This window comes from Panthera leo, chromosome D1 (assembly GCF_018350215.1).
Source record: "Panthera leo isolate Ple1 chromosome D1, P.leo_Ple1_pat1.1, whole genome shotgun sequence".
In the NCBI taxonomy this organism is placed as follows: domain Eukaryota; kingdom Metazoa; phylum Chordata; class Mammalia; order Carnivora; family Felidae; genus Panthera; species Panthera leo.
In genome coordinates this window covers 39261784-39317955 of record NC_056688.1, presented here as the reverse complement: position 1 = coordinate 39317955, position 56172 = coordinate 39261784, and the positions used below count along the sequence as shown (strand labels likewise).

Genomic DNA, 56172 nt, shown 5'->3' with positions numbered 1-56172 from the left:
GAGCGCGGCGCAGCGAGCGAGCGAGCGAGCGCGCTAGCCGGCCCGGGGCGGCTTCTGCCTCCGGAGCGGGGCGGAGGGGTCGCGGGAAGGAGGAGAGAGGTTCTCGCGCCTGCGGAGGCGGGGCGGCGCGGAGCCCAGGCGGCGCGCGCATCCCGGGGGCCTGCGCCGGCCGAGCGCTCGGGGGCGGGCCTGCGCCCGAGCGAGCGCGAGAGCTCCTGCGCCCGGGCGCACGGCGCGAGCTGCGGCGGCGGCGCTGTGGCTCGCTGGGAGCCGGGCGCCTGCAGACACAAAGGCTGGTGGGTTGTATGAGCAACCGGGGAGCCGGCAAAGGGAAAGCGAAAGCCGGGGGCGCGGCAGGTGACGGTGAAGGCGCCGCGCAGTCCTCCGAACCCTCCAGACGTCGGCGGTATCGGCGCCTGCACTCCTGCGCCAGTGGGGCCGAACCCGCGCGCCTCAGCCATGGCTATCGCCCACCTGGCCACCGAGTACGTGTTCTCGGACTTCTTGCTGAAGGAGCCCTCGGAGCCCAAGTTCAAGGGGCTGCGGCTGGAGCTGGCAGTGGATAAAATGGTCACGTGCATCGCGGTGGGGCTGCCCCTGCTGCTCATTTCGCTGGCCTTCGCGCAGGAAATCTCGATCGGTAAGGCCAGAGGGGCGGGGAGGGGCGGGTCGGCCTGGCCGGCGCTCTCCGAGGTGCCGGGGTCTGGCGGAAAGTGATTTTACTGCGCGCCCCTGGCAGTCCTGGAGGCTGCGATGGATTGAACGTTGGGAAGAAAGGTAGCCCCAGTTTCATTCTTTATCCACGTGGTTCATTTATACCCCTGTGGATCCTGCTTGCATCCCTACTGCTCAGTTCTTCTCTCTGCTCCCCACTGATCCCGACAGCGGCTGAGTGTTCATGTCCCACACTTAGGACCGGTGCCCTTGCCATCAGATTTGTCGAACGGCCTCCTGTCTCCTTCCCGTACCCCTACATTTGTGCAGTTACCTAAAATTTTGTAGCAGAGAAGTTCCTGAGTGGCTGGATAGAGGATAAGTACTCCATGAAAAGTGTGTGCGCTCTTCATTACCTGACATTTAGTTGATTCTTACAGAGACTTTGGCTTTACAGGGTTGTTGTGAATCATGGGAGAGAACTGCACTTGGCAGATGTCAGAAGGATACCAGAATTCTTCATGGTTTGGGCAGGATTACATGGCCAATAAGAGTCTGGTCTTCCTCAGATGTTCTGACTTAACACCATCAAAAAAGATGCTTATGAGTCAACAGGAAGTCAGTGTATGACAGCTAGAGACTGTTCAGTGAGGGAGAAGAGAGACCCGTGGGACTGGGCCTTGGGGAAAGCTTATGTGAGAAATTGTGGTGGTCCTGAGCTCTGGGGCATGGGTGGGAATTGAATAAGCAGAGGTGAGACCTTTGCCAAGATTATGAGATCGCAGAGAATGTTGCATGTTCCTGGAAGGAGAGAGGCAGGAAGGTTAGTCACAGTTCTTGGGATATGAGCATGAATATGGGTCCAGGTCAGTTAGAACAGAAGAGTACAGACTTGATGGTTTCAAAAGTGCAAAGTTACTGTTTGAGCAGAGGATGGACCCGTTGAAAACAGTCCTTAATAAGCCTAATGGTAACATGTAGGGTCTGTGAAGGGAGTTGGAGCTAGGGAGGCTGGATGCCAGAAGCTGGGGCATTGTTTGAGGTCTTGCACTTGGGTGGGGGCCAGGACTTGAAGGGAAAGGATGGGAAGGGTGACTTAAAAGAGATCAAGGAGCAGTAAGCGGCACTTGGGTACCTAGTTTTTAATGGGCCATGAAGGGAAGAGACTGACCAGAGTTGTTGTAAAGGCTGCAGGCCCAAGTGATTGGAAATGGTGGTTGATTAGGAAAGGGTTGTGGTGAGCTTGACTTTGTGATCTACAGCACTAAGTCGTTAAACTTGGCAGGAAATTGCCAAATTCATTGTGGAAAATAAGTGTTCACCTTGTCTTTGGGCAGGCATAGTCATGGGGTATCCTTCCACCTTCCAGATGGCCAGGAGTTGGGGAGTTCCAATAGAAAGGAAAACCAGCAAGTAGCTTGGGTCCTGGAGATAATCTCTCCCTTCAGCAGGTGTTCCTTGAGTACCAGCTGTGGGCTGGACCAAGGACCCAGGAGTAAAGGATGCATGGTCCCTGTCATGGAGAAGCAACAGTCTTGGGCATCTATCTGATGCCAGGAGGGAGGAGTTGGTTACTCTCTGTGATCAAACTTAATGTCTACCCCGCATATTAGAGGGATTCTGAAGGCAGCTGCACTGGAAGCACTCTCGACACATCCAAGTCGATGGGCTGCCTGAGAGGCATTTGGTTGGCATTGGAAGTGGGCTTACCCAGCAGGAGCCTGACCTTATGCTATGTGCACAGCACTGCTGTGTGCTGAGTGGGACATGAAAGGACTTTGAGGCATGGTCTTCTTCCCGTCCGCCTGGGCGCTAGAACAAGAGTTTACCGTCCGCCTGGGTGCTAGAACAGACATGCTGACAGGTGCCATTCAGCAGCGTGTGACTCAGTGACAGGACAGTGTCGCGCTCCGAGCACCAAGCAGGTGAAGGCTGGCAGGGACTGGGGTGAAGCTGTGGAGAGACCCCCATTCTTCTCAAGGGCTTCAGGACTTCCAGGGAGAGGACAGGCATGTGGGATGAAGCCAGCAGGACTAGGGAAGACCTGTCAGTACTCATTAGATGAAGCCAGAAAGAAAGACATTAGATAGGAGAAGAGAGGTAACATAAATTAATGCATGGAGTTGGTATAGCGGGGTCTTGTCAGGCAGCATTGATTTTTGGGTAATGTCGGCTTTTGTGTAAAAGCAAAAACAAGCAGAGCAATTAAGGAGAACAATAACAAAGAAAGAGAGTAGTAATTTAACATGTTTATTTATTTTTTACTGTTGAGAGAAAGCGAGCGCATGGGCAGGGGAGGGGCAGAGGGAGACGGAGAGAGAGAATCCCAAGCAGGCTCTGCTCTGTCCCACAAACCATGAAGTCATGACCTGAGCCAAAACCGAGTCAGATGCTCAAGTGACTAAGCCACCCATTCTCTCAAAGAATGAATAAATAAACTTAAAAAAAATTTTTTTAATCCTCTTTTTTTTTTTTAACATTTTATTTATTTTTGAGAGACAGAGACAGAGCGTGAGTGGGGGAGGGGCAGAGAGAGAGAGAGAGACACAGAATCCAAAGCAGGCCCCAGGCTCTGAGCTAACAGCACAGAGCCTGACAAGGGGCTCGAACCCACAAACCCCAAGATCATGACCTGAGCCGAAGTCAGACACTTAACCGACTGAGCCACCCAGGTGCCCCCCCAAAATCCTCTTAAGCATAAAATAAATTTTATTTTCCAGTTTCTGAAAACTAAATTTTCCATTAACTGATTTCTACAAAACAGGATGCAGATTGTAACTGGGTGACAATTTTTACTTTAAGAAAACATTTTTACTTTAAAGAAAAAATTCTAATAAATCTGAAAATTTGCACAGACTTTTTAGAATTAAAAAAGTGTATGCATATGGAAGCAGAGTGTTGAGGACTGGAGAATGTCCTCGTGATAAACCATATTAGGCTTTGTATTAAAGGCTTCTCCTTAGTCTTTGGCCCATTTTCTCACTAGTTCAGCCCACCGGGCTCCTCTCAGAAAAAAAGGGACAGACCCTGCCCAGGCCACAGGGACCCGCTGGTGGGGCAGTGAACGACCTTTATTTAGGCCCTGCTGGGTGCCGGCACAAGGGCTGCAGACAGAGTCCCCTCCACAGAGATTCTGGCCCCTTCACTTCCCATGGGCCCTGATGAGGGGCTGCTTGCAGGGATGAGGATTGCTGCAGGGGTGGGGAGCAACAAGGGACTCCACCTTGCTATTTGCCCACAAGGTGTGGGTCATCATAGAAGCGATGAGGTGCAGCCGAGCAGAGAGGGGCTGGTGCCCATGGTCAAGGTAAAGGGAACTCCGGTAGCGCCTGTAGCGGCCTGAGGCTGGGACTGCTTACTGATCCTGACTGCCCCGTGATGGAGAGAAGTACAAGCAGAAACATTCTGGAAGGAGTTGCTAGGGGACTTCTTAACCCCTGAGTTGTGGTTGGGAGCATTTTGAAGGCTTTTGGATAGTGAGCCACTGACTGTTGAACTGATGTAAGAATTAGATAACTCCTGGTCTGGTTGGGCCCGATGCTTCTACTCCGCTCTCCTGAAACACTCCAGGCCCTGCTCCCCAGAGGGTAAGTTGGGCATGGAGAAGAACAACCACTCAATTTTACATCACCTGGCGCGCAGCAGAAGACAGTCTAAATGTAATTGTGACCGGACTGGGACGATCACGTGGTGGGAGCCCGTCAAGGCAGAACGGACGCTCTGTTTGACCAGCCCTCACTTTTTCTCTCTCCGAGTCTGGCGTTATGTCTTGTACGCCATAGGCGCTCAGTCAAAATGTGGTGAAGGAAATGCTGGAGCACGTTCAGGATGCTCTGGGGTCCTCTCTTGGACTGCAGCTGGGCTGAGGGGGAGCAGGGGCATTCCGGGAAAGGGGAAGGATGGAAGAAGGTAAGCCAGGTTCACATACCAAGGTCAGGCCAGAGGTTGCAGTTGGCAGGTCCTACCCGGTGCCTGGAATTCACCAGCTAGAAGCGTGGGGTCCCTAGTATGGAGAGGGAGATTCCCAGTCGCCGGGATTCCCAGGTCTTTTAAAAATCCAAGTCATGCCTTGTCATGGTTTCCTTCCTGACGTCTGCCCCGGATAATAGCATTGACGGATGTGGGTTATCAAGAGACAGAGCCAAGTTGCCTCACTTGACTTAGAAGTCTAGGTTATATTCCAGGTGCCTCCAGTTCCCTTCTGCAGTGTTCTGGGGCAGGGAGGGAGCTGTGTTTGTAATGTTGAAGGGCTCTACCTCTACTGTGTAGGGCGGATGAATGTCATTCCCTGTGGCTCAGAGAACACACACGTCACCAGTGTGGAAGCTGCAGGGAGACAAAGTTCTGGGCCACAGAAGGCCCCTTATTCTTTTTTTTTTTTTTTTTTTTTCATTTTCTTAATATAATGTATTGTTAAGTTGGCTAACATACAGAGTATACGGTGTGCTCTTGGTTTTGGGGGTAGATTCCCATGATTCTTTGCTCACATACAACACCCAGTGCTCATCCCAACAAGTGCCCTCCTCAGTGCCTAACACACCTGTTTTCAGAGAGAGTTTAGGAAACATGTGGGTGACAACTCTGTGTAGAATACAAACGTAAGTAGACTACATGGCCTTTAAGCTCAGATTCTGAGTATGTATCCAAACTATTGAAGAAAAGTGCTACCTTTCAACGTGAATGGGATTATGTTCTTGGGAGTCTTTTGACAGGGTCTGCGGTGCCCTTGGCTTAGGGCTGTTCAGGGCGTGATGCTGAGATACTCCTCCTCAGGGACCGCTCTGATTCTCTGGTGCCGTAATCTGGCATGTTAGGCAGCCCTGGGAGAGGAGAGCTCCCGTCTGCTGCCAGGATATGCTGCTTGCCCTGAGCCCGGCTGGCTGGAGCACATGAGCCGCGGGGACAGCCAGCAGGCCCTTGGGAAGGGGTGTTTTGTCTGCCCTTCCCTCCCTGCTGCCCTCCCAGTGAACACCCACGGTTCTGGACAAAGGGGTTTGGTCTCTCCGGGCTGGCTCCACTCTGTGGCTGTTTCTACAGGGCACTGCTTCCAGTAAGCAGTGGGGAGGCTGCCAACGAGTACAAATTTTTCAGGGTGAATTTTGTCTTAACTGTTGTATTTTTATTGTACGAATAGTACCTAAATACATTGTCACGGTAAATAATGCGTAAACCTCCTCCATCATGTGCCGGAGGTAATCGCCACGGACACCTGGTACAGCCATAAAGCGCTTTCTCTCATTAGTACAACAGGTGTATGCATTCTTTTGAAAACAAATTGAGTCATGTGTAGTGGTTTGCTTTTCCCCACATAGTATGTTTTGGAGAGCATTCCATGTTAGTACATAGGCATTGCCTTACTATTAGTCTTTAACTCAAGTGTAGTTAACTTACAGTGTTAATATTCGTCTCACGTATACACTGTAATTACTCACCTCTTCCATATGTTACTCAGTGCTCATCACGACAAGTGTCCCCTTTTCCTCTTTACCTGTTTCACCCATTTCCCCCTCTTGAAACCATCAGTTTGTTGTCTGTATTTAAGAGTGTACTTTGGGGTACCCAGGTGGCTCAGTTGGTTAAGCATCTGGCTCTTGATTTCAGCTCAGGTCATGATCTCGTGGTTTATGGGATCAAGTCCTGTATCCTGCTCCGTGCTGACAGCATGGAGCCTGGTTGGGATTCTCTTCTCTCTAACCCTCCCCTGCTTGTGCAAGCACTCTCTCTCAAAATAAATAAATAAACATTTTTTTAAAAGTATATTTGTCTCTTTTTTTTATTTCTTAACTTCTACATATGAATGAAATCATAGGGTATTTGTCTTTGCCTCCATCCATGTTCTTACAGAACATAGTATATCCTTATCATAATTCATCTGAGCACTCTCTGAATGATGCACATCTAGGTTCTTTCCAAATTTCTTCTATTAAATTTTTTTTATGTTTATTTGTTTTTGACAGAGAGACAGAACATGAGTGGGGGGTGGGGAGGTGGGGGAGAGAGGGAGACACAGAATCTGAAACAGGCTCCAGGCTCTGAGCTGTCAGCACAGAGCCCGACACGGGGCTTGAACTCACAGACCGCGAGATCATGACCTGAGCCGAAGTCAGACGCTCAACCGACTGAGCCACTCAGCCACCCCGAAATTTCTTCTATTAATTAAATACAAGGTTTGTTTGTATATAAGTCTTTGTAAATACGCCCCTCCTCTCTACATTGAAAGAAGAAACCAGTATCAATTTCCAGGATGAAATCATTTTCCAGGATAGTTGTGCATTCCTGTGTTCTTACTGCAAGTACAAAACAAACAAGAGCCTCCACCACTACCTCCCTCTAAATGTGAGTCTATCAGAAGATTGGAAGAGGCATTTTGATGTGCTTCCAGCTTTAAGAAAGAAATAGCCTGTTTCAGGAGTAAAATTATAATAGTCAGTGGGCTTCCTGATGTGTTCTCATAGCATCTATAAGTTTCCTTCCTAGCACTTAACCACAAGTTACAGTTAGGTAATTTGTGTAAGTATTTGTTAAATACTGTCTCCCCCTAAGACTGTAAGTTCACTGAGGGCAGGAACCACCTGTCCTCTCTGGTTGACTGCTCCATCCATAGCCTCCAACATAAAACTTGATACATAGCAGGCGTTTAACAGAGTGTGTGAAGGAATAGAATGAGCAGGGATGCCAGAAGGATTGAATCTCTGTAAAAATGGAATTTTATGTATCTTGGAAGAGTTAGTGTTAAAAAATTGTCATAAAAATATTTGAATACTCTGTATATTATCATTGGAACTGACTAGAATAACAATAGTAGAGCAAGGAATTGAACTGAGAGATGAAAAGCAAACATTTAGTAATGATGAGATTGGTTTTTAAAACAACTAGAACTTGCCCAGGCAGCATTTGTTCTGTTTTATTCTTTTTATTTATTTATTTATTTTTTGAGTATCGTTGATACACAATGTTACATTAGTTTCAGGTGTACAAGCTAGTGATTCAACATCTCTCTGTGTTACGTTATGCTCACCTCAAGTGTAACTCCCATCTGTCACCATATAGTGCTATCACAGTATCGCTGACTATATTGCATATGCTGTGCCTTCTCTTCCCATGACTTACTCATTCCATAAGTGGTACCCCTATCTCCCACTCCCCTTCACCAATTGGCCAGTCCCCCCATGCCCCCTTCTCTCTGGCAACCATCAGTTTGTTTTACATATTTGTAGGCATGGTTCTGCTTTTCATGTATTTGTTTTCACTTATTCATTTGTTTTGTTTATTAGATTCTGCACCTGAGTGAAATCATATGGTATTTGTCTTTCTCAGTCCGACTTATTTCACTTGGCATAATACCCTCTAGTTCCATCTATGGATTGTCATAAATGGCAAGATCTCATCCTTTTTTGTGGCTGCATAATATTCTGTGTGTGTGTGTGTATGTATGTACATTTTTATACATTCATCTATTAATGTATACTTAGGTTGCTTCCATATTTTAGCTATTATAAATCATGCTGTGATAAACATAAGGTGCCTTTATCTTTTCAAATTAGTGTTTTTGTTTTCTTTGGGTAAATACCCAGTAGTGGAATTATTGAATCATATGGTATTTCTATTTTTGGTTTTTTGAAGAACCTCCTAGTGTTTTCCACAGTGGCTATATCATTTTTACAGTGGGAAAAAGACAGTGTCTTCAATAAATGATGCTGGGAAAACTGGACAGCTACATGCAAAAGAATGAAACTAGCCCACTTTCTAATACCATAAACAAAAATAAGCTCAAATTGGATTAAAGACCTAAATGTGAGACCTGAAGCCATAAAAAACCTTGAAGAGAACATAAGTAGTGATTTTTTTGACGTCAGCCATAGCAACATTTTTCTAGACAGGCCTCCTAAGGCAAGGGAAATGAAAGCAAAAATCAACTGTTGGGATTACATCAGAGTAAAAAGCTTCTGCACAGCCAAGGAAACCACCAACAAAACAAAAGGCAGCCTACTGAGTTGGAGAAGATGGTTGCAAATGATATATCCAATAAGGGGTTATACTACCAAAAATACATAAAGAACTCATACAACTCAACACCAAAACAAAACAAAAAGACCAGTCTGATTAAAAATAGGCAGAAGGCATGAACATTTTTCCAAAGAAAGATGTACAGACATCCAACAGACACATGAAAAGATGCCCAACATCACTCATCAGGGAAATGCAAATCAAAACTACAATGAGCACCTCACACCGGTCAGAATGGCTAAAATAAAAAAAATAAAAATAAAAAAAACAAACATGAAATAACAAGTTGGTGAGGATGCAGAGAAAAAGGAACCCTCATCTGCTTTTGGTGGGAAGGCCTTCTTTCTGTTTCTGTTTCAGTGCACAGTGTTCCCTGACTTGAAGAGTCCCAGTAAATTAGATCCATATTTGATTATTTACTCCTCCCTTTCTGTGTCTCCCCATTCCTACCCCAAGAAGAAAAAGGAAGGAAAGAAAATGAAACTTGAGGTGGGGAAGTCTATTCTTTCGAAATAGATGGAACTCCCATCCCTAGCAAAAACTGAAAATACATCTTGGACCTTTGGCAGATTCCAAGTTTGGATCGGCAGCATCCTTTTTAAAAACCATGCAAACACCACCTTTCTGCTGCAGATTGCTCCCTTGGATTGCTTTTGTCTCAAACCCCTAACTGAGGCAGTGAGTTTGGTCCAGAGTGGAGAAGGGTAGGCAGTTTGAGGCCCATGCCCACTGGGCCCTGGCTGAGTGAGGAGGGCAGCGTGGGGACATAGGTGGCCAGGGGTGGGGGAGGAGGGACCTACAGAGAACCCATGTGCTACCGAGGCAAGCCTGGCTCTGTGTGGGATACAACGGGCGTGTTGGGAAAGGGCTTTTCATTCTTCTGTATTTTTTATTCATCCTCTCTAAAGCTCGTACTCCTTTATATATGTGTGTATGTCTGATTGTAAAGATAGGGCTTACTGTAGAAAATACGGGAAGTGCAGAAGAGAAACTGGTAGTAATTCTACCACCAGTGTTAGCCACTGTTACATCTTGGTGTATTTTATGCCTTGGCTTTTTATATATACATAGCTGACAGCTTCTACTTAAAAAAAAAACAATCAAACACTAATTCAGAGCCATTTTGCCATATTCTTTTTTTTTTTTTTTTAAGTTTATTTATTTTGAGAGAGACCGAACACTTAAGCATGGGAGGGGCAGAGAAAGGGAGAGAGAGAATCCCAAGCAGGCTCTGCACTGTCAGCACAGAGCCCAAGACGGGGCTCAAATCCATGAACTGTGAGATCAAGACCTGAGCTGGAGTTAAGAGCTAGATACTTAACCACCTGAGCCACCCAGGTGCCCCATTTTACCATATTCTTAAACTTGATGTTTGGTGGCTACCAAACTGGATGTTGAATAGGAATATCAAAATTTAACCCTTGCACAACATTTTTGCTAATATAAATAGCATTGTGCAGAATACACCTGAACACAAACCTCTTCACTATAAAGATTTCAGTATTTCAACAAATTGTGTACGTCTCATTATGAGGCCAAAGTGTGTGCAGACAGTTTCAGGACTGGTTGGCATGGCAGCTTGCCCTCCGGAAGGATGGTCCCTGCCGCTTCCACCAGCAGTGAGGAGAGTACCCTCCTCATCGCCGCCAGCAGCATGTAGCGATGGTCCCTGACAGTTTAGTAGATGGATACAAGTACACCATTGTTTTAGGTCACATTTATTCAATTACTGTGTTGAACATTTTTCCATAGGTATTTTTACCATTTGTATAGTTCTGTGACTCGTTCTTGTCTTTTGCTTATCTTTCAGAGGGGATGTTGGTTTCTTCTTTTTTTTTTTTTTAATTTTTTTGAGGTTTATTTATTTTGAGAGAGAGAGCACATGTGCATGCTGGAGCAAGGGAGGTGTAGAGAGGGAGACAGAGGATCCCAAGCAGGCTCAGTGCAGAGCCTGACTCGGGGCTCAATCCCACAAACTGTGAGATCATGACCTGAGCTGAAATCAAGAGTCAGACATTTAACTGAAGGAGCCACGCAGGTGCCCCAGGATGTTGAGGTCTCAATGGATTTTATGAACTCTATGGGTAACATAGTTTCAGATATTTTTTGGCTCTCTTTTTTTGCAGGTATCTTCCTTTCAGTTGTCTGTGACCTTTGAATTGTGGCTGTGGTTCATTTTGATGAGCAGCAGTTGTTTTAAGTTGTCAAACTGCCCATTTTTTTAATTTCTTTAATTCTGTAATGATGAGATTGATATAGCTCCTCCTTACAGCACTTAAATAACCATCTCCTTTTTCTTCATTGTCTTCAGTGATCTTATTTATTAACCTTTACCCCTTCAGTCTGTTTTGTTCTTTTGATGGTGGAAGTCAAGATTGTAGCTAATTCCCCCCTTTATTCCCCCATGTCATTTATTGAGGAACCTATTCTTTACTCATCAATCTATGGTGGTTTTCTTACTACAAACTCTTATGTAAGTGAGCCTGTTTTCGGGCTATGTGTATCGTCCCTCTGGTCTATTCTTGTAAAACACCAGACCTTTCTGTTATTGCTTTCCTACTGGCTTGTTTCTAGGTGCAAGGAGATACGTGTGTCAATTAAGTAACTGCAATCATGGAATATTAGAATCATGAGCTAAGAAACCAGTGCAAAGCTCAGCAGTTGAAGCAACAGACTTGCCTAGGGCAGATCGTTGCATCTTTAGGAGAAAAATTCTTCACACCGTATTAAATATTTAAAATGTTATTGGATTACAGGAAGAGGATCATTATCAGCTGGTCCTTATTGGGAACTTGTCAGGTTATCTCAACTATTGGACATTTTGTTTTGATAGTTGCAAGAACCAGTCTATTGCTACATTTTGGGGTGTCATCAAGGTTACTTTCCATATTTTGATCACTGCTATTCCTCTGTCTTTGGGAAACAGATTATGAATGGGCTTTGAGAAGAATTACGATTTCCAAGTTGGTTTGGAAAGTGGTGAATATTCCAGGAGGAAGTATGAATAAGCTGTACATGACCTCAGTGCTTCAGCTGATGAGACAGGCTGTGGGCATGAGGCTGTCCTGAGATGCTCCCTGCCCCAGTGCCAGTAGGTCTCACCACCTGCTGCTGATAGGATAGTGGAGGGAGTTTCCCAGATTTCCCAAATTCGAATTTGCCACGTCTGTAAGTATGTGTGTTTGTGTGTGTCTATGTTAAAGTTCAGACAGTAAGAGAAAATTAAAGCCCTGCCCTTGCTCACTCCCCAGAGGTAACTAACTACCATTACTGTGTACTGTTAGTGTTTTGTGCTGCTCTGTGTTCCCGTGGAAAAAACATGATTTTATTTGCATTTCGTTATTATTAAATTTTTAAAGTTTTTTTGAGAGAGAGTGAGTGAGGGAGGGGCAGAGAAGAGAGAGGGAGACATAGAATCTGAAGCAGGCTCCAGGCTTCGAGCTGTCAGCACAGAGTCTGATGGGAGACTCGAACTCACGGACCATGAGATCGTGACCTGAGCTGAAGTCAGATGCTTAACCGACTGAGCCACCCAGGCGCTGCCGTTATTATTAAATCTTTAAGAAAATGTTATGCCACGTATTAATAGTGTGCAATTTGCTCACTTATCTGCAGTGTGTCCTGGAGATATTTTCACGTTGGTGCACGTAGATGTATCTGCCTCACTGTTTTTGGTGGGGCATCATTTTCCGTAGTCTGACTACACCCCAGTTCATTCAACTATTCTGTTAAGGGACATGGAAGTTCATTCTGCATTTTCCTACTATACACAGTGGCTCAGTGAACATCCTTGGATGTGCTTCCTCATGCAAAATGTGTTTCTCTAGATCAGTGGTTAGTGGTTCTCAAACTTTTTGGTCTCATGACATTTCACACTCTTAAGTCTTATTGAAGATTTCAAAGAACTTTTGTTTGTGGATTGTGTCTGTCAGTATTTATCATGTTAAAAATTAAAACAAATTGTGAAAACATGAACTTAAAATAATAAGAAGCCCATTACATGTCATATTGTCATATATTTTCATTAAAATGTGTTATTTTTTCACATATGTGTGAAACATATATATTTTCATTTAAAAAACTTCAAAAACAAAAATCTTATAAGAAGCGTAGCGTTTTCCATTTTTGCCAGATCTCCTTAATGTCTAGCTTAATGGAAGACCACTGCATTCTCACATCTGCTTTTCATTCATTATGTGGCAATATCCCATGTCCGTAGCCTCTGGAAACTCACTATCTAAACTCATAAAAGAATGAGAGTAAGAAGGCAAATAAAGCTGATTGTGAAAGCAGGCTTAACATCACAATCTTCTTGAAAGATTCTCAGGTTCCAGACCACACTTTGAGAACCATTGCTCCAGGGTCAGACTTGAGGGTGGAGTTGGAAGTTCAAGGGTCACAAGGTATGCACATTCCAAATATAAAAGCTACTTCCGGTTGCTCTCAGAAGTGTTAACTCACATCAGGGATGTAGGGGAGCAGCCCCCTTCCCCACTTCTTTACTGATACTTAATATTTTCGGAGTTTTATATTTGCCATTCTCTTGGAAACGGCATCTCACTGTTTCAGTTAGTAGTCCCCTATTTGCACTGGGATTTCACAAGACGTGGCTCTGGGGTCTGGCTATGACACTTAGAGGTGTGCTAGGGGCTGCTCATTGTTTCCAGCCACTTACTGTTGCGTTTTGGCCTCAGGTATTTGATCCTAGAGAGACCATCAGGTCTCAGCTCTTTATCATTGCTTTATGAAATCTCCTCCAACCCCAGTCTATCTTGACTATTTTTTTTTTTTAAGCGAAAGTTTCCCTGCTTAATCTTAGTCAATGAGCAAAACTAGCACATGCCTACTAGGAAATGTAAGGATGTCTTTTATTTTATTTTATTTTGTTTTATTGTATTGTATTTTATTTTTATTTATTTATTATTTTTTTAAATTTTTATTTATTTTTTAAAAATTTTTTTTAAATTTTTTATTTTTAACGTTTATTTATTTTTGAGACAGAGAGAGACACAGCATGAACGGGGGAGGGTCAGAGAGAGAGGGAGACACAGAATCTGAAACAGGCTCCGGGCTCTGAGCTGTCAGCACAGATCCTGACGCGGGGCTCGAGCTCACAGACTGCGAGATCATGACCTGAGCTGAAGTCGAACGCTTGACTGACTGAGCCACCCAGGCGCCCCAAATTTTTATTTTTTTAAATATAATGTCAATTTGGCTAACATGCAGTGTGTACAGTGTGCTCTTGGTTTTGGGGGTAGATTACCACGATTCATCGCTTACGTGCAACACCCAGTGCTCCTCCCAACAGGTGCCTCCTCAATGCCCATCACCCATTTTCCCCTCTCCCCGTCCCCCCCGCCATCAACCCTCAGTTTGTTCTCAGTATCCAAGAGTCTCTTATGGTTTGCCTCCCTCCCTCTCAGTTTGTAACTATTTTTTCCCCTTCCCTTCCCCCATGGTCTTCTGTTAAGTTTCTCAAGTTCCACATGGGTGAAAACATATAATATCTGTCTTTCTCTGACTTATTTCACTTAGCATAATACCCTCCAGTTCCACCCACAGTGCTGCAAATGGCAGGATTTCATTCTTTCTCATTGCCAAGTAGTATTCCATTGTATATATAAACCACATCTTCTTTATCCATTCATCAGTTGATGGACATTTGGGCTCTTTCCATACTTTGGCTATTGTTGAAGGTGCTGCTATGAATTGGGGTACATGTGCCCCTATGAATCAGCACTCCTGAATCCTTTGGATAAATTCCTAACAGCGCTATTGCTGGGTCATAGAGTAGTTCTATTTTTAATTTTTTGAGGAACCTCCACACTGTTTTCCAGAGCAGCTGCACCAGTTTGCATTCCCACCAACAGCGCAAGAGGGTTCCCGTTTCTCCACATCCTCACAAGTGTCTGTTGTTTCCTGAGTTGTTAATTTTAGCCATTCTGACAGGTGTGAAGTGTTATCTCAGTGTGGTTTTGATTTGTATTTCCCTGATGATGAATGACATTGATCATTTTTTCATGTGTGTCGGCCATCTGGATGTCTTCTTTGGAAAAGTGTCTCTTCATGTCTTTTGCCCATTTCTTCACTGGATTATTTGTTTTTCGGGTGTTGAGTTTGGTAAGTTCTTTATAGATTGTGGATACTAACCCTTTATCTGATATGTCATTTGCAAATTTCTTTTCCCATTCCGTCAGTTGCCTTTTAGTTTTGTTGATTGTTTCCTTTGCAGTGCAGAAGCTTTTTATCTTGATGAGGTCCCAATAGTTCATTTTTGCTTTTAATTTTCATGACTTTGGAGATGTGCGCAGCAAGAAATTGCTGCAGTTGAGGTCAAAGAGGTTGTTGCCTGCTTTCTCCTCTAGGGTTTTGATGGTTTCTGTCTCACATTTAGGTCTTTCATTGTAAGGATGTCTTTTAAAAAAGTCTTTTGGGGGCACCTGGGTGGCTCAGTCAGTTGAGCTTCCAACTTCGGCTCAGGTCACGATCTCACGGTTTGTGGGTTCGAGCCCCGCGTCAGGCTCTGTGCTGACAGCTCAGAGCCTGGAGCCTGCTTCCGATTCTGTGTCTCCTTCTCTCTCTCTGCCCCTCCCCCGCTCATGCTCTGTCTCTTTCTGTCTCTCAAAAATAAATAAATGTTAATAAATAAATAAGTCTTTTGCATCTCCTGGGTGGCTCAGTTGGTTGAGCATATGACTCTTAATTTTGGCTTAGGTCATGATCCCAGAGTCATGAGATCAAGCCTGTGTTGGGCTCCACACTGGGCATGGAGCCTGCTTGAGAGTCTGTCTCTCCCACTCTGTCCCTCTCCCCTGCTCATGCCCTCTCTCTCACACTCTCTTAAAAAACAAAACAAAACAAAACAAAAAACAACAAAGCTCTTTCTTTTAAGTGTTAACATCTGCTGCACATTTGATGATCATGCATAAGGGTTCTTAAAATTTCAAAAAGCACAGAGAGAGACGTTCTGTACCCTTTCTTGGTGAGGTTCCCCTCTTCTTTGACCAGGTTGTGTTTGCAAAACAGAAAATGATATCTATCAAATGAGAGAATAGATGGAAAGAGGCCTGAAGCATGGTTTGTATTCAGTACGTGCTGGTTGACGCTGAAGCTAGTGTATGTTAAGCTTTTGCAACCTGGGCGTGCTTTGCAGTATTGTGATGAGCCAGTACAGCTGAGATGAGAGGCTTTGCTTCTTCCCAGCTCTCCCTCATACTCAGGCACCACTCAGGGGCTGAAGGCTCAACTCCGGATGAGTCTGGGTGACAGTAACTTGCCTCCTTTCCCTTCGCCAGTGTCCCTTACAGGAAGGAGAGTCTGATGATTGTGAAAATCTTCTTCCTAATAAGGCTTCATTCCTTCTAAGTCTCTGTAAACTCTCTAAGCCTTTATGCTTTCAGTTTTCTCTGGTGCACACACCAAAGTGAATAGTGGGACAGAAAACGGATGCTCTGGGGCTATCTGGGCAGCTCAGTCGGTTAAGTGTCCGACTTCAGCTCAGGTCACGATCTCATGATTTGTGGGTTCGAGCCCTGCATTGGGCTCTGTGCTGACGGCTCAGAGCCTGGAGCCTGCTTCAGATTCTGTGTCTCAGTCTCTCTACCCTTCACTCGCACTCTGTCTCTCTCTCTCAAAAATAAACAAACATGAAAAAAGAAAAAAGGATGTGCTGTAAAGAACAGAAGGAACATTCTTGTGACACTTACTGCTTCCCACTGAGGAACAGCTGTGTGGGGCATGTGGGCCCAAAAGGCATCTCGCCTTAGAATCTGTTTCAACCCTTGTAACGTGAGGACATTGGGCTAAAATTAGTTACTGGATGCACACCAGTCCCCTTCTGATTCTGGCCTGCGGTTCCCGCTGTGCCTTACTGTTCTTTTCCACCCCTCATCTCCATTTGTTCATGTTCTTATTCATTTGGCCCTTCACTGAGCACCGCACTGTGCACTAGGACCTAGCAGTGAAGAAGGCCGGGAGCTTGCAGCCTGGCGGGGGAGACAGCGCCCCGGGAATTGCTGTGAGCAGTATTTTGGAGCAAGGGCCCTGGTGGGGAGCCTCACCCCATCCGGGACACTGGAGATGGCTTTAGGAGGAGCGGTCCATCAGCCTCTGTGGAGCCTCTTAGGGGAGAGCAGACATGGTTTCTTGAGAGAAGCAGAAGAGAGTCAGTGTTACTGGGGCCTGTTGAACAGGGGGAAGAGGCCGGGAGCAAGACCTGGGAGGGGTGGGCAGGGGCCCCATCAAGGAGCGCCTGTGGCATTCGGATTTTAGCTTATCCAGCGCAGTCAGAGGGCTCTTAGCTAAACGGGACATGATCACAGCCACGTTTTAAAACCTCACCCGGGTACGCTGCAAGAATGGATTGCAGTTGTGGAGAGACTAATTAGGGGCTCCTGCAGTGCAGTTCGGGCTGACGATCTCTGTGCACTTTGAGGATGGGGACTGTTACAGGTGTCTTGGACTCCGCCACAATATTCTGTATGGGGCGGATACCTTATCACAGTTTCCCAGGAGCCATCGTGGGGAACTCCGTGAGCACATGGGAGCTCTCCTGCCCCTCCTGGGGTGTTGGAGCTGACCTGGGAAGGACCCAAGCCAGTCCCATTGGGCAGCTCTGCTCTGGGGTTTCGTGGTCACTTCCGCAGCCTGGCCTGGCACTGGACGGTGAGGAAGGAGTAGGCCGGGCCTGGTGTGGAAGCCTGATGTCCTGGGTGGGGCTGGCGGTTGGCGCTCAACACCAGGCCGAGCAGGCGGCCCTGTTGTGGGCCTGTGAGAAGCTGCAGCTCTGGAAGGGCCCTGGAGGGGGGCAGCTGAAGGGGCTGGGGTCCTGCAGGGAAATGCCACTTCCCTCTGCACCTGGACAGTTGCTCCCAATGCCTGCCTTCCTCTGCTGTCTTTAGGACCAGTATTAACAGCTACTGAGGTGCATGTATACACACACACACACACACACACACACACACACACACACACACATTTTATGAAGGCTCTACTTTTCTAGAGCATTGTTAAGTTCAGAGCAAAACTGAGGGGAGGTACAGAGGTTTGCTAAATACTCCCTGCCCCTACACAGGCATGGCCTTCCCCATTATCAACATCCCCCGCAGGAGTCGTACATTCTGTGGGCTGAAACCGTGAAAATGACCTGTATCCATCATTATGGTATCATACAGAATATTTTCACTGCCCTAAAAATCCTCTGTGCTCTGCTTATTCGACCCCTACCCCCACACCCCTGGCAACCACTGATCTTTTTACAGTCTTTAGAGTTTGGTCTTTTCCACAGTGTCATAGAGTTGGAACCGTACGGTATGTAGCCTTTTCAGATTGGCTTCTTTCACTTAGTCATACACACTTAACGTTTCTCCATGACTTTTTGTAGCTTACTGGCTCATTTCTCTTTAAATTTTTTTTTTAAATGTTTATTTAGTTTTGAGAGAGAGACAGAGACAGAGTGTGAGCAGGCAAGGGGTAGAGAGAGAGGGAGACACAGAATCAGAAGCAGGCTCCAGGCTCCAAGCTGTCAGCACAGAGCCCGACACGGGGCTCGAACTCACAAATCACGAGATCATGACCTGAGGCAAAGTCCGACACTCAACTGAGCCACCCAGGCTCCCCAGCTCATTTCTCTTTAGTGTTGAGTATCCCATTGTCTTGAGGGACCACGGTTTATCTGAAGGACGTCATGGTTGCTTCCAAATTTTGGCAATTATGAGTAAAGCTGCTGTAAACCTCCATATGCAGGTTTTTGTGTAGACATGAGTTTTCAAGTCCTTTGGGCAAATACTAAGGAGCAGGATTACTGGATCATGTGGTAAAAGCATGTTTAGTTTCTTAAGAACCTGCCCGAACGTCTTCCAAAGTGGCTCTACTATATCGCATTCCCAGTCACAACGAATGAGTGTTCCTATTGCCCCAAGTGTTGTCAGTGTTCCAGATTTTGGCCATTCTAATAGGCACGTACTGGTACCTTGTTTTCATCTGCATTTCTCTGATGACACATGAGACTCTCTTCATGTACTCGTTTCCCATCTGCTTGTCTTCTTTAGTGAGGTGTTTGCTAAGGTCTTTGGCCATTTTTAATTGAGTTGTTTGTTTTCTTATGTTGAGTTTTAAGAGTTCGTTATATATTTTGAGTAACAGTTGTCTCTCACCTGAACCCAGCATATACTGACTCCACCTGTGTGTCCGGTCCTTTCAGCACCGTGTTTTCCTGGCAGCAGTCCTTCCAGGCAGTTCCATTTGTTTTTCACTTTTGAGAGACTGTGGGATAGCCATTAAGATGTGAGTTTTGGAGCCTCCAATCCCGGCAGGCGACATACCCACTGTGAGACCTGAGGCAAGTTGCATAATTTCTCTGTCCCACAGTTTCCTCATCAGTAAATTGGGTAAGAGTAGAGCCTGTCTCATGGGGTGGTGACAGTGAAAGGGACTAGCACAGCGAGCACCAGACCAGGGTCTAGGACAGGGCAGGCACTCTGGAAAGACTGGCTGCCGAGCCGACAGATGAGGAACTGAGGCGGGCAGAGGTCAGATCACCAGCCCGGGGGCATGCGGAGCGGGCCTGGTAAGCAGCTCCGTCCTGAAGCCTGTGTACTCTGCCCTCCCCCAGTCTTGTGAGCGGGGAGTAGTGCAGACAGAGCAGGCTAGCTCGTGCCCCAGCACAGAAGCTGCTCACTTATGCTGGGGCTTGGGTCCCGCCGCTGTGGGATCGCCCTCCCCACCGCTTGCACTCTTGCTGGGGAGGCCACTTGCTCTGCTGCAGCCATGACCAGCCCCACCCCAGCCCTGCAGGTCACCAGGGCTGCAACTGTGGGGCTGACGACCCCAAGGACATTGAAACCCCTCCCCCCACCAAGCCCTCCCTGCCAGCACTACAGGATCGAGTCTGCAGGGCTGTCCTTTACGTGATCCCCAGATGGACCCTGTGTCCCGGGTGCAGTGGTCTGCTCCCCTTCATAATGCGCCGCAAACTCTAAAGGCTCCAGGTGTCTGCTTGGGCTGGTTCCCCAGCTGGGTCCTCCTCCCTTCAGACAGGAACACCTGCCAGGGCTCAGCCATCACCCTGATGCACTTTGTCTTGTCTGTTATCACTGGTGGCTCTGTTCTTGGCCTCCTCTACTGGACTGTAAGCTCTTCGAGGACAGGGACCATGTCGTCTTTATCTTTGAGTCCCTTGTGTGCCCCATACACCATGTGCACAGTAGACGCCCAGTGAATCTCTGTTGGGTTGAGCTTAGCACCACTGAGTTCTGAGTACCTTCGGGAGAACATCTGTGCTGTGTTGCCCTGTGATAGACACAGGAAGAACAGAGCTCCTGGGGAGGGTAGGTGTCCTTGGCACCTTGGCTGTCTCTGATATGCTGCTGGCACAAAGGCCCTGTGCCATTAAATACCTAGCTCTGATGAACTTGGATGTCTCTTTTCTTTTTTGAGGCTTCTGGGGAAAAGTGTTTGCTGTGTAATCCACGATGTCTTGGAATGAGTGTCTTTGTATTTGCAAATGAGTCTTGTGACCGGTTATCTGAATAATGGTAACAGTTGTTGTGAGTTGTTTTCATTTTATTGGAGTCACTAACTTTGATTCATTACCAGATTTAGACACTCAAAGCCTTATCCTACACAATAGAGCTCCTTTGTTGCCAGAACTCCAAAAGCTAGCTTTTACAAGCCATCATTGAGGGGGAAATGATGCAAAAGGACTTAACAAAGCTGTCTGGTCTCAGGCTGTGGCCCCATTAAATCTAAGATCCCAGTTATCCAAGGCAGGCTTTCACGGTATGTATGTTCAAGAGTTGTGGGAGATACGACAGATGTGTAAACCAGTTAATAAAGGTGAAATTCAAATAATTATAAGTGCACTGAAGAAAATAATACAGGATGTGACCGAGGAGCCCCGTATCCCCATTGCTTACCGTGGAGTCTGATGCATAGACATAAAACTGACAGCTGCTGCTTATTGAGTTCTGACGGTATGCTGGCACTGTGGCAAGCATTTCTGTGAGGCTTTGCCAATGAGAAAAATCAGGTTCTCAGAGGTTAAGTGACTTGTTAGTAAAAGAGAAAACCCAACGGCTCTTTGATATCGTGAGATCTTTATAAAAGCAATATTCAGGAATAAAGATTCCAGAACCTTTCCCCCCGACCCTAAAGATTTACCTAACTTTTCCCTTCAGGCTAAAATGCCTTCCCCCTATCCAGTTGGACTTCCATATTTCTTTCCACACAGGTTGTCCTCTGTGTCAGGGACTACTGGCTGGATGGTAATTTTCTTCTAAGCTCTTTATACTTAAAAGTGTCTGTTAAATTGCCCCTTGGCCTTAAGTGTCTGTTCATCAGACGTTTTTTCTTAAGCTGACTTCATGCCCCTGACCTCCTTGTTTGGACAGCATCCATTTCTCGTGTTCACACAATTTTGAAATTGTGTGTTTCCCTGCTGCCCTCTTACAGTGCAGAAATCCAGGCTGCATTTCCTTTCGTGGAGGTGTGGCAGGTCTGGGACTGCTAAGGAACTTATTCCTGGCTCTTACATGTCGTATTCCTGCTGGGATGGTTTGATGACACAGTTTATTTGATCTGGCCCTTCCCTTCCATGGGTCCAGCCTCCGTCCCTACTGAGTAAACTCCACGCAGAGATAAAGACTCATATGTGCCACCGACTGAGCCAGCCAGATGCCTGGCACTGTGGGTTTTGATGACACTTTCTTATCAGCTTGGGCCCGGAGCTCAGGACCAGACTGCTGGGGAGCTGAGGCTCGCCCTTTCCTGCTTCTTCTCGTGTCATTGGCTGGCCTGGCATTGCACAGCACCTACCCTTCTGCACTCCACCCTGCCTCCATGCCCTGCCTCCACCTTCTCTCCTCCCTGGTCACTCATTCCCAGGGTGTCATCACCCTGGGGGAAGAGCAGGGACTTGGGATCATGTCGCATCTGCACCAAGTATTAGCTGTCTGACTTTGGAAGTTACTCTGAGCCTTATTTCTTCATCTGACAAATAGGACCAGATGACAACTAGTCTGTAGGTTCTTTCATTGGATTGAACAAGAGCATCTAATAATTCCTATTTAATTGTAGTATTTAATAAATGACCCATTTTCCTTTAGTAAGTGATTCTGTGATGGGAAGTAGCTTGTATGTGATCAGTACATGAGGGAATACCAGTATGGGGGAGTCACATTGGTTTTCATGGCTTGGCGAGTACATGGTACCCATTCACCCCATGCTTTTCCTCTGGGCTCCGTTTGGTCACGTGCCATGTTTCAGAAGTGCTGTCGGGCAGTTCTGTCTGGTCTTTCTCCATTTTCCTTTCTCTTCTTGTCCACATAACCCAGCAACCTTCTTCACATACCCTTTCATCGCACTAGTATGTTTTTATCAGGATTGTTGCTGTTTGGTTAGTGCTCTAGGTACAGATCTTGTGTGATTTTCTAGAACGGTACTATTCTTTTTTTTTAACACGTGAATGGCATTATAGCAGAGATGCTTGTGTTGATTTCTTTGTTCTGCCTTCCACCTGGCCTTTTGCACTGCGCTTCATTTCATGGAACCAATCCTTTAGCCTGGACCTGGCTAGGACCTACAGGAAATCAAAGACAGTTCAGCCAGGGGCACCTGGATGACTCAGTTGGTTAAGTGTCTGACTTTGGCTCAGGTCATGATCTCACAGCTTGTGAGTTCGAGCCCTGTGTGGGGCTCTGTGCTGACAGCCGGGAGCCTGGAGCCCTCTTCGGATTCTGGAGCCCTCTCTCTCTCTCTCTCTCTCTGCTCCTCCTCCACTCCCGCTTTGTGTCTCTCGCTCTCAAAAGTAAATAAGCATTAAAAAAAATTTTTTTTAAACAAAGACAATGCAGGCAGTTGCGTACTGTGACTGTTTTTTGTTTTTGTTTTATTTTGTTTTTTCTTTAGAGAGAGAGAGCATGAGCAGGGGAGGGGCAGAGAGAGAGGGGGACAGAGATTCCAAAGTGGGCTCTGTGCTGACAGCAGCAAGCCCGATGAGGGACTTGAACCCACCAATTGTGAGATCATGACCTGAGCTGAAGTCAGATACTCAACCAGCTGAGCCCCCGTGTCTTTTCATGTGTGCCCCTGTGACTGTTTTTTCGTGTTGTTTTCACCTGCACTGTTGTGGTACATTCCTGACTGGTGTCCGCTTCTATTCTTGACCCTGGATGCGCAGTTGTTGACATCGCATCTAGAGTAACCCTTTAAAATGAAAATCAGAATATATGTCTGTGTTAAAAATTCTGAAAGTTATTCTGTGTGAATTTTAGGATTGAGGAAATGAATATGTGGATATATTTGGGATCTAGGGTTCTCACTGTAAGAGAAAATACAGATGTGGACTGGGGGAAGGGCAGTGGTGTTAAATTGGAATTTTCAGTATAAAGTCCGTCTCTCTCTCTCACACACACATGTACAAATTGATTTCCTAGCTGTGTCTGCCAAAGGAGGCTAGGAGCAACGGCATCCCTGAGCAGTGGGCACATCTGGCTTCCATATCCTGGGTTTACAAATTCCGTTACCCACTAAAAGGAACTGGGGCTCCCTGAAGAGAGAATTCTTAAACTTATTCCCCACAGGGACCATGGCAGAAGGACACAGGAGCTAGTTTGAAACATTTTGAGTGTCAAAATAAGTAACAGCAACCAGATCATAAACTATTGAAAAACAAAAGACCATATGAGTCCATATTGATACTAAAAAGCATAAATTGGGGGAAGGGGAAGTTCCTTGTTATTGTAAAATGCTAACTGTTACAAATGCAGAGGGAAGGATAAAGTTGGAAAACTCCATCTGCGACCCCAGTTGAAGTGTCTGATTCACCCCTGGGTGAAAGTTTGTTGGGGACCAAATACTTACACAGTCAGAGGACACAGACAACTTGTTTCTCAGGAAAAAAAGGCACTTTTACGGCAAAGCCCTGACAGCAGCTTAACCAAGTAACCGTCATATGTGACATCACTTGTCCTGGAGGAAACCGATGTTAGGTGCCTTCCCAGGCTGTCCTGCAAGGGACCCCCAACCCTTCTGTAGGAGACCTGCCTGTAATGCACAGTCTGGGTTGGAGCATGAAAAGACAAGCAGATGAACACACATTAGGGATCATCACACAAAACAGAGGGCCTGTGGTCTTTGCCCCCATGAGGGTCACAAATAACAGAGGAAGGCTGTGGAACCCTTCTACGACAGGGTGACTGAAGAGACGTGACATCTGGATGCATGCTGTATGGTGCAGGATTGGATCCTGATTGGAGGAGGGGAAAGTTGCTGCATAAGATAGTTTAGAAAATCCGAACATAGATAGCAGTATTGTATTTTTTTAAAAAATGGATAATTGCACTGGGTTCTATAGGAATGTCTTGTTCTTAGAATCACCCACTCCTGAGAGGAAAGGGTCGTGACCTCTACAACTTACTCTCAGGTGGTTCGGGAAGAAAAATAAACGTATGTATTATATATACATGTATAGATGGAGAGAGCAGAATGTTAACAATGGTTGAATCCAAATGCCAGAGTATTTGGGATTTCACTGCAATACTCTTTTTTTTTATGCTGATACTGTATTTCCTGCACGTTTACAGATTTTATGTAATTTTTCCACTTGTACAGCTCTCTTCAGAGCTGTAACTGACATATAATATTGTGTAAATTTAAGGTACAACATAATGATTTGACATATGTATGTATTGCAAAATGATGACCACAGTACTTTTAGTTAACGTTCATCACCCTACGTAGTCTTTTTTCTTACGATGAGAACTTTTAAGATTTTATTAGCAGCTTTTGAATATATGGTACAGTGTTGTAGTTTTAACTGTAGTCACTATGCCATGTATTACATCCTCGAACTTACTTATCTTCAAACTAGAAGTTTGTGCCCTTTGACCACCTTCACCCACTTCCTCTGGCAAGTGGGTGAAGAGTTCCACCTCTGGCAACTACCAAACTCTTCTCTGTTTCCGTGAGTTTGATTTTGCTAGAGAAAACATAGAAGTAAGATCATACAGTACTTGTCTTTCTCTGACTTCTTTCACTTACCATAATGCCCTCAAGGTCCATCCATGGTGCAAATGGCAGGATTTCCTTCCTTTTTTTTTTTTTTTTTTTTTTTTAAATACTTTATTTGTTTTTGAGAGAGAGAGAGAGAGAGACAGAGCAGAGTGGTGGAGGGGCAGAGAGAGGGGAAGACATAGAATCTGAAGCAGGCTCCAGGCTCTGAGCTGTCAGCACAGAGCCCGACACGGGGTTCAAACCTAGGAACCGTGAGATCATGACCTGACCTGAAGTCGGAGGCTTAACCAACTGAGCCACCCAGGCACCCTGAGGATTTCCTTCCTTTATAAGACTGAACATTATAACTTCTCCGTAGGTCTGAAAAAAAAAATCTAAATAAAATGCTTAATTAAAAAAAAAAAAAAGATGAGGTAAATGCAACAAAATGTCAATATTGTTTTAAACTCCTGGGTGTCTGTTATATTATTTTCTGTAATTTTATGTATGTTTACGTTAATCTCTGATGATAAAAAAGTTTTAAAATAAAATATTTAGGTACATTGAGTACTACTTGCCTCTTTACTAGAACACTGAGTTCTTTTTATGCCTTTTTTGCCCTGGTACCCAGGTTATGGGAATTTTTTTACTCACTGGACAATCGTCAGGTTTATACAAGCTCTTCTTCCCTGTGGTGTAGACTTTCGGGGTTCCCCACCACAGGAAAGAAACCCTTCTCGTTACTCCCACCCTTCTGTCCCAGCTTGGCTCCTGCTGTTCCCTGACTCTTGACTTCCTGTATTTCTCATTTCTGGCCTGGGAATACCCTTCGGGGCTCGATGTGTTTCTTTTCCTGGATTTGTCTTGACCCTTCCCAGAAAGCTCTGCCCCTCTGGTCTCTCAGAAGAACCACTTGGCCCAAGTCGCTTCCATTCCAACAGAGCCCTGGCTCCTGGGACCCCCTCTAGCATGGCCTGGTTGGAGTGACTGGCCCAGAGAGGAGTGTTTTAAGAGACTGAGAGATTAAAGTTCTGGTGTTACCAGTTACTAGCTTGGATAGAGATTACTTTGAGCTTTTGGTTTTATCTACGGTAAAATGAAGATAAGATACCGTTTTCTCCCTCCCTCTCTCTTTCTCTCCGATTTGGTCATGAGGTTTAAATGAGGCAAGGGTTTAAGGACCGCCTGTATCCTGTGAATATGGGTTGTCTGTTGTCTTTTTTTCTGACCTTCCATTCCAGATGAAAAACATTTTGAGCTCAGCACATCCTCAATTTCCGTCTCTCTAGACTCAATTATATTTTCTTTCTTCCTCTTTTGCAAAAGCTTTGGTATGAAGTTTACTTATTTATGCTCTGGCAGTTTCCACCGGTGCCTTGGGGGAGGTTTTTGAGGTCCCAAGACAGGACCTGAAACACATTATCCTATAGAAAGAATGTTACTACATGCTGGCTATGTGCACTGCCAGGACCATACCTAAGAAATACAAGGAAGGACCAGACAGGTTTTCATGAAATCCTGATAGCACTGTCCTTTTGCATGAGAAAGTATCTGGAGAGAGGATACCAAGCAAGCAACGCATCAGAAACCATCCATTTATAACCCGAGATCAGTAAGCCTTGGTGGATGGGGACTTCCTAGGCAGCGTTTAGCAAAGTCATGCTAATGCAAGAGCTGTGTGACGTTATCCCTACGCCCCAGCACTGTTCTGACCACTCTGTTTTTATAAAATGCAAGAACTGAAGTTCAGTGGGCTATGAGAATTGAAAGCTCCTTGAAATGTGTGACCTACCCCCAACTGATACTTAAGCCATTCCTAGCTGGCAAGAACATACCCTATCGTTGGACACTCTCTGATGGTATGTGACTTTTCACTGTGATGTCCTCCAAGGGCTCTTGCTGAAAAGTCCTTTCTTGATGTCTGTGGGTATAAAAATACCCAATGAAGTGGGGGTGCTCTGACCTCGTTGTACCTCCTCCACCACAAGATTTTGCTCCCCGGACAACATCCCCGTCACTGCCTTCTCCTGCCACAAGCGTAAAGCCCACCCCCTCCCCAGAGGGAGGTGACGCTTTGAGGCTTTTTATGTTTCAGGGACTAGGCAAGTCCACCCCAGTATCTTCCTGCCACTCCTTTCCCCTCTTTCCAGGGTGGGCATGCCCCCACTCTTTAAAGCAACAACAGAACCTGCTAGTTACTTCATACAGAAGAATGCTATACTTCCTGAGTAACTCCTGGGAACCAGGCAGCCTACTGAGAATATAGACATTAATGTCATCGTCCGTTTGGAGAGCCTTGGCTTTGGAAGGTGAAGTGACCTGAGGTCACCCAGCTGTGAGTGACAGAGTTGGGTTTGAATAGAACAGCATCAGAGCCCGAGCACCTAGCACCTCTCACACTGTGCAAGGTGTGGAGGACAGTGTGCCTGCTCTCGGCTTGAGATACACGCTCCCACATGTGCCAGATGGGGGCCCGGGAGTAGGACCCAGGTTTCCTGCCACCCCGCCCCACACCCATCCCTCCGTTAGCGGGTTTGCTCTCTCTTCCTTGGGCTGTACTTTTACCTGTGCCTTCTTTCTTCTTGGAGGAGACGGAAAACTGCTGATTTGCCATCCAGTGACCTATCACCAAAAGTTCCTTCAGCCTTCCCTTCATCAGGGTAGAAGTCCTGGCTTCTCTGTTCTAAAGGACTCCTTTTCTAGTCCAGTTTTCTTTCTTTTTAAAAAAAATGTTTTTAATGTTTATTTTTGAGAGAGAGACAGAGCATGAGGAGGGAGGGGCAGAGAGAGAGAGAGAGAGAGAGAGAGGGAGACACAGAATCTGAAGCAGGCTTCAGGCTCTGAGTGCTCAGCACAAAGCCCCAGGCGGGGCTTGAACTCACGAACCACGAGATCATGACCTGAGCCGAAGTCAGAAGCTTAACCGGCTGAGCCACCTGGGCACCCCATCTTTTTCTTATTTTTTTTTAATGTTTGTTTATTTTTGAGAGAGAGTGAGAGCACATGCCTGAGCAGGAGAGGGGCAGAGAGAGAGGGAGACAGAAGAACCAAAGCAGGCTCTGTGCTGTCAGCAGTGAGTCTGACACAGGGCTCGAACTCAAGAACCGGGAGATCATGACCTAAGCCGAAGTCAGGTGCTCAGCCAACTGAGGCACCCAGGCACCCTTTTGCCCAGTTTTCTGATAGACCCTCCCCGCTCCCCTGTAACCCCTCCCCTTCACTCAAACCTCACCCAAATTCAGCCAGCCTTGCTATGCTTTTAGCCCTGGTTCTTTTCCTGCCCGCTTTTTCTTTTTATGGTGGTTTCACTTTCAAGAGCTTTCTCCAGCTGAGCCCAAGCTACCATCATGACCAGCGTCGGCCAAAAATCTCTCAAATACTCAGCTTTAATATGAATCTGGTTTTGGTTCTGACCTTGTGGTGCATTGCTCTGTGACTGCTACCACTGAGAGACCTGAGGCTGGAGGGTGGGGGGTGGGGTGGTCCAGATACTGCTCACACATTTATTTATCGCTGTCTCTTTTTGCTTCTCAGGTACCCAGATAAGCTGTTTCTCCCCAAGTTCCTTCTCCTGGCGTCAGGCTGCCTTCGTGGATTCTTACTGTTGGGCTGCCGTTCAGCAGAAGGACTCCTTGCAGGGCGATTCTGGACACCTTCCACTGTGGCTGCATAAGGTAACTGGGGATGTTTTCTCACCCGATAGCCTTGTAGACGTGGGAACCGAGGCCCCGAGAGGCTGTGCCACGCAGTCACACAGATGCGCATGGCCAGCCAGCAGCCCTGTGACTCGGATCATACAAGCCTGGCACTTTAAATTTGGTCAGAAGAACTCAGAAACCTCAGAGATTACTTGGTTCGGCACCTTCACTAGCAGATGCAGAAACTGAGGCACTTTTTGGATTTTCGCGCCATAACGGCGGGCATGTTGTGTCATGTTTCTACCCTTACTGCCCAGTGGCGTCTCATGCAGAGTAGGCTCTCGGTGCCTTTTGAATTGCCTGGCTGAGCGATGTTAGATAGGGGCAGAGCCAGGACTCAAACCTAGCCTTGGCCCGCACCTTTTCCACTGCTCCCAAGGCCCGTTGGGGAAAGTGGCGGCCAACATACAATTTGGTTTCTTCTCGCCAGTGTGTTGCTGGAGCATCGGGAAGCCTAGTGATGACTCCTTCTGGGGGTGTTGGCTGCGACAGAGCTGCTGGGATCTATTCCTTGGCGGTTTGACAGGTCCATATTCCGCAAGGAAGGGGAGACATACTACACAGGAGACTCCAGTGTCCTACAGAGAAGAGGCCCCATCAGGAGCTCCCTGGTCAGGGAGTGATGGAGTTGGGGGGTAACATGGGGTATGGGCGGTGAGGAACCGGCGCTGGAGTCAGCGGGTTTGTGCAGAACGTTCTTTGTGTCACAACACGGCTCGAGTAGGTCTTCTCCATGCGTGTGAAAGTAGGACTGTGTATCAGCCCGTCATCATTTTCAACCACTGGTTCTGCCATCCATCATGAAAACAAAAAGAATGTTTGTGTTTCTTCTGGTGTTCTCCTCCACTGAGGAAAGAGTGCTGCTTTAGTTTCTGAAAAGCCAAAGGCTGAAAAGTTTGACTCTGGCCTTGACCTATTGCTGAACACTCCGCACCCTTTTTAAAAAAAGAACAATTTAAGTCCTTTGCTATGACTCAGGCCTCATCCCCTCGTGTTAATTTATTGTGTGCCACCAGGCAGAGTGATGACTACAATGGCTGCTTTCTTCTTTGGGGTTGGGCTTTTCTCTTTGACTTTTAGCCTTAGCGCTAGCTGGGTCCTCATCAACACTGTAGGTCTTACTAGCCAGGCCAGCAAATAATAAAGATATTCGATAGGAATGGGCACAGTTCCAGAAGCTGAACAGCCTTGTCTGCACGTCAGAATCCATGCTGTTTTAACGTGGGTCTCTGTGTTGTGATGCTCTTAGGGGAAGGGAGGGTGTGCCAGGCTGGGCACTGACAGAGCCGCAGAAGAAGAATGTATCATCTGGTGTGTCCAGCGTATGTTAGGGATGTTAGAGATGTGAAACTTTGAAAGTGGGAAGAAACAAGGGTTTTGATGCAGTCTAAGGTGAAGGACACCTAGAGAGACAAGTCGAGGACTCAGGACTAGTTGCTGACCACAGTCAGGTCCCTGGCCATCCACTGCCCCTGCCGTGTAGGAGGAGAAGCCCTGTAGAGTGGTGTGGGCAGCCAAGCCCCCGGGGTCCAGTGTTAGTGAGACACTAAGGAGCTTTCTGGTGGTAGTAGGCTAGCTTGTTTGAATGGAAGTTTGGCTGAGAGACTTTTCCAGATCCACAGGGCTTGGGGCAAAAATTAAGAGTTGACACAGCCAAGTTGAAAGGAGCTTGGTCAACACACCCCAGGCTCGGGAGCCCATTGCTAGGGAGTAAGGGGTGATCCTAAATTAGACCAGCCCTCATGGGGACCAGCGTCCTGGTTTGAATCACTTTCAGTACTGACTGAATGAGGAGATACGGGGACTGTCAGCATCTCGAGTCTGCCCACCAGCCAGCAGCAAAAATAAATCTTTGCCAGAAGTAGGTAACTTCATCCAGAGCCTCAAACTCTTGTCTGGTTTTTCACGTGTAGTTTCAGCAGCTGATACACAGGAAAACCAAGAGAAAAATCAGAACTAGAAACAGACCCATAGGATATCCAGTTGATAAATTGATCAGATACCCTATTTATTTATTTATTTATTTATTTATTTATAATTTTTTATTATGAAATTTATTGTCAAATTGGTTTCCATACAACACCCAGTGCTCATCCCAACAGGTGCCCTCCTCAATGTCCATCACCCACCCCCCTACGCGCCCCATCAACCCTCAGTTTATTCTCAGTTTTTAAGAGTCTCTTATGGTTTGGCTCCCTCCCTAACTTTTTTCTTTCCTTCCCCTCCTCCACGGTCTTCTGTTAAGTTTCTCAGGATCCACATAAGAGCAGATACCCCATTTGAATAATCACTAATACTATAGTATTAGTATTAATACTAATGATATGGAGAATTTCAAGAGAGTGGAAATTCTTTTTTTTAAATATGAAATTTATTGTCAAGTTCGTTTCCATACAACACCCAGTGCTCATCCCAAAAGGTGCCCTCCTCAATACCCATCACCCCCCCTTCCCTCCCTCCCATCCCCCATCAACCCTCAGTTTGTTCTCAGTTTTAAGAGTCTCTTATGCTTTGGCTCCCTCCCTCTCTAACCTTTTTTTTTTTTCTTCCCCTTCCCCATGGACTTCTGTTAAGTTTCTCAGGATCCACATAAGAGTGAAAACATATGGTATCTGCTTCTCTCTGTATGACTTATTTCACTTAGCATAACACTCTCCAGTTCCATCCACTTTGCTACAAAAGGCCATATTTCGTTCTTTCTCATTGCCAAGTAGTATTCCATTGTATATATAAACCACAACTTCTTTATCCATTCATCAGTTGATGGACATTTAGGCTCTTTCCATAATTTGGCTATTGTTGAAAGTGCTGCTATAAACATTGGGGTACAAGTGCCCCTCTGCATCAGCACTCCTGTATCCCTTGGGTAAATTCCTAGCAGTGCTATTGCTGGGTCATAGGGTAGGTCTATTTTTAATTTTCTGAGGAACCTCCACACTGCTTTCCAGAGCGGCTGCACCAGTTTGCATTTCCACCAACAGTGCAAGAGGGTTCCCGTTTCTCCACATCCTCGCCAGCATCTCTAGTCTCCTGATTTGCTCCTTTTCGCCAGAGAGTGAAAATTCTTGACCTGAAAACAGTAAATGACAATTGATTTTAGCTGACATTCACTGACGTCCTGCCTACCGTATACTAGAATGTATGTGTGGCATCAGAGAGCCACACATGACGCGGCCCCTTCCTCAGGAAGCTCCCTGTTTGGTGGGGAAGACAGATATGTAAGGAAGACACTGAGAAGGAGTATTCCAGAAACGAGATGGGAAAAGAAGAGTGTGGTTATCACGGAAGCCTGGGGGAGAGTGTTCTTGGACAGAGCAGTGAACTCTGTTCAGTGCCCTTGCAGAGGGGACAGTGCAGTAGGAGTGAAACAGGCTTACTGGCGTGGGTGAAATCATTAGTGCCCCCGGCAGAGGTGATTTTAGTGAAGAAGTGGGTGCCAGATGGCAGTGGGTGAATGGTGAGGTGAGGAGGTGAAGATGATGGTGGTAGATAATTCCTTCAGATTTTTTCCCCCAGAAAATCTCTCTCTCTGGGAAAAGGAGGAGAGAGCAATTAGCTGGGTGGTAGCTGGAGGGAAGGTTTGGGAGCCTCTGGGAGATTGTGTAATATGAGAGAGTTTGGCACACATTCAGATACCAACGGCAGTAAGAAAGTGGACTGGCTGCACCAACGGTGCAGTGGCTGGGGAGAGCCTATGGCACCTTCTGGCAGAGGGGAGGGCGCCGGCTTGTCCTGTTGGGGGGCAGCGGGGCCTCGATTGACTCTACAGGGTAAGCCCAGGTTATACGGGACCTTTGAAAACTTAACAGGTGTGTGTAGGCTAAGTGCTGGAAACAGTGAGAGCCACTGCATTTCCTTGATCGGGGAATATGGTGTTTCCAGGAGACAATTGTCAGAGATGGAGTGCAGGAGGGAAAGGAGGCAGGGAGGGAGCCGCCTGGCAGGCAGACTGAGGCTTTTGATCAGGAGACAGAAAAGAAGGGGAGCTGTTGGCATGAGAAAGGGAAAGAACAATCTAAAAGCAACATAGGTGTTTTGTTGTTGGCTGGAGGACCACAGTGAAGGACAGTCACAGGTGACATCCGTGTTTAGACCAGGGATCAGTGAGCTTTTCTGTGAAGGGCCACACGGTCCATTATCTCATCAAGGCAGGTCTGGGAGTCACTCTGCGGAGATGCAGATGCATCTGTGGCCGCATTGGGCTCGTGGGAGCGTTTTGCTGTCCCGCGGGCTCAGGGGATAGCAGTGGGGGTGGTGGGAAGTACAAAGATTCTGGGCATCTTGGAAGATGTGCCAGTGGGACACAGAGGACAAGGGAAAGGTCAGAGTCATGGACACGGCACGCCCAAGGATTTAGGCAGTGGGTGAAGAAGGTGAGGCCATTCGCCCCTTTGAAGAAGTCTGGGGAGGGAGAAGGTTTTGGAGGAAAGCCAAACGGTTCTGCACACATGCAGTCAGAGCTGCTCGGTGAGCAGCACGATGTTAGGTGGGCCGTGGGCCGTGGTGTCCCGGGGTCCAAGGCAAGAGGGGTGTGGAGGCACCCGCGGCAGTGTGTCGGAGGGAGGTGGTGGTCAACACTGGGGTTTCCTAGGGCGTGCGTGCAGACAGGGCACTGTCTGAGGGGGAGGAGGAGGAGTTGGCCGAGGAGTCCCAGCCGCGGCTGGTGGGGAAAACGTGAAGGCTGTGCGCCGCACGAAGGAAAGCCAGGAGGTCCTGTGAGGAAGGCCTGTGTCAACATAGTACCGTGTCAGGTGCTGCCAGGGGATGGAGATGAAGTCTTCATTTGGGTGGGGGTGTGACCTGAATTGTATTCCCTAAAAGATCTCTTGATGTCCTAACGCCTGTCCCCTCGAATGGGCCCTTTGGTGGAAATAGGCTTGTTGCAGGTGGAATCAGTCGAGGTGAGGCCCTGCCAGAGTAAGGTGGGCCCCTCGTCCAGTATGGCTGGTGTCTTCCTGATTGGGGGACATTTGGACGCAGACACACACAAAGGGGAGAGATGCGAGACACTGGGGACAAGATGGCGTGTGACGCAGAGGCCTAGAGCAGAGCTATGGTGCCGTGAGCCAAGAACCCTGATTCCACTTTCTGCAAGAGACGGGCACGGGTCGTTCCCCAGAGGCTCTGGTGGGAGCAAGACCTGCCAATACCTTGATTTCAGACATCCGGCTACCCGGACTCTGAGAGACAACGTTGTTGTCTAAACCATCCAGCCCGTGGGACGTGGTTAGGGCAGCCCTAGGGAGCTGGTGCAGGTGGTTAGAGAAATTGGAACTCCGGCCTCATTGGAGGGGAAATAAAAGCTATGTCAGATTTGAATGTCCATGTGGCTTTGTTAGCCAAGCCAGATTCTGTGATCGCAGCTGCTTTATTTTCACATTGAATTCGTCTTCAGCTTTTTTCTTTTAATTGTGGTCAAATACACACCACAGAAAATGTACCTTCCTAACCCCTGTTAGGTGTGCAGTTGGCCAGCACGGAGTACGTTCGCCATGTTGTGCAACCATTGCCAAGATCCATCTGAACTTTCTCAGCTTCCCAAACCGGAACCCTGTGCCCCTTCGATACCGACTCCCTGCTTTTCCCTTCCGCCAGCTCCTGGCAACCACCATTCTACTTTCTGAGTCTTATCTCCTCTTCCAGGCACCTCAGATAGCTACGGTCACGCAGTCTGTGTGCTTTTACATCTGGATGGTTTCACTCAGCATGTCTCCAAAGTTCACTCATATGGTAGCATGATCAGAACTCCCTGCCTTTTTAAGGCTGCATAATATTCCATCGTGTGTGTGTGTGTGTGTGTGTGTGTGTGTGTGTGTGTGTGTGAGTGTGTATGCGCCATGCTGTGTGTGTCCACGCATCCAGCCATGGGTGCTTACCTTTCTTGCACCTTGTGGCAATTGCGATGAATGCTGCCCTGAACATGGGGGTACAGACACCTGTCCGAGTCCCTGCTTGCAGCTCCTGTGAGTATATACCCAGATGTGGAGTTGCCAGATTCTTTCTCAAGTTTAGAACATCTTTCCTGGTGGCTTTCTCTTGGCTTCTCCACATTTAGCCGACTCCTGATTGCTAAGCCGGCAGGCACCCTGTGAGCCAGGCTCCCCATCTCCTGAAGGGCCAGAGCAGTCGATGCCGTGTGCAAGGCCCCATGGCCAGGTGGTGGCAAAGCACAGGACCGCCTTCAGACTTCAGGTGTTTCTCACATGTGAGAAGGTGAAGGTTTAATTTGTATGGCTTCAGAGTGTGCACTCTAACCTGGAGGTGGCTACCAGTGGCTGAACTTTGGCTCGACACAGAAAGGGAGTTTCTGGCAGAAGGGCTGTCCAGCAGGGGTCCCACCCGCTGGTGGCACCAGGGAGGTCTTTGGTTCCAGGTGGGCACGAAGGTGTGTGTCTTCTCCCCATGTCTTTATTCCTTACCCCTGCTGTGCTTCCTTCATGTAAAATCCCTCCTGAGCTATTCTTGACACCTGGCTACGTCATTCCCCACCTCCCCCTCATTGCTGTCATCTTCTGTCACCCCCATTCGTTCACGACTGCGGTAGTGGCTCATAGACATTCTCGTCCCAGGAGAACTCTGTCCTCCCCGAAGGTGCATCCAGTATCCCATCCACTGTCTGATCTCCAAGGACTCTGACCCCCTCTCCATATGTCCACCTCATCCCGTGGCCGCCTCACTCATTACCTGGAACTAAAGAGGGGACCCCACTCCCTGCCCCCACTTCCTACCTTCTGAGGTCCTGCCTTTCTGACTCTGTCATTTCCCCAAACAACCCCCCCCCCCCCCAGAGTCCCTACAAAATGTCTATATTTCTTTCAAAAGACAAACTACTCTGGCTTCCAAGCTTCTCTCTGCCACTGGGCCCTGTGAACCATCCCAGCCTCACTTCTGGGCCCATCCCCACCATCCCTGGGCCCCCGGGACCCTGACTTCCTGTAGCTCTCACCTTTCCTGGCTGTTTCACACGCATCTTCCGTTGATCCCTCCTCCCCTCTAATCTGGCCACCTCCTATTGTATGATTCTACTCTCAGCTTCCACCTGGAAGTTTCCTCTGGATCTCTAGATGGAGGCTTCTTGCTTTCAGGGCCAGGCGGGTCAATGCGAAGTCTCCAGGAATAAGACCACTGTGTGGACAGTAGACCGCACACCCTGCCTAAAAGCAGTCAGATCCTAAAAATGGGGTGTTAACCAACAAAACATCGGCTGCACCACACACACCCTGGTCAAGACTGCACTCCCAGAGCAGTCTGTGCTTTTCCTGCAGTCACCATGGGACGCGGCAATTACTTGCCTGAAGTCTACTTAATTGATTCCTTATTTCTTTTTATTTAAAATTATTTTTAACATTTATTTATTACAGAACAGGGGGAGGTGGGTAGAGAGAGGGAGACAGAGGATGCAAAGTGGGTTCCGCGCTGTGAGCACAGAGCCTGATGTGGAACTCGAACCCATGAACCGTGCGATCAGGACCCGAGCCAAAATCAAGAGTCAGTCACTTGACTGATCCACCCAGGTGCCCTGATCCTTTATTTCTAAGACTGCAGGTTCCATGCACGTAGAGACCATGCCCGTGTCCCTCATCAGTGCACTCTGGGACAGCATAGCCCATAATGGGTGCTCAAATCACATGTGTGGAAGGGAGGAGGAGAGTGAGGCGGTTTCTATGTGTTGTTCAGAACCGGAGTTCATTCTCCAGGAGCATTCTGAGTCCAGGGCGAGAGGCTTAGAGGCACCGGGTTTATGTGAACACTTCTCAATTCAGTTCTGATGCCAGACTTCAAACCAGGAGACCCAAATTCCCCCCAAAGAAATGAGTCAGTGTAATCTTTAAGTGTACATCAGTGTAGTGTGTGGTCCTGGTATAATTAATGCTGTACTTTCTTTCTCCCCAGCTGTTTATTCCGTGTCTCCTTTCCTCTTCCTCCCCCTACTCTCTCCTCCATTTCTTTCTGGTGGCCTCCAGTACCTCTGAGGAAATAGATTTGTGGAAATGAGTGTGCTTTCAGGGGGGACCAGCAGGTGGTGCTGTAGGACCTCCAGGACTGTTTGATAACTGGCCTTTTCTTTTTCTTTCTTTCTGCTTTCTTGCTTTCTTTCTTTCTCTCTTTCAGTGCTCTTTTCTCTTTGTTCAAGTTCATAATGTAGGCAAACCGTTAGGCAAGATTTTTTCAGAAACAGGAAAGCAGGGTTTTGACTGAAAAAAAAAAAAGCAACAGAACACGAAAATAAAATTAATAGAATGGACAAATCTTTATTTCCTTTAAGTGGATTCACAGAAACTTAGTTTAGAAGGGTCCTCTGAGGCTCCCAGACCAGAGGTTTCCAAGCCTTAGCATTATCTAGGAGGGGTAGAGGGGGGTGAAAATTTAGGATCCTGAGGGCCAGGAATATGGTTTTCATCAGCTTCCCAGGAGATTCAGATACTGCTGGCCCAACTTGGGCTCCCGTGTGGGTACCCCTCATCTAGACCAGTGTTTCCCAAATTCTGTGTGCATGAAAATCACCTGCAGAACTTGTTGAAATGTTGACTCAGGTTCAGTAGGTCTGACAGGGCCTGCATTTTTCCTTTCTAACAAATTCTCAGGTGATACTGACGTTGCTGGTCTGTGGACCATTCTTTGAGAAGCAAGGATCAGGAGCAAGGGATTGACAAACTATGGCCTAAACGCTCCAGCCAAATCCAGCCCATCGATCACCTGTTTCTGCAAATAGTTTTATTGGAACACAGCCACATCCATTCCTTTACACATTACCTGTCTGGTTTCACGTATGCAACAGAGGTCATATAGCTCACAAACATTTACTGTCTGGCCCTTTGCCCGCCCCTAATCTAAAATTCTAAAGCCCTCCCAGATGATTCATTGAAAGGGAACTCCCTGCCTCACAGGACAGTTCATTCCATGTTCATACAGATCTTTAGGAAGGTTTTTCCTTGCTTCCTTGTGACTTGGTATTAATTCTGTTGTCAGGAGTCTCTTTCTACTTCCACGCCTAAGTGCTTTGCTTACCATCCTGTCTTCCCTAGGTCTCTCCTGTGTTAGGCCCCTCCTAGAATGTCATGAATCACGAAGCCCACTGCCTTGGGTGTCTTCCCAAGAGCGCAGAATAGAATGGTGTACCACCTCCTTCTCTGTCCTCTGTAAGCTGCTCATGGAATGCATTGCATTGGCCTTCTGGGTAGACCTTCACTCGTGACTTCCTACATTTGGGATTATTTTTAACATGGGTTTCTCTCTGGGGCGCCTGGGTGACTCAGTCGGTTAAACCTCTGACTCTTGATTTCAGCTTCAGTCATGATCACACGGTTCATGGGATCTAGCCCTGTGCTGGGCTCTGTGCTAACAGCACAGGATTGTCTCTCTTCCTCTCTCTCTGCCCCTCCCCTTGCACGCTCTCTCTCACATTCTCTCTTTCTCAAAAGAGTAAACTGAAAAAAAAAGTGGGCTATTATCTGAAAAACATGCAAACAAGAGCAGACATCTTTTGTGTCTCTTTTTATATCACTTCCCCAGTGCAATTTGTTCTTGGTTTACCTGCTTCCTACTTTCTGACCATTCCTTCCCATGTCTTCCAGGGTTCTGTTTTTGCCCGACCCTAATGTTAGGATCCCATGTCCCTCTCTTATTCTCTTGTCTCCTTCTACACATTCTCCTTGGATGCTCTCGGTCACTCTTGGCTTCAACCATCTATATGCTACAAAATCCTCAATTGTAAGGTTGGCTGGAGTTTTTTCTTTTATTTTCAGTTACTTACTCTCCACTAGGATTAGAGTTCTGGGGTGTGAGTAGCTTATGTTCATAATTTCTTATCTTCTTGGATCTGCCTCCCACCTCACTCCCCTCTGCTTGGAATCTGTTCCTTCTTGCTTCTTTATTGCAACTAATGGTACTATCCCCCACACCCTTGCATAAGCTAGAAATGTAGAATTAGCCTCTGTTCTTCCCTCTTGCATCCCTCACTTCCAGGTAGGCACTGAAATGTCCGCCTCTTGCTTTTGATAGGTCTTAAACCTGTCTTCCCCTCTCCCCATGGCTGCTGCCTCAGTTCAGTGCGTATCACTTCCTGCCTCTCCGTCGCAGCAACCAACTGCCTTGTCTCTCTGCCCTCCAGTGTGTTCCCTTCTCCACGGCTGAAGGAATCTTTCCAAAATAAATTTTCCTCATGCCCCCCACCAGTGGCTTCCCATTGTGTATGATGTGGGAAGGTGAGGGCCTTGTAATTTAGTTCCTGCTTACCCTGCATATGAGTCTCCTAGGACCACTGTAACAAATTACCACAAACTCAGTAGTTTGGAACAGCGGAACTTCCTTCTCTCATATTTCTGGAGACCAGGAGTTGGAAATGAAGGTGTCAGCACCGTGGGGTCCTTCTTGGGGGCTCAGAGGGAGAGTCGTGTGCCTCTCTTCTAGTGGCTGGTGGTGGCCAGCCGTCTGTGGCGTTCCTTGGCTTGTAGATGCATCACTCCAGTCTCCCCTGTGTGTCTCTGTGTCTTAAAATGGTCTTCTTAGAGGGACATCGGTCACTGGATTAGGTCCCACTCTGATATAGTACAGCCTCATTTTAACTAATTAGATCCGCAAAGTCTCTATTTCCAAACAACGTCACATTCTGAGTTCCGAGTGGACATGAGTTTGGCGGGGAGGGACCCCATTCAACCCTAGTACCTTCTTCCAGCCTCAGCTCTTACTGTGTCCTCACCGTGGGCTCGCTCATTTGCTTTGGTGCCCTCGACGGGTAGGAATTCACTTGGCAGAAAAAGAGACAGAATTCCATGCAGAGGAAGGAGTGTGTCTGAAGGGCCACAAGAAGGTGAAATCTGAGCTGGGTCTTAATATACTTATGGAATTATTTTGGGGGTTTTTGTTGTTGTTGTTAGTGCCTCACAGTACTTGAAGACGTAGCTCAGATGTCACCTCTTTTATGAAGCCTTCCCTGAGCTCCCCAAGGACATTTCAAGTTGCTCGGTACTTAGTACCTGTGTGTTTAGTGGCCTTCACTTTCATGTTTTGTTTAATTGTTAGCTTGTATTCCCATCTGGCCTATGTGGTCCTGGAGCAGACTCTGTGCATTTTGTCTGTAGGGGCCAAGCTTCCAGCCCAGATGTGGTTTTCTGGAGCGGGAGGTGGTTTGCCTTTTGTTTTTAAAGATTTTATTTCTTTAAGTAATCTCTACACCCAGTGTGGGGCTCGAACTCATACCCGAGATCAAGAGTCACGTGCTCCACTGACTGAGCCAGCCGGGTGCCCCCAGCCCAGATGCTTTTGAAAGAAATTACCCATCTGCATTTAATCCCGTAAGAAGCGATCACATACATGTCAGGGGAGGAGATGGTCAGTCCTAACTGGATGCTTCTTCGCCTTAGAGGAGGTCGGGGTGACTCGAATGTGGAAGGAGGCTGTACCAGAGCCTCTCCACACTTCCTTCCATCTGGAGCTTCTGTTGTTCTAACTACAACCCCTTCCAGAAACAACGCAAACTTTTAAGGCACACAGACTGGGCATTGTGCTTCCTTTTGGTTCCGCGTGGTCTCGAGAAGCTTCACTGTCACTGGAAGGGCTCGGTGTTAACATGAACCACATTAACGGACCCGTGGCCTTGAGAGATGCTCGGTGTCTCGGACCTCACTGGGAGCAGACAAAGCTTATGGACAAAGCCATTCCCACCCAGCAGATGCACTCGTAAAGCTTGGCAGTTTTTCCATGTTCCTTACGTGGACAAAAGGATTTTAAAGACTGTAATTTAATGCTGTTTTGGATTCCTGTTTCTGTTGAATCGATTTTAATACCACCTTGTTACAGAGTCACATTTTCCTTTTTGATGAAAACGAAAAAGAGGTTTCACTGTGGGGAAAACCAAGGAGTGGGCCATTCAACTACATTCCTTACAGAGGTGATCAAGGTACAGGGATATTGGAAGAGAAAGCAAACACCCTGTATGTAAATACCCTTAAACATTCATTTTTTCCAATTACAATGAGCTATGTTGATCTATTCATTGGTACTAATTCTTGTACCACCTAGGCGTGTTGGGAAAATTGCCACAGATTGTAAACAGGCACTTTTTAACTCAGAAGAACAGTTTGTGGTAAAATTCTATTAATTCAAATTGCCTAGAAACAAAAGTGACTTATAAAACTACTCCGCAGCCCCAAATTAGAGATCGTGTTCCCTCTGTAGTTTCCAAAGAAAATGCCAGGTTCTCTTGGTCTTGGGAGCAGCACTGACTCTATATCACACGGTTACATTTTTATCCCATTTTTACCCCCCTTTGGAGTAGGCAAGGATTGAAGGAACAGAGCTTCTCACCGCAGCCAGCTACGAATTATGTAGCCGAAATTCATGGAATCGCAGCCTGTCGCGGTTGTCATTCTGTAGTGGCCCTTTGCACATGGGTGAATCATTTTGAGAAACCCCATCCCATGCCCAGTACGGACTGAAGTGCCTGTACTGGTGAAGGGGCTTTGCAGAGTTTCAGAGGCGTTGTGCCATCGCCGTCTTTCCTGTGGGGCGGGAATTCCGAGCGTGGGCTCCAAGGTGGTGGCAGGGAATCCGGGAACGAGGGTAGGAAGACACGTCACAGCTTTATTTTTTATGCATCTCTTGAGTAAAACTTAACCTCAGAAAACATGTACCATGGAAGCAACGATCCATCATGGTATTTGTGGACTCTGTGATTCTGTCACAGATCTCTTCACCACTTCAGAGTTGGTGGTACAGCACGGGTTAGGTCCTACTTAATGTGTTAATAAGCACACACAAATTTGTTTAATATTCTGATAACTATATCCATATCACCCATTTCTTCTGTGAACTTTTAGGTGCTACTTTATGTGTTAGTTTTAAATGAAAAGCATGGAAAACATGAAAAACCAGGAAAGACCTGAGAAATTGTCACAGAATCAAGGAGACGAGGGAGGCACGACGCCTCAATGTCACGGATAGACCCTGAACTGGATCTCTGAACAGAAAGAAGACAATAATGGGAACACTGGAGAAATCCAAGTGAAAGTCTGAAATTTGGTCAATGATGGTTTCTTAGTGTTGACAAGTGTACCACGGAAATGTAAAGTGGTAACGGCGGGAAAACCAGATGACTGTTACTTGAGAACGCTCCGTACATCTGATTTTACAGTGAGAGTCACGGTGTTGGGCCAGCTGCCTGCCCCTAGAGATCTGTGGGGTGGGACTTCTGTGTCACCTCAAGGCCATCACTGTCACAACTCTGAGGCAATTGGAGACCAAGCCAAAGATCGGGAAAAATTTTCCAGAGAAATAAAATAATTTGCAGCGTATTCCAGTGGGAAAGGCATGGCCGTGGGTTCACTTTGTCCTCTGTGGCTAGGAACTGTTCTGGGCTTCCTCTTCCCCTTTGAGAGTAAAGCCATCGATAAAGGCCTTATCAGGGTCCATGCGAGGACTAAAGATCACGTGCCCACCAGGTGGCCCTTCTGTTGGTTTTAGCTGGTGTGCTGTCATGCATTTTACATGCCAGGCACCACGCTAAACACTTTTCATAAACTATCTAATTTAGTCTTCATAATACCTGTATCACACAACCATTTCATTCCGAGAGTGAGAGGCTCAGTGACCTCAGTAGCCAAGAACGCTTAAGCTGGACTAAATCTCAGGTCCGTGCTAACTGCGGTACATGGTGTTCCTTTATCTTCTCTCAGGGCTAAGCCTTTCCTAAGGCTGGATGGACCTGGTGACGAGGTGCTTTTTGCTTTTTGCTCTGACTCCTGAACCCTTCTGTGTTTGTTTTGCACGTACATCCACATCCAGATGCTCTCCGCGTGTCTGTTGCCCGTCATGGTTGGCTTGTCTGGACTTGAGATTACTCCACTGTAAAATGAGGGTGTTGGGCGGTCCTCAGGCGCGTCCAGCATGGAAGGCCTATCCTGCATTCTGTGAATTTTAACGGCTTATTCCAGCTGTTTAATAGGGGTGACTATTGGATCACTGAAGCCACAATTTTTCTAATTCGTATTGGATGAAGTCTGCATTCCTGGGTCATTCTCCCAAATTCTAGAGAGAGGAGAAAGAAAAGAGCTCTAAGATTAGTGACCTCCTAACACCATGGCAATGAAAAACAACCCAAAAACTGCCAGAGACCACTGTGACATTTATCCGTTCCCTAATTGGGATTTTACTGAGGGATTACTCTAAAGGACGTGGGAGTAATTTTATTTTTTTGTTCCCTTCCGTGATTAGGGCGGAGGCACCACGCGTCACCGTGTAGTTGCCAGTTATTTCAAATTGAAGTCTTTTGGAGGGGGAAAAAAAGGTAGTTACCACTGTTAAGTAGCTGGGCAGGTGAATTCAGCCAAAAATGGTTACGAGGTAATGAGCCCTATTTCCGAAATTGACATGCGCGTGCACGTTGTCTCAAAGTGAGAAAAGTGAGAGCAGCACTGGTACACTTTGTTTACTTAAGTGGGGCACCTGTTGAACCCATGATTTGCTCTCTCGTTTTCCAGTTTTTCCCCTACATCCTGCTCCTGGTCGCCATCCTCCTGTACCTGCCCTCCCTGTTCTGGCGTTTTGCAGCAGCTCCTCATCTTTGCTCAGATTTGAAGTTTATCATGGAAGAACTTGACAAAGTATACAACCGCTCCATTAAAGCCGCAAAGAGCGTGTGTGATCAGGACATGAGAGATGGTGCCGGCCCAGTTCTGGGTGTTAATGAGAACACAGGACAAAGGTAAGTCAGGCTCTGGCTCGTTTCTCGTCAGGCTTTGGGGTGTGAGGTCTCAGCCCTTCTCCTGCCCGTCTGGGCTTAGGGTTCGCACTGTACTAGATGGGGGGCGGTCATCCACCTACAGACAGACTGTGGGAGCCTGGAAGGCCCACTTCCCCCGAATCTCACCCCCACCTGCCTGCCTCCGCACCTGTCCTCACATCAGGAGGCTTTCCCTTTTTGCGGGCAATGCCGCCGTCTCGTGGTCTGGAAGGCAGATGTAGGTAGGGTAACAGGTTAAGGCGCTACGTACTTGCTTGCTTTGACCTGCTCCTCAGTGGAGAAGCACAGAGGATTATGGGGCTGCTGAGCTTGGAGAACCGGGGTGAGAAAAATGGGCAATGAGTAGGCAGTGCATTGCCTGTTGCACAGTCTTCTCTGGTTCTTGTCATCAACAATGGTGATCGTATTTATAGCTAATATTCCCGATACCACATTGAGCTCTTCTAGTACATTATCTCATTTAACCCTCAGAATGTCATTACAACTAACTGCATTTATTTACTGCCCCCCCCCCCCTTTTCCCCAGATAAAAACATTCTCCCATAGCTACCAGTGGGAGAGCTGGGACCTGACCCTGGTCTGTCCGTCTGGAGCCTGACCCCCCCTTGCCCTAGGAGCTGGCTGCCTCCTGCCCCTCCCCTGTAGGAGACGCGCATGTTCTGGTTGGGCTGGAAAGTCTTCTTTATTCTGCACACTTGAGAAAACTGTAGTGTTTTTTTTTTTTGTTTTTTTTTTTAAAGTAGTAGAATCAGTCAACATTTAGCATTTACTGAGTGCCAGGCACTTTAAGGATTTACAGTTAGAACTCATTTAATGAACCAGACCTTTAAAACGTTAAGGGGGAGAGCATTTTATTGTTTCTTTTTTTTTTTTTTTAAACAGGATTTTATTCCCTGATACCCCAGCGAAGTTATAGGTAAAGTAGGGAGGGAGGAAAGGTGTTTGAGATTTTTAGTGTGATATTGCTCTGTGTGTACGTCTTTAACATTTGATCTTCGTAAGGGTTGAAGTTTTTTTCTCCCCCCCCCCTTTAGTTTGTGGGAGATCTCTGAAAGCCACTTCAAGTACCCAATTGTGGAGCAGTACTTGAAGACGAAGAAACACTGTAACAATTTGATCGTCAAGTACGTCAGCTGCCGGTTGCTGACCCTCAGCATAATACTGTTAGCGTGCATCTACCTGGGCTATTACTTCAGCCTCTCCTCCCTCTCAGATGAGTTTGTCTGCAGCATCAAGTCGGGGATCCTGAGAAATGACACCACCATCCCCGATCGGTTTCAGTGCAAGCTCGTCGCCGTCGGCATCTTCCAGCTGCTCAGCTTTATCAACCTCATGGTGTACATCCTGTTGGCTCCCGTGGTTGTCTACACGCTCTGTGTTCCGTCCCGACAGAAGACGGACATTCTCAAAGTGTACGAAATCCTGCCCACTTTCGAAGTCCTGCGTTTCAAGTCTGAAGGGTACAACGACCTGAGTCTCTACAATCTTTTCCTGGAGGAGAACATAAGTGAGCTCAAGTCCTACAAGTGTCTGAAGGTGCTGGAGAACATCAAAAGCAGCAGCCAGGGTGTCGACCCCATGCTTCTCCTCACGAACCTTGGCCTGATCAAGATGGACGTTGTCGACGGCAGAGGACCCGGGACTGTGGAGATGATGGCACAGGAGGAGGAGGACCCGACAGCAGAGCTCAAAGGTAGGGTTAGCTCTCAGGGCAGAGGCTGAGGAAGCCCACGGAACACCCAGGCGGCCGGCCTCCGCGAACCGTCCCGTCTTTACCCCGGCCCGGCGTCCCTAAACCATTCTCCTGTGTGGTCTTAGGTGAGACCCCTCCCCTACTGGGTGACGGAGGGAGAGAACTGGTGCTGCCTCAGATCTCCACAGGAAGGTGTGCCTCCTCCAGACCGTTCTCTCCTCCTTTTCCTCCTCACGCTGTCTCCTGTGCTGCCTCTTGCTCAGGCATTCCTGCTTGCTGTCATGCTCGCTCATGCTTGTCCCGTTCTGCTGCTTCTGTCCCTGCACCTCTGAGCCTCTTGCCTGTTGTTCTCCACCTCCTTTCAAAGAGACTGAAAGTTCACTGATTTAGTTGTGGCGCTGACCTAGCTTCACTGTGCTCTGAAATTTGGCTCAGAAGCAAAAGCCGGTAAGGCAAAGAACGCTGAGATTTCTAGAAGGGAAAGTAATTCCTGCTGTGGCTTCCTGCTGTGTGACTTCTGCCATCAATATTTGTTTTCCATTTTGACAGATTTGAATGCACCCAGTGAAACTAAAGTAAGCAATGGAGGGAAGGATGCTCGGCAGAGACTTCTGGATTCTTCTTGCTGAAGGTTTTTTCCTTTCAACTTGAGATCTGTGACTTCTGTGAGGTGGGATTTGTAACGGCGGAAGCACTCGGTCGGGTTTCCAGCTGGTTTGCAGCCAGTGCTTCTTGGTAGAGACACTGAGCGTGTCTTATCAAGTCCCTGATGAAAATTACGGTCAACAGAATGGTGTGGAAGTAAGGTTCATGGACTTCCAACGAGAGGCACCATGGAGATAAGTGAACCACAGCAAGTGTTGATGTGTAAGTCCTCATCGAATGGAAAGTGGAAAGGCTCATCAAAGAGTCATAGCCCTTTGAGTGCCTCAGAGGGACACCTTTCTGTGGAGATAGTGCAGTGAGACTCAGAGCTACCAGCAAGGACTTTGGGAGGCCTTATTTTTAATTTGTTTTAGGAAAAAATAATAAATTGTCAGGATACAATTTTAATCTGAGTCTCCTCTGTGTTAATAACTGTTGGACAAGAGAAACATCCACCGACCCACAGGCAGTCCTGCTCCCGGTGGTGTCCTAACCTGGGGACGGTGCTGGTGTCTCTTCACACTGCTGCTTGTCACCCTGGCTAACTGAAATCGCTGACCGTGGTTTGTCGCACTCTGCTGGGAAGGGCTGCGGGCCCATGCACTGCTCTGACGGGAGACTTGCTGAACGAGATGCGTGCAAAGGATACTTCCTTGTGACTTCTGTACAGGAAAAGAATGCCGCTAAAAGGGCACCGTGGGGAAATCTGCACATGCACAGCAACTCAGTTTTCCAAGGGGTTTTCTGCAGGTAACCCTCTGCTGTCAAAAGAACCGAAACAGGATGTTACTTAAACGAGCGGAACACAGAATGCTTAAAACGAGGGACATTTTGCTTATTACGATCAGAACATATAAATGACATCTGCCATATGGCGTGCTTGGAGCCAGAACAACTTAGCGGTTTGTTTTATTTACACTGGAGCATATCTTTTAAAAATTCATTTTAATTTAGAAGTGTATGGTATCAAATTTGAGGCCATTTGGGAAGGACGTTCTGGTTTTGATGGAGAATTATAGACTACATGTTAAAAACGGGTATATAACACCCAAGCATTATTTCATAAACATTTAAGTCCGATTCAGAATATGTAAAAAAAAACTTTTCCCTTTCTAACCATGTAAGTGGGTCCTAACTATGTTTACATTTTATACAAAATTCTTTAAAACTGTATCTGTGGATCTCCCTGTGTTTGTTCTTAGGAAGTTAACACATTTCTAAAGTAAGTAATCCTCAGGAACCTAAAGTTTACGTTTGACTCTTAGCGATAGTTAATATAACTACTGTTTTTTGAAAAATAAAAATTACATAAGCTGAGAATATTCTGAGAATATTCTAGTCTCTCTCCAGAGTATTCACAGAAGCGGATTTTAGCTGTGCCTCTGTGATGGTTTCTGAGATGGAAAGCTAATAATAAGTATTAAGGATGCAATCAGTGCTTTAAATTATTCTTATTACATGATATTTATTACCATTGAGTTACACAGTGTGATTTAGAAATGGTAGTCACCTAAATATCCCATTTTCCCTCATTTTTATATCACTGTGTGTGTGTGTTCACTGTTCACAGTTCTCCTCACTGGTTTCTTTTTATACTCGGAAAAGATTTCGGAGAGGTATTTTTCTATCATATACTTCCCCCGCCCCCACAAAAGCTTCATCTTCTCTATAGGCTGCCCCTTATTTGTATTTTGAAGAAGTAAAAGTGGATCCACTATCTTAGGAAAACAGCAGCTCCGTAAGCCCTGGCACACGTAATCCTTTCATCAGGATTGTGGTTGGAGTCCTTGACCCCTGTTCCTTTTTGCCGTTCCTACCTGCTGAGCTCCAGTGGGGTCTGCGATGTTCCAGGCTAGTCCTGCTAGTCACTGATGGTATGGCTGTGATGAATAAGGCACAGCTTTGAGGAGTTCACAGTCTAGTCAAAGGCCGCAAAGGCAGAGGCAGGTACAAAAAAAGAGCAGCCACAATAAAGGCCCTTCCAGAAAACTTCCAGCAAACGCTCTGTGTTCTGGGTGGATGCCATATTGTTTTCCTCTCTGCCGTAGCCTCTGTAGCCGGTGGTTTTAAGAATCTGGTTGCAGTTTTTCCCAGAGCTGCTTTAGCCACGAGTACTCCAGTCTGAAGCTTGGACAAAACGATAAGATAGCAATTTTGAGTAGTAGGAGCTCCACTGGCCTTTTGCACCTTACCTTGCGGAGGAGGGCAAGCCTGTGGCGGACATGGAGTTGCCTGTGAACGACAGTCGTGGAGCTAAGGGGCTGATGTGGATGCCCGGTCGTACATTCTGGCTTGGGAAAAAGTGTTATCAAGAAAGTTAACTCGTTCATCTCCTGTGAGTTGCTGGCTTACAGGACTACTTTTGAGGGTCCCATTTTCTGAGGGTAAGAGTCATTTAAAAGGGGACAGACCGATCCTAAATGAGTACCCCAGGGTCACTGACTTTGTTTCCGGCTCACGTCTTCCCAGTAAAGCACCAGCTGGGCCTCGAACGGATCATTCTGAAAGCAGTATCCAGCCACGTGTTTGCTTTTACCACACGGAAGGCAGAGACTTCCCATCTTAAGACGGGAATGTAGACATTCTTAAGCCTCCAGGAAGTTACAGACCCCTTGCCAATACTTTTAAAGCTACGAACCCTTTCCTCTGGGATGCACACAACACTAAATACACCTTCAGGGGCCATCGTCGTCCACGAAGCTGTGCTCTTGTGGCTGGAGACCAAGGCGCACGGCACAGAACGGAGGCCCCTTTGCCCACGTGGAAAGCTGCTGAGTGTTTACTTAGTGAAATCGTGTTTGGCACTCTTGAGCATGCTCTACCTTTTGAGGAATGGATTTCATTTTGTAGAGTCAGGCTGAAAAAGTCAACTAAGAGAGTGCGTGTGGCTGGCAGTGGCCCGGAGCGACCCCTGTCCGGCTTCTCTAGAGTGTGGGTGAGGGTGAGCACAGCCCTTGTCAAATGCTTTGTCCTCCTTTGTAGCTGTGCTGTGAAAATGCTAGAACTTCCAGCTGTGCGGCAGGGCTTGCTGCACGTCTGTGTTTCGCTCGTAGAAGCTACCTGTTCACTGAGCATCCTCTCCTATCCAACATTGAGCGGAGGTGGGCTGGGGGCACTGCCGGCCTCCGTCCTGTGACAGGGAGTTCTGCTCCTGGGGGTGGATAGCCGCATGCCTTTTAAACTGTGTTCGCGTTGGTTTATTTTGCTTATTGTCAGTCCCAGTTGATAGAATATCTACAATGATGGGAGTTGTTATCTAGTGCTGTATCACAGGCTCCTACCACAGCGACTGGCTGGAGTGTAATGGACATTGTGTAAATATTTGGTGAACACATGAACACACTGTTAGGAGAAGTCCTAGTTTGTTGGCAACTGTGTTGATTTAAAAGGCAAACCGTCCTCGGCAGGAGACGAGAGGGGAGACTCAGCCTCACGGTGGAGAGAGGAATATTTCTGTAAATGACTAGGGCTCTACATGTAAGTAATGACAGTCCTTGGCTTTTTACTGTGACATTGTGACCACTTTCCAAGTTCAGTACAAGTTCAGTGTTGCCTTGCAGTGATGAAAAAAAATTTTTTTTTTGAAATTGAAGTTTTAAAGCCCCTGATCTCTGTTATTTCCCAGAGCGACCTCTTGAAAAGGAACATTGATTGAAATGCACAATTGCCAGTAATTGGGGGTTCTTCTGAGGGCGTGGAGATGAAGTGGCTCCTTCTGGGCGATCGTTGGCCGTTTGGTCCTGTTATTCACAAGTGATGTGAAACCTTTAAAAAAGATTGGCAAAGATGATATTGTGTCATTTGTGGAACATAATAGATGTTAATTCGTGATTGCTTTGTTCAGCCTGCTGGAAATGAAATGTATTGTTTCAGCGTTCTCTCTTTAGCTGTAAAAATACTCTGTCACTGAAAGCATGTGTTTGATCCGTGATTGTTCTTCAAGTTCTTGAAAGTGACAAGAGTTTCTAATGCTTTGAGTGCTCTCCCCTGCCCACCAGAGGAGGAAAGTCCTTGTAGAATTCGACAGTGTCACCAGTGTTCCCTACACAGGATGAAGCCAACAATTCCTGTTTACAAGTCGGAGTTTTTTAAAAGCACCATAATTACAGCCTAATGGGGTTGTGTAAAGCGGTGCTCTAGGTGTAATTCACATTCTTTTCAACAACCAAACATCTCCAGAACTTTTAAAGAGAGACACGCATGCTTTTTTTGCTGTATCATTTGGTAAGAACGATCACTTTCTGTTCCACAAGGATCAAAGGATGACAGCGTATCATGGTTAGAAAACGGTCCTTAAAAAAAGCACAAGAACCTGGAAACTCTCCAGTTTGGTGGCTATCACTGTTACATTTTTGTATTTCCACGTAAGCCGCCCGTCCAAGTTCTGCCTTCTGATCCAGCCGGCCTCCCTTTAGGTAGGGATGAAAGCTGGAAAATCAAGGCTGCTGTGTAGGGAAGGGTGAAGCACTGTTTTGGTTCTGCACTGTTATGCCCACCTAAATAAAACTACTCTCAGCAGTGAAAAATGTGTCTTCCTGCTTCTTGCCTTCTCTTCAAGGAAGACGGGCCCTGAAATGCGTGGGGAGGCCCATATTCCTCTCTGCTGGACACATGAGATTCACTAGGTACTCTCCACAAGCCGGCTGGCAGCAACCGAAGAAGAAAGTCCTCAATTAAGGGCCCACGGATCCTGCAATTTCCACAGCAGAAATCACATGCACTCTGTTGCCTAGAATCGAGTCCCAGGTCCTGCCCACTAAGGGGGAGGAGATTGTACAGGCGTAAACACTGGGGAGAATCATAGGGCCATCTTGGGAGGTTCTCCTAAATCCCAGCCCCTCTGTCTCTGAGCTTGCTATACAACCTCGACATCTGTCTGAGGCCTCCCTCCATTCCCAGAGCTATCTTCGAGCCTCTGACCCCCTCTTTCCTGAATTTCTCTTATAGTCTTTCCCTAAGCATCTTCTACATTCCTCTCAAGACTGTTGAGAATACAAATCCGGTCATGCCGGCCCTCCCCACCTCACCCCCACCATTTTAAATCCCTTGAGAGTCTTCACGGATTTGGGGATAAAGAACACACTTCTGCTTCTTCAGGCTCATCTCTACCACTGTCCCTCCTGTCTCGGATGCAGCCTCATGTCCTGCTCCTTAAAGGACCCTCTTCTTCCTCAGGCGCTCTTCCCTGTCCCCACCCCCTCTTCCCTTCTGTTCAAAAGTCAGCTCTGTGTCAGTGGGAACACCAAATGGTGCAGCCACTATGGAAAACAGTATGTCAGGTCCTCAAAAAATTAAGCATAGAATTACCATCTGATCCAGCCAGCAACCCCACTTCCGGACCCATAGTAGCTCAGGCTGCCATAACAAAACCCCAGAGGCTGGTGGCTTACACAACAGAATTACTATCTTATGAGAAGGGACCCTCTTTCTGGAGGCTAGACATCCAAGGTGGAGGTTCCAGCCAATTCAGTGTCTGGTGAGAACTCTTCCTGGCTCGCACACAGCTGCCTTCTTGCCACGTCCACACGTGCCTTTCCTTGGTGTATGTGGTGATTGGGGTGGAGCTGGGGTGAGGGTGGGGACATATGTCTCTTTTCTAAGGCTACTAGTCCTATGGTGTTAGGACCCCACCCTTATGAGCTCATAATTATCTCCTCAGGACCTTATCTCCAAATACAGTAGCATTGGGGGGCTAGGGTTTCAACATATGAATGGGTGGGGGCGGGAGCAGAGGGAGAAGAACTGTCCAGTCTGTGCACTAACATGTTAAGGTGACAACAGGGTCTTTGTCATGTCTGTGTGGAAATTAGGAAACCTTGATTTTTATAACCAAACTAGATCTTGTGACATGCAATTATACCTTGAGAGAGCTGCCTGTAGGCAGGTATATTCCTTCCCCTTTTTGCACATGATCCCCTGTGAGCTAACAAGCTTTGGAGTTCTTCAGAGCAATCTGGAAAACTGCCTGCTGGGCTATACAGTCCTCGGTAAGACAAGGAACAAAAAGCCCTTACTAACCTACTTTGAGGTTGACTTTTTTTTCAGTCAGCAAGTCCAAAGCAGGGTATATAACTCAGAGAACTGAAATTTCGGGTCTTTTTTGAGAGAGAGTGAGAGCACAAACAGTAGAGGGAGTAGGGAGAGAGAATCTTACACAGGCGCCAGATTCAGCACACAGCCCAACTCAGTGCTTGATCTCATGACCCTGAGATGATGATCTGAACCCAAGCCAAGAGACGCTTAACTGACTGAGCCACCAAGGTGCCCCTGAAATTGGGCTCTTGAAGAACTATTTGTACATCTGTGTTACAGCACCATTATTCACAATAGCCAAAATATGGAAGCAACCAAAATGTCCATCGGTGGATGAACCGATAATGGAATAATTTATATACAGACCCTCCTTAAAAAAGGAAGCAATTTCTGATACATGGTGCAACATGGATGAACCTTGAAGACATCATACTCAGTGAAACGAGTCGATCACAAAAAGACAACCTCATAGGATTCTACTTCTATGCATTACCTAGAGCAGTGAGATTCACAGAAATAGAGTAGAATGGGGTTTTCCAGGGGCTGGGGAGAGGGGACAAGAGAGTGTTGTTTAAAGGCTACAGAGTTCAGTTTTGCAAAATGGAAAGAGTTCCAGAGATTGGAGAGTGGTTATACAACAAGGGGAATGTACTTATCACTACTGAAATGTACACTTAAGGGTGGTTAAGGTGTTAAATGTTATGTTACGTGCATTTTACCACAGTAAGAAAAATGCTCCAGCATCCACTGCAGGCATCCCTCTGTTACCCCCCACTCCTCTTAAACCGCACGGCTCCCCCTGCTGAGCTCAGATCACACATTTTGGCTTAGTGCAAGGCAGGACTGCCTGTCTCCCACTGTTGGAACAGTGCCTTCCTGTCCCTGATTCCTGGCACCTGGCCCGCAGCCTAGGAATTTTTCATACCCTCATATCCCCCATGATGTCTCCTGGGAATGCCCAGTGCAGACAGACGAAAGCATCAAATGAGAAGGGATGCTCCCCTGGCCGATCATTGGTCTCGGCACTGCTCCCTCCAGTTTGCCCAATTCAAGGTGTCCAAGGACAAGGCATCTTCTGTTTCCTTCTCCCACTTCAGTGACTGAGGGCTTAACTGGGGCCTTTCTGAAACACTTTTTTTTTTTTTTTAACATTTACTTTTGAGAGAGAGAGAGAGAGACAGAGAGAGAACAAGCAGGGGAGAGACAGAGAAAAAGAATCCTAAGCAGGTTCTGCACTGTCAGCGCAGAACATGACTTGAGCTGAAACCAAGAGTCGGATGCTTAACTGACTGAGCCACCCAGGAGCCCCTCTAAGGCACTTTTAAGGAGCTTTCCTGGTTGGTGATTTCACCATCTGCACCCATGCCAATTTATGTCATTTCATTTTCCAGGGGTTCTAACATACTTCGCAGGTAAAATTAAATTTCCTTCCAACCTGCAGCCCATTGACACATACTTGAGGTAAACACAGACTGTAACATTTCTCCAGGAACTCCCTGCTGTCTTAACGTGAATGCTTTGTTGGAGGGAAAAACCACCTTAGCTCGACAATAGCTCTGCCTCCAGTTTCCTGTGAATCTTCTGTAGCATATGAAAATCTCTTTGGAAACTTCCTTTTTGCCTTTACCTCCCCAAGTCCACAGTATATAACCAGCCATTCTTCACAACCCCAGTGCAGCTCTTTCTGCCCATGGGTCCTGTCCCCATGCTTTAATAAAATCACCTCTTTGCACCAAAGACATCTTCAAGAATTCCTTCTTGACCATCAGCTCCAAACCCCACCATCACCCCGAAACCTCATCACAACCACCCCCACCGCCCAGGGATGAGGGCAGGGGGATGGGAGAGAGGTTGGGCTGCAGACTGCCGACTTGAGTCAGCAGCTCTGTGCCCTTCCTGCTAAAACTGAATTACAGTGAACAGCAGAACGGACAATTTGTTGATTCAAATCCCACCCCTTCCCCCTTCAAATAACATCAGTGTCCTAGGTTCCCCTTCTTGAAAATGAGATGAGAAAATGAGAAGGAACACGTAAATGCTCCTTTGTGGTCTAGCGACTGCAGACGCCTCAGGGAAAGGAGACGCAAGTCAAATCCAGTGAATGAAAGGACTCTCGCAAGAGTCCTGTTTGATTGTTTCAACGTGGCTTTTCAGATGCGAGGGAAAGGAAAACCAGAGAAACTAAAATGTTGTCAAAAATCATTTCTAAATCCCCAGAACTGTGATTCACATTACCCTGAGGAAGCAGAGTCCCTCAGAACCAGAGCTTCCATGGAAACTTCAGGAATGTAAAAGGGACTGTTCTGATGGTGATTTCAGAGGTAAAGATTTTAACATTCCTCTCTTTTGCTCATTTTGAATATGAAAACTGCTACCAAGGAAGCACTGTTAAGCAGAGAGGCCCTGGAGGCTCTTTACCATCTTTTAAAGTACTCTATAAATAATATCACCTCTTGAGATAAGGAAGATCATTTAAGAGAAATTACCCAAAACTACGGCTGCTACAAAAGGGAGCAGAAAAAAGAGTCAGCATTAGAATAAGCATGGGCTAGATAGGCTGTCCAACAGAATATGAGAGCCACATCATTTAGAATTTTCTAGTAGCCACATAAAAAAGTAAAAGGAGGGGTGCCTGGGTGGCTCAGTCAGTGAAGCGTCCGACTTCCCTTAGGTCACAGTCTCACGGGTCGTGGGTTCGAGCCCCACATTGGGCTCTGTGCTGACAGCTCAGAGTCTGGAGCCTGTTTTGGATTCTGTGTCTCCCTCTCTCTCTGTCCCTCCCCTGCTCACGCTCTGTCTCTGTCTCAAAAAAAAAACACCAAAAAAAAAAAAATGTAAAAGGAGACTGGTGAAATTAATGTTAATAATTATTTCAACCCAATATACCAAAAATATAATTTCAATATATAATATAAAACATATTGAGACATACATTTTTTTGTACTAAGTCTTAGAACTACCAGCCATGTATTTTACACTTACAACATATGTCATGTCAGACTAGCCTCATTTAAAGTGCTCAGTGGTCACACGTGGCCAGTGGCTACCATATTGGACAGGGTAGGTCAAAACAGAATGCTGTGCCCACATCTTTGCTCCTACTCAAAGGCTTGTACTTTAAATTTAATGGTGCCTTTGCCAGTGTCTTTCTTCTGGCCCGGGGTTCTCTCTTCTTGAAGCCTAGCTCCTTTCTGAAAGATTATCTGACCTTCTCAGAAGGGCGCGTGTCCTCTGCTTGAAACTCAACAAGTCAGTGAATACTTACACCACCCGCTTGGGAAGAGTTGTGCATCAGATACCTCCCTCTGAAGCAGCTTTAATCTGGAGAGTTGGTGGCTGCTTCCCCAGCCGCTCTCGCTCTCTCTTGCCTTGTTTTGTTTGTTGCGACTTGTCCTCGTTCGCCTCAAATGAGCCATAGACCTGTTAAATTCAGGCATCTGGTCTCAGTGTCTCCACGGTGCGCCTCCCCACGCCAACCTCCGCGTAGCAAATGCCAAGCACAGCTAGAAGAAACGAGATGGGGAAAGTTAAGTCTGTGGGTGAAGAAGCGTTCCGTTCCTCTGAGAGCAAACTGCGGGTGCTCAAGGTCATTCCTTCTCCTCCAACCAAAGCCTTGATGAACCTGGGCCAAGAGATGTAATAAAAGTGCACAGCAGAGGCCCTCCAAAAATGTCTGCCCACCAGTGAGCTAAGGCATAGACTTTCACCACCCAGGTGGAAAAAAAACAAATCCTGCATGTGTTCCCTTGGCAGGATCAGGCACTGAAGCTCTGAAGAGAGAACTTCGAAGTCAGCGAGTAGAGAACAACTTGGGACTATAATGGGCTGGCTTATGGCGGCTCCCTTTCCACACCCAAAGCCCTTGGTAGACAGAGAAGCTCACAGTTCCGAGGTCAGAGTGTTGTTGAAAACCAACTCTCATATTTTGCAGCCAAAATGGAACCCCAAGAGAGAATGTGGAATAAAGAGGAGCATCAGCTCTCTTGCTTTGCTGGGCAAAAGAGGCTGCCGCCCGCTGAGGCCTTTAAAAACTGCAAGCTGGGTGGGAGGAAGGGGCTGGTGGGTTTTATAGGGAAATAACCGGATCTTGCCACTTTCAACAGGAATTGTATACCTCCTGCCAGCCTCTTTCATTACGTTTTCCAGGTGGTACCGGGTTCCTGAAGCAAAAGGCTAAGAAGGGAGGAGGGGAGTTTTGCAGAAGAGAGGAAAAGATTGCTCAGTTGCAGCTTCGTGAAGCATTAGTGCAGCCATATTGATTTTTGTTCAACTCTATGCTTTTAAGCGGTTTCAAGAGAAATGAATCAAATTTTTACTCTCCTACTAAGAGCTATCTATATGACCTCCAGGAGCTTCAGGTTTCTCTTCTGTAGAATGGGATAATAATATCTCATAGGCTTTCTGAACTTTTGTTTGGAAGTACTTACAGACCCACAGGAAACTGTAAAATTAGAACAGAAAGGTCTCCTTTACCCTTCACCCAGCCTTCCCCAATGGTAACATCTTACAAATTATAGTATGATATCAAAACCAGGAAATGGACATTGGTACAATCTACATGCTTTATTCAGATTTCATCAGTTTTACATGCACTCATTTGTGTGTGTGTGTGTGTGTGTGTGTGCGCGCGCGCCTAGTTGGTACAATTTCTCACCTGCATAGATCTGTGTGACCACAATCAATCAAGATACAGACTGGTTTTTTAAAGTTTA

General features: G+C 46.8%; 1 protein-coding gene and 1 long non-coding RNA gene across 2 annotated transcripts; one reads left to right on the top strand and one right to left on the bottom strand.

The window, feature by feature from the left end:
* Positions 1–294: 294 nt before the first annotated feature.
* On the top strand, positions 295–45419 carry PANX1 (pannexin 1). Its single transcript, XM_042905270.1, has 5 exons — positions 295–640; positions 28186–28325; positions 42827–43050; positions 44124–44782; positions 45332–45419. The coding sequence occupies exons 1-5, from the start codon at positions 460–462 to the stop codon at positions 45409–45411; spliced, it is 1284 nt and encodes a 427-aa protein (XP_042761204.1). The 5' UTR covers positions 295–459; the 3' UTR covers positions 45412–45419.
* Positions 45420–46101: 682 nt separating this feature from the next.
* On the bottom strand, positions 46102–50995 carry LOC122199889. Its single transcript, XR_006193645.1, has 3 exons — positions 50735–50995; positions 47245–50117; positions 46102–46188 (listed from the first exon to the last, which is right to left on the bottom strand). It is a non-coding gene; the product is annotated as an uncharacterized LOC122199889 (long non-coding RNA).
* Between the last annotated feature and the right edge of the window lie 5177 nt (positions 50996–56172).

What these genes read in the sequence shown, in the direction of transcription:
- PANX1 (XM_042905270.1), top strand. Translation starts at nt 460, where the DNA reads ATGGCTATCGCCCACCTGGCCACCGAGTACGTGTTCTCGGACTTCTTG. An exon ending in CGCGCAGGAAATCTCGATCG is followed by an intron (nt 641 to 28,185) that starts GTAAGGCCAGAG and finishes TTTGCTTCTCAG; the next exon opens with GTACCCAGATAAGCTGTTTC. An exon ending in CCCGACAGCAGAGCTCAAAG is followed by an intron (nt 44,783 to 45,331) that starts GTAGGGTTAGCT and finishes CCATTTTGACAG; the next exon opens with ATTTGAATGCACCCAGTGAA.